This window comes from Bactrocera neohumeralis, unplaced genomic scaffold (genome assembly GCF_024586455.1).
Source record: "Bactrocera neohumeralis isolate Rockhampton unplaced genomic scaffold, APGP_CSIRO_Bneo_wtdbg2-racon-allhic-juicebox.fasta_v2 cluster10, whole genome shotgun sequence".
NCBI classification, from domain to species: domain Eukaryota; kingdom Metazoa; phylum Arthropoda; class Insecta; order Diptera; family Tephritidae; genus Bactrocera; species Bactrocera neohumeralis.
The window spans coordinates 26,205,662-26,277,750 of record NW_026089623.1 but is presented as its reverse complement, the minus strand read 5'-3'; the positions used below and the strand labels follow the sequence as shown (position 1 = coordinate 26,277,750).

The 72,089-nt window shown below is 38.2% G+C and overlaps 1 protein-coding gene, 2 long non-coding RNA genes and 1 pseudogene across 3 annotated transcripts in view; all 4 read left to right on the top strand.

Moving 5' to 3' along the window:
- LOC126765438 (uncharacterized) overlaps positions 1–577 on the top strand; it is a 1,983-nt gene extending 1,406 nt beyond the window's left edge. Inside the window, exon 2 of the long non-coding RNA XR_007668393.1 lies at positions 1–577. This exon is cut by the window's left edge and continues 1,127 nt beyond it. This is a non-coding gene — a long non-coding RNA (uncharacterized LOC126765438).
- A 29,639-nt stretch (positions 578–30,216) lies between these two features.
- LOC126765249 (cytochrome b5-related protein-like) lies at positions 30,217–43,231 on the top strand. Its single transcript, XM_050482939.1, is given in 5 exon segments — positions 30,217–30,700; positions 41,789–42,119; positions 42,180–42,562; positions 42,634–43,116; positions 43,118–43,231. Coding segments are annotated over 5 exon segments (1,326 nt in total). The 5' UTR covers positions 30,217–30,608; the 3' UTR covers positions 43,155–43,231.
- LOC126765467 (uncharacterized) lies at positions 33,394–35,614 on the top strand. The gene is made up of 3 exons (XR_007668434.1): positions 33,394–33,934; positions 33,991–34,173; positions 34,237–35,614. It is a non-coding gene; the product is annotated as an uncharacterized LOC126765467 (long non-coding RNA).
- A 28,079-nt stretch (positions 43,232–71,310) lies between the features above and the next one.
- On the top strand, positions 71,311–72,076 carry LOC126765338 (tigger transposable element-derived protein 1-like; annotated as a pseudogene).
- Positions 72,077–72,089: the final 13 nt, after the last annotated feature.

The following is a 72,089-nucleotide window of genomic DNA, read 5'->3' as shown; positions in this document are numbered from 1 at the left end:
TATCATATTTTTTAAATTCTTCTATTTTCCTGAAAACAATAAAGATTACCTATTTACTTCCCGGACACACTATGATACCGGTAGACTCAGTACAGCACTATAGAATCTTTTATCAGAAACCGTAATGTTTGGGCACCCAGTGAATGGCAGATACCGATTAGAAATTCAAGAACAAATCCGTCAGGGTACGAATGCATAGAATTACATCACACTGACTTTAAGAATTGGAAACTTTTTGCGAACTCACTATTATAAATATTATTAGAAAAGAACAATTGTCAATAGATTTAAGCTACGAGTATTTCGAAAACTCAAACAATAAACTTATTAATTTGTTCAACGTTAACCAAAACATTGAATCTTTATATAGTTGTAAATTAATTATATCAACAAAAAAATTCGTAGACTTAAGTAATTTATGTAATAAAAATAGTATACCACAAAAGTATCATAAGGAATACTTAAACCTTCGACATTCAAATTTAATAAAGGACTGTTTGGAGGAAACGGATGAAGAAGATTAAACTTAGTTTAATTATTTTGTAATAATAAAGTATATACTGTAATAATAAAATGATTGCACTAGATTTGTTAGCTTATTTCGTACAATAAATATTTTTTTTGAAAAATGCGCCATTACTGACAAAAATTAAGTCGGCGTTCGTTCCTGTAGCTAATACAATACAACCTAAAAAAATTTGAATATGATTTTCCTATTCTAAGCTGAGTAATTTAAAAAAAACCTCTTCCTTCAAAATTTCGTTTTTTTACATACGATACTTTCGCGGAAATGCGTCGATATGTATATACATATAAGTATATATGAATGTATGAACAAGCAGATTAATGCGCGCACATGTAATATGTATGTATAAGTGATAAAATCATGATTTGATTTTCTGAGCGCGCATATGCGTATACATACATATGAGCAAATAATAAGATTAATATGATAGCCGATATATATATGTATTTATTATTGTTGTGATAAATTCAATTTCTATTACTACTATTAGTATAGTATATTATGTAAAAATCAAATAAAATTATTAAATATTCAAGTCCAAATTGACTGTAAATAGTACTATGCATGCATTCATACAAAATTTCAAATTTTTTTACGGGACCAGCAGGTACGGGAAAATCATTCGTTATCAAACTGATTATGGAAATTTACAATAGGTTCAGTGATAATGATGGTTACTGCAATGCCTATATTACATGTGCTTCAACCGGCAAAGCTGCCGCGGCTATTGACGATACAACTGTTCATACAGCGCTCAAAATTTCTCTTTCAAAACTTTTGCCTCTGTCATCAGAAACGTTGCAATTGTATAGATCTCTCTTCAGATATGTCAGAGTACTGATCATTGATGAAATTAGCATGGTTAGTGCAAAACTTCTTCATAAAATTGATAATCGTCTAAAACAAATAACAGGCAAAAACACAGATTTCGGAAATATAGATGTTATTTTGATCGGAGATTTACGGCAATTGCCACCAGTAAGATCGACACCAATTTACAAGACAATCAGAACGAGCATGATTGGACCGCATTTATGGAGAAAATTAAAATTTTATCAACTCACCACAGTAATGAGACAAGCTAATGTTGCATTTCACAAGTTTTGACAAAAATAGTTAATGAAGATGTACTAGATGAGCATGAGTTTCAAGTTATTGAATCGAAATTTTTCAAAAAAGAGGATGTTTGTACATAATGTCCTGATGGAGTTCGTTTATTTTTTAAAAATGAAGATGTTGCGGCCTGTAACAATTTGATTTTGAGCCAATATGAAAACAAAGTTCTCTCAATGTCCGTAGACGTCATTATTGGCGCTAAAAGTGCTGAGCAAGAAGCTAATTTTAGATTTAAATTACATAAAAAATCTGTTATTGACACTGGAGGACTGCCTTGTATGGTGGACATTTACTATAATAACATTAATTAGCATAATTGCATACTTCATTCATAAATTAATTATATATACCTCAAAATTAAAATACAAAACGAAAACGAAAAACAGGAAATTTTCATAAAATTTGTCAAATCAAATAAATCGCTTCGATTTAGAAGTGTGGTAGTGTTACCAATATCGTAAACGACGGACTTAGCTTTTAAGAAAACAAAAATCATAAAATTAAGCTATTAAGAAAATAACTCAGACATATCATTGGCACATTAGCAATTATGTAGGAAGGGGCCATCAACTAGCACCTATGGTCCACTTTAAATAGAATTAAAATACATTTCCTAGAATTTTTTATATCTAGACTATATAAAAATATATCAGTTTAGTCTTTTATCAGCTCGAAAGGCATTGACTTAAATTCTTTCTAAAAACTTTCCTTGTAACAGTAAATTAAGTTCCATTTGTCAGAAATACAATATATAGTACGTAAATTGAATATATGTACATAAATGGAATAAATATAAATTCATATAATATTGGGTAGTCGATTTTTTTTTTCGTATTTCTAAAAAATATAAAAAAAACTAGCTGTTACTCTGTGCGTTTCGCTACACCTAAATCGATTAAAACTCTTAAGGGTTTTTACTTTGTGTTTTATTTATTGTTGTAAAACTGTTACTCATTTATAAAACATTTATAAAACATATTGGTATACAACATTTTTGGTTTTTCCACCTGGCGCGTAAATGAATAAGCACCTTGGTGTTCCCACTCTCGAGCATGCGACGAACAATTGGGCGTGGGAGAAGCACGGTTCTTCCAAGTTGACGCCACACACTTGAAACGTTTGCCCTTGCGATTTGTGGAGGGTCATCGCAAAGGCAAGACGTACTGGGAACTGCAAGCGCTTAAATTCAAACGGCATGTCCGTTGGAATCAATGGAATGCGTGGTAAGAGTACAACTTCACCTGCTGCCTTGCCATTTAGTATTGTTGCTTCAATCAAATTTGGCCACAATTTTTTGACTGAAAGTCTTGTGCCATTACACAAAGTCGGTGGCTTCAGATTTCGTAGAAGTATAATGGGTGAACCGACTTTCAGGACCAAACGATGCGGTGGCAGCCCGGGGGGATCCAAAGAATTCAAGAATTCAGTTGGATAATTGACTACTTCATCTTGATTTAAAACGCTATCAATCGATGTACATATATGTTGTAGCTTCTCCTGGCAGTTTTTCTTGAATGGCAAAATTGATTTCGTTGACGTGTACATTTTTCGGTGCCAATATTGCACATTCACTAAATAATCGTGGCGTTGATAGTGTTGAACAATATTCGGAAATACACTTTCAATCAATTCTTCTTTCGATTGTAAAAGTGTACAAAAGATGTTCGACAATGTGATCAACCGGTATCTTCTTTTTCTTCTTAATTGGCGTAGACACCGCTTACGCGATTATAGCCGAGCTAACAACAGCGCGCCAGTCGTTTCTCCTTTTCGCTACGTGGCGCCAATTGGATATTCCAAGCGTAGCCAGGTCCTTCTCCACTTGGTCCTTCCAACGGAGTGGAGGTCTTCCTCTTCCTCTGCTTCCCCCGGCGGGTACAGCGTCGAATACTTTCAGAGCTGGAGTGTTTTCGTCCATTCGGACAACATGACCTAGCCAGCGTAGCCGCTGTCTTTTAATTCGCTGAACTATGTCAATGTCGTCGTATATCTCGTACAGCTCATCGTTCCATCGAATGCGATATTCGCCGTGGCCAACGCGCAAAGGACCATAAATCTTTCGCAGAACTTTTCTCTCGAAAACTCGCAACGTCGACTCATCAGTTGTTGACAACGTCCAAGCCTCTGCACCATATAGCAGGACGGGAATTATGAGCGACTTATAGAGTTTGGCTTTTGTTCGTCGAGAGAGGCTGTACTTTTCAATTGCCTACTCAGTCCGAAGTAGCACCTGTTGGCAAGAGTTATCCTGCGTTGGATTTCTAGGCTGACATTGTTGGTGGTGTTTACGCTGGTTCCAAGATAGACGAAATTATCTACGACTTCAAAGTTATGACTGTCAACAGTGACGTGAGAGCCAAGTCGCGAGTGCGACGACTGTTTGTTTGATGACAGGAGATATTTCGTTTTGCCCCTCGTTCACTACCAGACCCATTTTCTGCACAGTATATACAGTAGATAACCTTTTCGTGGTAGCTTTCTGAGGGGTGAATAGCGGCCATCTTGGATTTTCAGAGGTAGCAACGCAGTGCTGTATATATTGAGGCAGTAAATACTTAGTAAATTTATTCTATTAAATAACAAAAACTATAAATATTGTTGCTTAATATAAAAGGAAATTATTTATTAATGACATATATTTACTAATATTTGATTTAAACGCCATAGTGTGTCATGTTTCGCCCATAAAAATATCATTTACTGATAGTCAGATATTCTTTATGTAGTGAGTTCGTATTAATAAAAAGCAGCCCTGTTCTTAGATTTCTCGGTGGTGAGTTTTCTTCTGAATGTATTTGTTTTCAATTGACAGACAGAAAACATAAAACGGTTTGTATTCGTAAGTTTTTGAAATATTATTACCAATAATTTTAATTTGGAAAGAAGATATTTAGGCATTTGAAGCTGAATTTTTAATACATCGTTCTAATTCTCATCCGTATACTATTTTTGATAATTTATTTTTGAATATTTAAGTTTTGCATTTTCCACACCACCCCAGAGGTTTGCAATAAAGCGCGTTACAGACTTTTTTTAGGTGTTCGGTTCTCCGGTAGGCCTATTTTCACCTTTTCAACTTAAAATAAAAATAATTAATAATTTACATAAAATTTAATAAAAATATTGCACAAAATAATTTAATAATTAATAAAGATTTCTAAGCCCTCACAATAGATGTATCCAAAATCCTACAATTCTATTAAATATATTAAATTTTATTTTGGAAGGGGGAGGTAGTTACCTATGTGAAATGCTCAAAAATTTGATGTGCCGAAAATGAGGGCTGGCTGCCTGCCTATTAAAAATTCTTAAAGAAAAATATGTTCTAATTCTTATAAAAAGTATTTTAAAACGTCGGGTTGTGAATTTTCGTAGCAATAAAAAGGCTCTACAATTTTTAATATAAACTTTATTATTAACACTAATATGTATTCTTATTAAAAACTTCGACATATCTTTCATTTCAAACTCAATTTCCAATTGATGTTTTCCTATAACGGCTAACGAGTTGTCAATTTGTATATGTCAAACGACAAATTACCACCCAGGATTGTATCCTACTGCATGAAAAAATTTGGAAATACTTGAAGCGTGTTTAAAAATTCCACAAAAAAAAAAACAACTGATTTAACATTAAACAACAACTAATATCCCAATAAAATTGAACAGATATGCAAAGTAATTCAATATAATCACTTAAATAACGTAAAAACTTGCATTATTTAATATCTTTTAAAGTCTCGGTTATCAAAATTTAAAATTTATATGTACATTTATATGTGTAGTTTAAATGCTAACACAACACCCTGATTACCATGAAAGTAGCAAAAAAAGTGTAACACAACACCCTAAGATTTTCTAGAGGTGAGTATATGTATGTAAACAAAGAAAAGGTTTATTACTGTATATACTGAGATTTTCTGTGCTTCCTTGTCCAGCCTGGAGAAAGCAGAACTAACGGCGCGGATGTTGAGGCCGATGATATCAATATCGTCGGCGTACGCCAGCAGCTGTACACTCTTATAGAAGATGGTACCTTCTCTGTTTAGTTCTGCAGCTCGCACTATTTTCTCCAGAAGCAGGTTGAAGAAGTCGCACGATAGGGAGTCGCCTTGTCTGAAACCTCGTTTGGTATCGAACGGCTCGGAGAGGTCCTTCCCGATCCGGACCTAATTTTTCGTGTTGCTCAACGTCAGTTTACACAGCCGTATTAGTTTTGCGGGGATCCCAAATTCAGACTTCGCGGCATAAAGGCAGCTCCTTTTCGTGCTGTCGAAAGCAGCTTTGAAATCGACGAAGAGGTGGTGTGTGTCGATTCTCCTTTCACGGGTCTTTTCCAAGATTTGGCGCATGGTGAATATCTGGTCGGTTGTTGATTTTCCAGGTCTGAAGCCACACTGATAAGGTCCAATCAGTTTGTTGACGGTGGGCTTTAATCTTTCACACAATACGCTCGATAGAACCTTATATGCGATGTTGAGGAGGCTAATCCCACGGTAGTTGGCGCAAATTGTGGGGTCTCCTTTTTTTATGGATTGGGCATAGCACACTTAAATTCCAATCGTTGGGCATGCTTTCGTCCGACCATATTTTACAAAGAAGCTGATGCATGCACCTTATCAGTTCTTCGCCGCCGTGTTTGAATAGCTCGGCCGGTAGTCCGTCGGCCCCTGCCGCTTTGTTGTTCTTGAGGCGGGCAATTGCTATTCGAACTTCTTCATGGTCGGGTAATGGAACGTCTGCTCCATCGTCATCGATTGGGGAATCGGGTTCTCCTTCTCCTGGTGTTGTGCGTTCACTGCCATTCAGCAGGCTGGAGAAGTGTTCCCTCCATAATTTAAGTATACTCTGGGCATCAGGGACTAGATCACCTTTGGGGGTTCTACAACAGTATGCTCCGGTCTTGAAGCCTTCTGTAAGCCGCCGCATTTTTTCGTAGAATTTTCGAGCATTATCCCTGTCGGCCAGCTTATCAAGCTCTTCATACTCACGCATTTCGGCCTCTTTCTTTTTCTGTCTGCAGATGCGTCTCGCTTCCTTCTTCAATTCTCGGTATCTATCCCATCCCGCACGTGTTGTGGTCGATCGTAACGTTGCGAGGTAGGCAGCCTGTTTTCTCTCCGCTGCGGCGCGGCACTCCTCGTCGTACCAGTTGTTCTTTTGCACTTTCCGAAAACCAAGGGTTTCGGATGCAGCTGTACGTAAGGAGTTTGAAATGCCGTCCCACAGTTCCCTTATACCGAGTTGTTGATGAGTGCTCTCAGAGAGTAGGAGTGCAAGCCGAGTAGAAAATCGTTCGGCAGTCTGTTGTGATTGCAGCTTTTCGACGTCGAACCTTCCTTGTGTTTGTTGGCGTGCGTTTTTTGCTGCACAGAGGCGGGTGCGAATCTTGGCTGCAACAAGATAGTGGTCCGAGTCGATGTTAGGACCTCGGAGCGCACGCACATCTAAAACACTGGAGACGTGTCTTCCGTCTATCACAACATGATCGATCTGGTTGGTAGTTTTTCGATCCGGAGACAGCCAGGTAGCTTGATGAATTTTTTTGTGCTGGAATCTAGTACTACAGATAACCATATTTCGGGCCCCGGCGAAGTCGATCAGCCTCAACCCATTTGGGGATGTTTCCTCGTGGAGGCTGAATTTACCGACCGTAGTGCCAAAGATACCTTCTTTGCCCACCCTGGCGTTGAAGTCGCCAAGCACGATTTTGACATCGTGGCGGGGGCATCTCTCATAAGTGCGTTCCAAGCACTCATAAAAGGCATCTTTGGTCACATCGTCCTTCTCATCCGTCGGAGCGTGGGCGCAGATCAGCGATATGTTGAAGAACCTCGCTTTGATGCGGATTGTGGCTAGACGTTCATTCACCGGAGTGAATGATAGTACTCGGCGACGGAGTCTCTCTCCCACCATGAATCCCACACCAAACTTGTGCTCCTTTATATGGCCACTGTAGTAAATGTCACAAGAACCTACTCGTCTCTGTCCTTGTCCCGTCCATCGCATTTCTTGGACGGCGGTGATGTCAGCCTTTGTTTTTACGAGGACATCAACCAGCTGGGCAGCGGCACCTTCCCAATTAAGGGACCGGACATTCCAGGTGCATGCCCTTAATTCGTAGTCCTTCTTTCGTTTGCCATGGTCGTCATCAAAAGGGGGGTCTCTCATCCGAGGCTGCTGTTGGTTTTTCATTGGGGTGAGCTTTTTACGTGGCGGGTCCCAAACCCAGCGCACAACCCTTTGCAGGGGTGTTTCGCCTTCTCACTTTAGCTCACCTTCGAACGGATGTTCTTAGGCTACCCAGAGGATACTTGGTCAAAGACCGGAAGTCGTGAGCTGCTTGAGTCATATGTAAAAGAATCGTTTCTGGCCACTCCCAAGTGAATGGCGATCAGAGAACTTTCCTCACTTGCGTGAACTTCTACACATGACCCCATCCTCCGATCAACCGGTATCATCGATTGGTATTTTGCCTTCGCCAATGTCCAACAACTGCTTCGAAAACGCCGCTGCGGATCGATCATTTTGCAATTGGACTCGCATGTTGATGGTAAGAGTCAGCCTTTGAACATGTCTCCACAAAACTGACGATTTTAAACATACGTTTATTTCATCGGCAGGAGTTGATCGAGGAATGACTGACAAAGTTTGCCGAAAATCGCCGGATAATAAGACTAATGCTCCGCCAAAAAGTTTTTGCTTTTGGCGTAAATCTTGCATTGTTCTATTGAATGCTTCTAATGACTTTTTGTTAGCCATTGGGCACTCTTCCCATAGAACTATTCCAGCTCCTCGCAAAACTTTTGCCATTGTTAAATTCCTCGATATGTTTCAACGACTTGGATGTTCAACGGTAATTTCAACGCAGAATGTGCTGTTCGGCCGCCATCAAGTAGAGTAGCAGCGATGCCTGACGAAGCAATTGCCAGCGCAATTTATCAAGAAAGTAGAATCCACCGGCGTTATTGTCAACCGCTCGTATAATCTTATAATAAGCATTTTTCTGCTGAATATTCAATTTGGTAAACCGTCAGTGGCGCACGCAGGAAAAAAATTTTGGGGGGGTTTTAGGTAAAAAGACAAGGTTTTATTATTTTATTCACAAATTGAAGTCTAATCTTCTTTTATTTTCAGCGTTCACTTGAGCGACAGATATAGGGATTGTTGCTCCAATCTTTAAAAAACGATGCACTGTTTTGAAAATTTTTGCATCGCAACAATTCAACGCGTCTAAAAATATATTCAAAATTTTAGTTAGAAAATATAATCTGAAGAAAAGATTTTTAACCTTTTCCACATTCTAAATTCAGCGCGATCTTCTACCTTAGCGGATCATTGCTTTTCTAAAACACGAACAGTCTCCTGCATCTCAATAACGTCAAGATTTATGCATTTATTTTGCAAAATGTTTTCAATTTTGGAAAGCAGCTCTCGATGTTTTAAAAATCGTTCATTGATTTGGTCCAAAAAATTATCTAAAAACGGTATATAAATTGATCTGCGGTAATATTCTTCCGGTTCGCCTTCATAATTGTCGCGATTAGTTTGCCGTTTCGCCAAACGCGGAATTTTGATTTCTAAATCTAATTCTACGGCTATTGTTTTAACTGATTCAAAAATTAGTTTAAACGATTGTTCAGAATCCTTACGCATTTCACTAATTTCAGCATACAAATTATTTGCATAAGCAACGCAGCTGCTCAAAACACAGTCTATTTGCTGCAAACATAGGCTTATGTGTTTTGATAATGCAAAAATTGGCTTTAGTACGCACGTACGCACATAATTCATTTGTTCTATTCTCATTCACGCTCTAATCATTAGTGAGAAGTGTTGCCGCGAGCTGGAAAAATTAAGTATATGTTGCCAAGCAAAAAAAGTATCAAAAAGTATCAAAAGCACAACCGTTGTTTTAAAAATTTTCATTTGAAAAACAAATAATAAGTAAAGTTGTGTATCTAATTCAGACCAGTTTTTTCTGGTTGTTTTTATTAAAAATATAGACATTTTAGTTAAGACCCTCAAGTATTTTTTTGCAAATAGCATAATGGTTTAACACCCCAAAACCCCCCCCCCTGCGTTCGCCCCTGATAACCGTCAACACGCTCCCCTTGCTTTCGTCGTTGAAATGTTTTCGATGATGGATTCCAGGTGAAATATTGTGGTATTTCGGAATATAGCAATGTTCTTGCAAATTCATCGTTTTCACACAACTCGAAAAAGGTAGTTAGTGTTGTCCCCGGTGGTCGTGCTAGAGTATGCATATTTGAAGTACATAAATAAAAATAGGAAAATTAACCTAAAACTACATCTTAAACTATGTATGTATTTTACCAACACACGCGTATGCAATAAGACCCACCAACAGTGTATTTGCGAACCGCATGGAAGCACTTACGAAACAATAACAATACTAACTTGCTTTTTGTGTGTTGCACGGTCAGCAGAAAACACAAAATCGGTTCGAATAAATGTAGCAAATCGATGGAATTAAATCTGGAAAAAACACACAATGTTGAAACACTTTTTTTACCACACACCGCGTATTTTCAAGCGACAATCGAACCGCATGGCATCACATATGAAACCACAACAATACTCACTTGCTTTGTGTTGTACGCAGAATGTTAATCACATTGAAATCTGAGAAAAATACACACAATGTTGAAACATTTTTTTTTGATAACTGAGTGCATTCGGAACACTTACGTTCTGTATGTCTTGTTAGCTTGACAGTCATCCATAGAAAGAACGAACGACAGGCAAAAACGATCAACATGCGATGTCAATGTTTTTTATTAATTGTAAAATGGTCACAACGTGCAATGATACACACATTAAATTTCTTATGTGCACCCTCCAAACAGACCCCAATCACCCCTTCATTGAAATCGGGCAAGCCGTCTAAGAGGAGTATGCGAACAGGAAGTTTTGCCACTTAATTTTATATATATAGATAAGTTGAAGTTTGATTAGAAATAAGAAAAGACTCGACTACCCAATATTAAAATCAGCCTCTGCGGTCGCGTTAATATCACATAAGTCTTAGTTTAGTTTAGAGGCCGTAATTCTGGCTATTCAGCAAACTCAAACGACTGCTTCGGGGAAACCGTTCTGTGGTAATTGAAGTCATTAAACGTGAATAGCTACGCGCATTGAAGGCTATTCCGGAAATTGTCTTTAACGACTATTTCGAGGATTGGAAAAAACTTTGGCATAAGTGTATTAGAGCCAAGGGGGATTACTTTGAGGGAGACGGCATTTGAAGAAATAATTAAAAATTTTAAAACTATTCAAATTCTATCAAAATTCTTACTATTTTTTGTTAATGTAGCATATGCATTTATTTACGTTTCTATTCTACTGCGTAAGCTATATTATTAAGGTGCGCCAGTTATTCCAAGGTACAGTGGTGTATACATGGAAGGGGAGGCTTAGTTCATTTAAACAAAACAAAAATTAGCAACGTAAACTTACTAATTATATTGCATAAGCGAATTTCAACCAATAAAAAAAGTAAAACACAAATACATTTTTTTGTTTGCTTACCTGCACATGTCGCTTAGGTGTTTACTAGAAGTAAGTGCAACTAAACGGAATATACTAAAGCAGCAGAAAACATTCCCCAAATAATTTTTACAAATGCTACCCAATTGATATTCCTTGGCTGTACAAGGACCATCTACCTTTCTTCTTATTCTTCTTTACTGGCGTAGTCACCACTTACACGATTATAGCCGAGTTAACAACAGCGCGCCAGTCGTTTCTTCTTTTCGCTACGTGGCGCCAATTGGGTATTCCAAGCGAAGCCAGGTCCTTTTCTGTTTTTTTCTTTCTAACGGAGTGAGGACTTCCTCTTTCTCTGCTTCCCTCGACGGGTAAAGTGTCGAATACTTTCAGAGCTAAAGTGTTTTCGTCTATGTCTATGTCGTCGTATATCTCAGAAGCTTTCTTTCGAAAACTCGTAACGTCGACACAATAAATGTTATGGTGAATATCTGGTCGGTTGTTGATTTTCCAAGCCTAAAACTACCTGATAAGGTCTAATCAGTTTGTTAGTGGTGGGCTTTAATCTTTCACACAATACGCTCGATAGAACCTTATACCCGTTGTTGACGAGGCTTATCCCACGGTAGTTGGCACAGATTGTGGAGTCTCCCTTTTTGTGGTTTAGGCAAAACACACTTAAATTCCAATCGTTGGGCATGCTTTCGTCCGACCATATTTTACAAAGAAGCTGATGTATGCTCCTTATCAGTTCTTCGCCGCCGTGTTTGAATAGCTCGGCCGGCAATCCATCAACCCCTGCCGCTTTGTTGTTCTTCAGGCGGTTAATTGCTTTTCGAACTTCTTCATGGTTGAGCAATAAAACGTCTGCTCCATTGTCATCGATTGGGGAATCGGGTTCATCATCTCCCAGTGTTTTGCTTCCACTGCCATTCAGCAGGCTGGGGAAGTGTTCCTCCATAATTTTAGTATACTGGCTGGATCTGGTTACTAGATCACCTCTGCAGCTTCTACAAGAGTATGCTCTGGTCTTGAAATCTTCTGTTAGTCGCCGCATTTTTTCGTAGAATTTTCGAGCATTACCATTGTCGGCCAGCTTGCCAAGTTCTTCGTACTCACGAATTTCGGCCTTTCTCAACTTTATTTCTCATCCCGTACGTGTTGTGGTCGATCCTAACGTTGCGAGGTAGGCAGTCTGTAATAATTTCGTCTATCTTGGAACCAGTATTAACAACAACGTCAGCCTCGAAATCAAACGCAGAATAACTCTTGCCAACAGGTGCGACTTCGGACTGAGTAGGCAATTGAGAAGTAAGGTCTTCTCTCGAAGTACAAAGACCAAGTTCTATAATTCACTAATTTTCCCGTCCTGCTATATGATGCAGAGACATGGACGATAACAACATCTCATGGGTCGACGTTACGAGTTTCCGAGAGAAAGGTTCCGTGAAAGATTTATGGTGCTTTGGGCATTGGCAACGGTGAATATCGCATTCGATGGAAAGAGTTATACGTCGGCATTGATAGAGTTCAGCAAATTAAGAGACAGTGGCTAGGCCATGTCGTCCGAATGAATGAAAAGCCCCGAGCTCTGAAAGTATTCGACGCAGTACCCGATGGGAGAAGCAGAGGTAGAGGAAGACCTCTAATCCATTGGAAAGGCCAGATGGAGAAGGACCTGTCTACAATTGGAATAATCAATAGGCGCCAAACAACTGTAAAGTAACAATCGGATAAAATATTATGATATGGAATGATGTGATATAAACCGTTATTGTATTCCGATTTCGCTCGTTTTCTCACTAAAAGGTAAAGTTTTGGTGGTGTACGACCACAATGTACATTGCTTACGAAATACTTCTATCTTGAGTAGTCGAGATTACTTTTCGATTTAATCATTTTCACACCGTATGAGGAGGTGCTGGAGGGACTCGTCCTCATTCAGTTTGGCTAAAACTACTAGGGGCGGGGTCACATCCACTTTTTAATAATTTTCAAAATACAGTTATCCCTGACAGCCAAATTACAGTTTTATTGTTTTGAAGTTTAGATATAGCACTTCATAGGTTTTCTCTAAATTGCATTTTGTGGTCGTGTCAATTGTCTGATTACGCCCATCGGCAATAATAGCCTTCCAAATTGATCCACATACCACATATACAAATTTTCACTGAATTCCAATTTTCACTGAAGTTGTAGCTTGGGCGGCAAACCGACGGAAAGACAGTAGCCCAGATTTCAACTTATAATATCATCCTGTTCAGTTATTTTTACATTTCTGGCCTCGTAAAGTTTACCACTATATTTTCTTTAAATTTTTCAATTTTTTTTTTTTTTTTATGTTTTTAGTATGCATAAGTATATTACATAGTTATAGTTATAGTTTTTAATTTATTACGTTTAATGAGTAAAACACAAACTAACTTTTCTGTGCTTATACAAAAGCGGTTGATTTCATCGTTTTTAAAGTAATAAAGGACTAAACTTAAAATATAAAAAATTAATTACTAATTACTGTTCATAAATATATGAACATGACACTTTATTTCATATTTATAAGAATTATATATAGAAAATTATATTTGTGACACAAGTAAATTAACACATACATATATATGTACACTAAGCATAAACACATATACATACATACATATGCACATAGTTAAGAGATTAGAATTAAGAAATGTATCGAGTAAAGAAATTTTAATAAAGAAAATCAGAGTCAAACGTGAACTCTCACGCTACAGAAGAAAATTGAAGATGTACATAAACATTACAGTGTAAATGAAACTAAATTAAAAAAATAAAATATATAATTTTTTCATCGCAAGTCAGTATCTTATATTTAGTTGAATTTGTTTTGTTTTTAATTTTTAATGTTTTCAATAATTTTAAAATTTGTAAAGGAATAAAGAATGGAAAAGGTCTATAACTTTGTTTCACATTTGTCCAAATGTCACATCAAAAAATCATTAGAGTTTGGCTTCCAATGCTATGTACGTTCATCCTGGGCTCTTAATACTGGAGTGTTTGCTACGTTCATTTGCACATCAATACTCTTATCACTATTATCACCAATAAGAGCGCACAGCAACAGCATAACTCTTTGAGGGGTGACATTCGGAAGGTAATGTGTAAAGCATTGAAGTGTTACGGTACCTTCAGAAGTTAAATGCAATGATAAAGCTGCTCACAGCCAAATCACCTGAAGAGTAAGATCGCATAGCAACAACGATATTTTAGCTTTTGTAAAGGGAGCCACAAGTAAGTTGTCGCTGCACCAATATGGAGAAGCAGCGAAATATATGCTTGGGCTTTAGCTTAGTTAGGACAAAATGTAATATAAACGTGAATCTATTAACATCATAAATACAAGATTTAAATAAAATAATTACGTGTTTAACTTACATTAAGGGCATTCGGTGATTTTTACTCTTGAGAAAAATTATTCAACAAAGATATTCCATTAAATTTTGTATGCGGAATAAAATTTCTACTGCCGAAACGTTTGGAATGTTGGAAAAGGTCTTCGGTGATAATTCTTTGTCCCGAGCACGTGTTTTTGAGTAGTACAAATTATTCAAAGATGGTCTAGAACGCGTTGACGACGTACCACATCCAGGACGGCCATCAACTTCAACTGATGCTCAACACATCAATAAAATAAAGGAATTCACGATTAATAGTCAGAGATCTTACTCGCATCGTTGAAATATCGAAAGAATCAGTGAAAACTATTTTGAAATATCATTTGAGCCTTGTGGAACCATGCCTTCTGACTACCAGAATGTTATGAATCGTATTATTACTGGCGATGAGTCTGGAATCTATGCTTACTACCCGGTAACAGACGATCAATGTGCCGAAAATCGTGGCAAAGGTGAGCCGAAGCCAAAAAACCACCACAGATTAAAAATTAAGATTATATTGACAGTTTTCTGTGATTAACAAGGTGTGGTGCACTCCGAATTCCTTCCGACCGGCCAAACTGTCAACAAGGAATACTATTTGAGTGTTAAGTGTCGTCTGTGTGAAGCTATTCGTAAGAATATACCGGAATTATGGGCCTAGAACTCCTGGTTTTTGCATCACAAAAAGGCATATTAAGATGTGAATGAATGGCCTTATTTGTAATAAACCAAAGGGCGTTTGTAAAAAATCTTAGAGTTTTTGACTAAAATCTTAGTAAAATTTCAGTATTTGAATTACTAGCAGTGCCCAAAGTTGCACAAGAGCAAATTATTTTCAAGATGTAACGGCGATTTATGGGGTATGGAGTCATGTGTAGAAGTTCACGCAAGTGAGGAAAGTTCTCTGATCGCCATTCGCTTGGGAGTGGCCAGAAACGGTTCTTTTACATATGGCTCAAGCAGCTCACGACTTCCGGTCTTTGACCAAGTATCCCTTGGGTAGTCAAAGAACATCCGTTTGAAGGCGAGCTAAAGTGAGAAGCCGAAAGTATTTGAATTACTAGCAGTGCCCAAAGTTGCACAAGAGCAAATTATTTTCAAGATGTAACGGCGATTTATGGGGTATGGAGTCATGTGTAGAAGTTCACGCAAGTGAGGAAAGTTCTCTGATCGCCATTCGCTTGGGAGTGGCCAGAAACGGTTCTTTTACGTATGGCTCAAGCAGCTCACGACTTCCGGTCTTTGACCAAGTATCCCTTGGGTAGTCAAAGAACATCCGTTTGAAGGCGAGCTAAAGTGAGAAGCCGAAACACCCGCTCCGCAGGGTTGTGCGCTGGGTTTTAAAACCGCCACGTAAAAAACGCACCCAATGAAAAAGAACAACAAGCCTCGGATGAGAGACCCCCCTTTTGATGACGACCATGGCAAATGAATTAAGGACTACGATTTGAGGGCATGCACCTGGAATGTCCGGTCCCTTAATTGGGAAAACCGGACAAGGACTGAGACGAGTAAGTCCTTGTGGCACATACTACAGTGGCCATATAATGGAGCGCAAATTTGGTGTGGGACTCGTGGTGGGAGAAAGACTCTGTCGCCGATTACTGTCATTCACCCTGGTGGATGAACGTCTAGCCACTCTCCGCATCCACGCCCCGAAGGAAGAGATGGACGATGTGACCAAAGGTGCCTTCTTTGAGCACTTGGAGCACACCTTTGAAAGCTGCCTCTCCACGATATCAAAATCGTGCTTGGCGACTTTAACGCCAGGGTGGCCATCCCCAAATTGGTTGAGGCAGAACGACTTCGCCGAGGCCCGAAATATGGTTACTTGGCTCTCTCCGGATCGAAAAACCACCAACCAGATCGATCATTTTGTGAAAGACGAAAGACACGTCTCCAGTGACTTAGATGTGCGTGCGCTCCAAGGTCCTAACATCGACTAGAACTATCTTGTTGCAGCCAAGATTCGCACCCGGAAGCGAGACGCATTTGCAGACAGAAAAAGAAATAGGCCGACAGGGGTAATGCTCGAAAATTCTACGAAAAAATGCGGCGTCTAAGAGAAGGTTTCAAAACCGGAGCATGCTCTTGTAGAACCTCCAAAGGTGATCCAGGGACCGATGCCCAGAGCCTAGAGATAGGGGGTCTCCTATCGTGCGACTTCTTCAATCTTCTGCTGGACAAAATATATGGCGTATGCTGATGATATTGATATCATTGGCCTCAACACCCGCGCCGTTAGTTCTGCTTTCTAGACTGGACAAGGAAGCAAAACAAATGGGTCTGGCAGTGAAGGAGTCAACAGAAATATCTCTCCATCAAACAAACAGTCGTCGCAGTCGTGAATAAGCACCCACGTCACTGCTGACAGTCATAACTTTGAGTCGACCTTGCGAGTTTTCGAGAGAAAGATTCCGCAAAATATTTATAATCCTTTGCGCGTTGGCCACGGCGAATATCGCACTCGATAGAACGATGAACTGTATGTGATATACGGCGACATTGACATAGTTCAGCGAATTAAAAGACAGCGGCTAATGGAAAGCGGGAAGAGGAAGACCTCCACTCCGCTGGAAGGACCAGGTGGAGAAGGACCTGGCTTCGCTTGGAATATCCTATAACCGCATAAGCGGTGTCTACGCCAGTAAAGAAGAAGAAGAACAGCGATTTATATCCGAGTAGCCTGTTTAGCTGTTTATTTTTAGCTTGTATGTGCGGTTTCCTTGTTAACCGTTTGTTCAAGTGGTATTGTTCCGAGGTATTTAACGCTATCACTTTTAGGTATGCCATTGCCATTTAAGAGCAAGCAAGTGCTATCGCTTTGCCGTAATGTAAATAAAACATACATTGAATTATTCACGTTTACTTGCATTTTCCAACTATCTAACCAAGTTTGTATCTTATTCAATTCTTGCTTGACGACAATGGAGCAGTGTTATCGGCATAAGTAGCAATTAATACATTTTCAGTTCCAGGTATGTTAGATTTAAAAATGGTATAAAGTACAGGACCAAGCACGCTTCCCTTTAGTACTTTAGCTTTCATGAATCTTATATCAAACATTTCGTTATTTATTTTTACATAAAATGACCTACCAGTTAAATAAGACTTAAAAATTAGATATACATACTTGAGAGGAGAATATGTTTTATAATTCATATAGTAGAACATGATGCCAAACTTTATCGAATGCTTGCCGAATGTCCAAAAATGTTGCTGAACAGTATTCTTTACGTTCTAAAGTGTCAATAATACAATGCTACCGCATAATTAATTGGCATTTTTGGGGTGTACCGTGATAACGGCGAAACCCAAATTGATGCTCAGTTATCACCTTATTTTCCTTTAGTGTTGGCGATATTCTACGCAAAAATATTTTTTCAGATATTTTGGAGAATAAAGACAACAAACTGATTGGTCTATATGAAGTGATTTCGTTCTCGGCTTTACCTGGTTTGAGCACTATCATTGATTAAGCATTAGTATAGCATTATTAATAAGTGTAAGAACATAAATCCTTTTTTAGGTAAGCACTTAGCTACGATGCATTCATTTTACAATGTTTCACTATATACGTAGAAAGTGCACTTACAAATAACGACTCTCAATAAGCAATTTAAATTAAATTTATATTTCTTTACAATAATATATTTTCAATAAAATTAAAATTTTTCAAAATTTTATATGAGAAAATTTATTTGCTTCCGTTGTCAATGCTTGCTTTTTTTTCATAAAAAATCAAAAAATCATGCCAACAAAAGTCGAACCGTTTTTATATATTTAAGAGAGTCATTATCAGGGTTCTGTATTACAACCTTGTTTCAACATTACTTTCAGTTTGTGGCATTATATCGTACATATTATAAAATTTGTGTACTAAAAATTTATATATACGAGAACTCACAAGTAAATAGTGTATTCAATAATGACGTTGCTGTTAAAATGCTAACAAAAGCACAATTTAATACCACAGATTCTTACACTAATAAACATACTCATGTAAACTCACAAGCACATACGTACGTCCGAAAATCAAGCAAGGAAGGGATATGGTGGAACGAAGCCGAACATGCAATTTGAAAGAAAGACTTGTGAAGTAAATGTTTACATATCGTATAAATAAGTCATCATATTATGACCCCAACAACATATTGATATCCGGTTAATTCCACGAAAAATTTCTTGAAAATACTAATCTGCATATTTCTTAAAATATGTGATAAACGCTGGGTGGCATCTCTACTCCACAGATGTTTATTCTGTCAAGAATGTCCAAATTGTTTATTTAAAATTATTATTGAACGAATACAAAATTTATTTAAAAGAAATTAAATTTATTTTCAATCATCTTTTAGCGACTGCTTCGTTTGATTGTTTTTGCCTTTCACTCGATAAAACTGTCGGTGACAATTGATGAAGAAAATATGTGAGATAGCGTAAGTGTTTAAGGGCCGAATTCACAGTTATTAGTCAACCATTGGTAAACTAAAATATTAACTATTGGTTAACTAGTACTTAGTATTCACAGTAAATAGTGTAACTAATACTTCTAATATGTGGCAGCACCGTTATATTTCTGGATTTCAATGTTGGTACCATTGCCAAACATATGTTTTCTGATAACATTTATATTTGAATTTTTAAAAATGGAAAAATCCAACGAACGTTCTGCAAATTTTTCCAAAGAGTAAATAAAATTATTACTAAAACTCGTAGAGCAGAATAAAAAGATAATCGAAAATAAAAAAACAGACTATGTGACTCTTCTTCTTCTTCTTTACTGGCGTAGACACCGCATCTGCGATTATAGCCGAGTTAACAACAACCTCATCCGAGGCTGGTTGTTACCTCTCATTGGGGGTGTTTTTTACGTAGCGGATCCCAAAACCAGCGCACAACCCTATGTAGGGACTGTTGGTCAAAGACCGGAAGTCGTGAGCTGCTTGAGTCATATGTAAAAGAATCGCTTCTGGCCACTCCCAAGAGAATGGCGATCAGAGAACTTTCCTCACTTGCGTGAACTTCTACACATGACTCCATCCTCCTATGTGACTACCAGGGAGAAAGATGAAACGTGGGAAAATACATATAGCGGACAAATTTAGTTAGTAAAACGCGCCGTACATCGAATGTTTTAACGACTAGATACAATAATTAAAAAAAAAAAGAATTAAAAAAACGGGTAGCAGAAGAAAAAAGAAGTATGTACACCACAGAAGGAGGTCCACCAATTGAAGTGTCGCTGTCTCACAGCGAAACGCAGTTACGGTCAATTTTACATGACGAGCAAATTTCCGGTCTTGGTAGAAAAGGAAAATTAAAGAAGCTGAACTGAGGTTGGATCATATTCAACTTAAAAAGTTTTAACTCCTTTTTAAGTTATGTATATTTATAAATTATAATATTTTGTTTTTGTTGTGAATTAATTAATTAATTTAATAAATTTATTGTTTTTATGTTTAATAATATATAACTATAATCGGGCAAAATATTTATCAATTATGTTTTTTCGAGTAATGTTGGGAGTTTCACATCTAATATTATGAAATTCATGCGTATTCCTAGAGACAACACGGGAAATCTTCTCTTTCATACTCCATAGGACCTCTTAACGCATTTTCTTGTCCTAATAATAGATTCATTGAATCTCTTAACGTTTTTGGATCCTTATTTTTATTATGACATTCGAGTTTTCATAACCACTGTTACAATTACAAGACTTCGTCCAAATTCTTAATAATTGGCTTGTGATAAGCCAATAGCGAAGGGTCAGTAAAAGTATTTGCTCAGTTAGCATAGCACATTCGTCTTTCTATTCCTGTAAATATTTCCATATAAAAATATCTCATATTTATTTATATACATAAAATTTCACCAAGTTGTTTTGCTTTGAATTCCTGGTCATTTACACTCCAGAACTTGCCACGCCACTTTTTTGGTCAGACAGAACCGGTTCCGAAACTCTACGGGATCATACATTTGGAAAATGTTTGGATGATTACTAATTTTTTTGGCGACGATCTATAATTATATTCTAAACGTCCTCGATGTCGACATCAGTATAAATATTAGACTCAATATTATATTCGCAAGCCATTTCAACAAATTATCAGTGAAAGCAATTGTCAACAAGAAAAAACGTTAACTTCGGCTGCACCGAAGCTAATATACCCTTCACCGGTGCATTTCTTTTAGTAACTATGTATTCAGTTTGTATGGAAGCTATATGCTATAGTAATCCGATCTGAACAATTTTTTCGGATATTATATTATTACCTTTACCAGTAACCCATGTCACATTTCGTGAAGATACCATGTCAAATGTGAAAGTTTTCCATAAAAGCCCTTGGTTCTGATCGTAATTCAGTGTGAAACTCGGTAAATCTGCTACAGAAACGATTGATATGATCAAGCAGGCTTACCCAGACGAGCACTTGAACACGCGCAAGATGTGCGGGAAGATGGTCCCAAAAAAGCTCACTGACGACCAGAAATTGCGGCGAAAAAATTTGAACATGTGTGAAAGTGAACCCCAATTTTTGAATAACGTAGTCACAGGTGTCGCGTCATGGATCTTTGAGTATGATCCAAGCAGCATGCACCTCGGCTCTCAAAACCATTCCGGAGAATGCCTTCCGTGATAATATGCAATGTCGCAGGTAAATATAAGAAATTTGTTTTTATTATAAAGCCTAAAAAAGTGCGAAATTATAGTTAATTTAGAAGAAGTGGCTTCCGAGAAACGAACATTATTCTGTTTGCAGATAATGCAGCTGACACAAAAAGGTCCAAATTGTAAAGAAAATAAATGTAAAATTTTTGCCACCAAATGCCACAGCAATATTACAGCTTTGGAGCTAGGGAACACAGTTGAAGAATTTTCAAAATCAATTACTGTTCTAAATGGAATCCAGTGGATAAAACACACTTTTTGGATGGTTAAGCCAACGTCTATTAAGCAGTGTCTTAAAAATACATATACGTTTTTTTTTTGTTTTTGCGGGTGAGGGGGTGTTTTCGTCACAGCAGCGGTATGTGCCCCACTTGTAGGTCACTAAAAACCCTCCCTCTAAGGAACCATCGCCCACCCTGGGACCCCGTTTGCATTACTTCAGGGTAGCGTTCCATTTTTCTCATTGAGAGATTTACATCTGCGCACCTGCGCCCAGGTCCGGCTTTTTGCTGCGTAGCAAGAGTGCAGCGAATTTCTTGATAATCCCCCAGTTTTCTTCACGCTGCAACATGACGCTTACTAATTGTCCGCGTTTATTCTGCCAACCAGGTCCTCTACAGCGGTGCGTTCTCCTTGCCAGCGCGCACATTCGAATAATGTGTGTTCAGCGTCGTCTTCTGTCGCGTTGTTGTATAGGCATGACGGCTCTTCGACTTTTTCCCTTCTGTGGAGGTACTTTTTGAAGTAACAGCTGGGTTGTGTAAAAATCTACTGGGGCATTTCCGCTTATAACTAATATTGCCTCGCCGGACACTGTTCGGTAGGCTGATGCAACTCTAAGGGCTGCAGTGCGGTGCACTCCGGCCACTACCTTACGCCGGTTTTCCTTTTTAAGCACATCTGCCCATATCTCAGCTCTGTATAATAAAACGCTGATTGTTGTCGACATTAGGAGCTTTCTTTTTTCTAGACTGGGGCCTCCTATGTTGGCCATTAGTCGGCTCAGTTGATGAGGGGATTCTTCGCTGCCTTTCCTGCGGCGTGCTGGATTTTTACCCAGAAGATTAGTCTGGGTCCAGTCTTACGCCTAGGTAGTTAACTGCTTTTTTTGTCCTAAGAATATCCGTAGTCGGGCGCATGCTTATTTCGAGAGGTATGTGCTTATTTGTTAGCAGCAGTAGCTCTGTTTTCTCCGTAGCGAGCTGGAGGCTGTGTGAGTCGAGCCATGCTTGGGTCCGTATCATGACCTGGTTCAGCTTTCTTCGCGCTTCTTCTGCTCCTCCTTGCTGTGAATACTGCTGTAATGTCGTCCGCGTAGCCTATTAAATACGATTTATCTGTCATTTTTAGTTTTAATATAGCGTCATAGCTAATGTTCCATAAGTCTGGTCCGAGGATGGATCCTTGCGCTGCTCCTGACGTGACCGCTATCTGTCGTGATCCCTCTTTGTTTTCGTACAGCAGTTTCCTGTTGCCAAGGTAGCTCCGCACCACGGCCCTGAGGTAGTCGAGTACCTTAAAGCTTTTCTCGAGAGCGTCGATCATATCTACCCATCTAGCGCTGTTGAAGGCGTTTCGGACATCTAGAGTCGCCAGCAACACTATTCTTTTGTATTTATGCCTTCTACGCTGTGCGGCTTCTACGCTTTCAATGACGCAGCTCTTCAAGGGTAAACTGAGGGATTTGCGTCGATCTTAGAATGTGTTCTGGGTTGGGTCCCTAGTCCTTGTTTCGTGTGTGGGGAATAGTGCGTTCACAATGTTATCCATTACCGAGCGCCAAGTTTCTCGCTAGCGCTATATGACTATTTTATACCCGGGTCCCATTTTATCTTTTTGTTGCCGTCGATGGCATGCTTCAGCTCCTTCTTTGCTAATTTGAATTGATCGGTTTCTTGAGTTGCGGCTCCTCTACTGCTGGATCTCGTGTCGGATCTGCGAAGACGGAGGCATGTCCGTCTGAGTTGGGCTATATTTTCAGTTCACCAGTAAACTGCTGCTTGATGTTTGCTGTGAGAGGCCTTGGGCATTGCTTTTTGACAGGCTCTTGTTATATTAAGCATTGTGTGCTTGACAGTTTTTCTTGCAATTATGGGGGAGTTGCTAGATGGGTTTTGATCGTCTATTCCGGAGATTAATTTTGAAGTATCCAGCTTCTCAATGTTCCACTTTCGTGTTCCAGTTGTTTACCTCCGCTGGTTAACGTTTGACCTTCTATAGCCCTGGCTGTATCCTCTATAATGTCGAGCTTTCCTTGGAATTCCCGTTGCCGTTCCCATTGTTTAAAGTGCTAATATTACTCCCTGGTGGTAACCATATAGCGGCGGTTGAGCTGCTATCTTCAAGCCAGGTACCTCTCTCTTTCTTTTTGTATTGCTCGCTTATGATGATCATCTCGTAGTCGCTCTCCGTCACCATTTGCGAGAGTAGTGCGTCGGCAGTCTTGCATCTATGCATGTTGGCCAGTAGGATATTCATTTGCCTCGGTAATTCCTATATACCGTGGATTTTGCGGAGCCCGGGATATGATCGATTTTTTCATGTTTGGCTTCTTTGCAAAGGCAGCATGAAGGAGGTTTGTCGCAATCTTTCAATTTATGACCTGGTTGGCCGCATTTTATGCAAGCACCTTGTCCTCTTCTATCGGGCCCTTTGCGGTCCCAGGTTAAGAGTCCTGTACCAAAGCAGCGGAAACACCTTTTGGGGGTTTCTTTCAGCCGCAGCCTGCAGCTAACCCTGCCAATTTTAATGCGTGCCTGTCGCATTAGTGCATCAGCTCTATCCTGGTCCAGCGTAACATATGCCCTTACCTGCTCTCTTGTGTTACAGTTGCAGTTGTCGGCTACAGTTGCAGTCTCTTTGGGAGTGGACTTAAGTGCCTCACAGAAGCTGGCCTTTGTGGACTGTCCCTTCTCTAGCTCTAGTAATAGGGCCCCAGCTCTTGTTTTGCGGATTAATGATGATTTTGACTTCTGCCTCTTTAAGATCTACCTTCCTACGGATATTCTTGAGGACTTCGGCGTAGCTATTTCCTTCTGCTGGTTCTATTATAACGGCCTCTGTTTGTCGTTTAGGCCTATTATTTCCTTTCTGATTTGCGGCCTTGTTGATGACTAGTTGCCTCTTGTTTGCGTTTTTAGGCGCTTCTTCACTCGTTCCTTCGTTTACGTGGGTTTTCCTGGCTTTTTTAGGCAAAACTTTTTGCCACTGACCGTCGTTTTCGTGTCGTGGTCGCACTGTTTCTCGCGGCTCCACGGGGCTTGTCGCACGCCGCTTCGATGTTGCTGACTCGGGGGTCGTGATGCGTCTGCTTAAGTGTGCCCGCCTTTTCTCGGTTTCTGCAGTGAGCCAATTTCTGCGATAACTCTTGATGACGTCGAAGAGTTCGTCTAGCTGTGCCGGTCCGTTCTTTACGTCCATGCTGACGTTATTTTGCTTCGCTATCGCCAACTTCATTTTTTGCACTATCCCCTTGCACTTTTCTAGGGATTCTTCTTCTGTTCGTCTCATTTGGGTGTTGTATTCTTGTTTCGCCGAGCTCTGATTTCCGTCTTTAGTGGCATCTGGGGTTCTCTTCCCTTCTCCCTGTTTTGCCGGTGCTGCTTGTGTGGCCGGAGTCTCCCCCCTGTGTCTGTCTTTTCACCAGTTTTGTTTGTCTGCTTTGGAGTGGCGGTGAGGATCCCTCGAGTGTCCTTCTGCTTCTGCGGAAGACCGTTCCGTATTCCTCGTCTTGTCCGTCTTTGTTTTGTTGCTCCTTCTGTTTTGGCTTCAAGCCGCTATCTCCGCACGTTGTAGCACTTGCCCTTTATGAACCCCGTGGTTATCTATGGAAGCAGGGAAGCCACGCAAGGGTTGCCACAAGTCCTTATGGGAGCTTATGTTCAGAGTCAGGCTCGGGCACGAATCAGGAGTTTGTCTTATTAAATTATGGCGACGTGCATTGAACGTACTTGAAGACCTGCCATGGTTTTAACGAGACGGAGGTGAAAGCAGTATTAGCCTGTCAGCCATTTCGATAAGATGTCACTCTTATCCACTGAGGTGATAGAATACTGCCCTCCCCAGCCCTTTGTCGATCTGATCCGTTTCGGTTTTCCAGTACGCCATAATCAGAATCTTACTGGCCCCGATTCTGATGGGCTCTTGCCCAGGGATTTCGTCGTCTTCTGTGCACCTTTGGTGCTGGTCGCTGTATCCTTCGTCGCTTTGATGCCTCCCTCTCGTGGGTAGGTTCTCCCTCGGTGCAGTCCCGGCGGGGGTTGTGGACGCTTATTTAAAGACGGCATCTTCTCGTCTCTTTGCGGGAGGTTCATAGGGCGCGTGAGGCGTTTTGAGCCAAGCCCTCCTCTCCTGCAGTTCTTGGACGGGGGCTGTTTATTACTATTCGCCGCAGACCTACTTAGCGTAGGCCGTCCACTATCCGCCAGCTGTGACCCCGGTAGAAGTTCACGCAAGTGAGGAAAGCTCTCTGATTGCCATTCACTTGGGAGTGGCCAGAAACGATTCTTTTATATATGGCTCAAGCAGCTCACGTCTTCTGGTCTTCGACCAAGTATCCTCTGGGTAGCCTAAGAACATCCGTTTGAAGGCGATCTAAAGTGAGAAGGCGTAAACATCTCCTACATAGGGTTGTGCGCTGGGTTTGGGACCCGCCACGTAAAAAAACACCCCCAATGAAAATTAGCAATCAGCCTCGGATGAGAGACCCCCCTTTTGATGACGACCGTGGCAAACGAAATCAGGACTACGAATTGAGGACATGTACCTGGAATTTCCGGTCCCTTAATTGGGAAGGTGCCGCTGCCCAGCTGGTTGATGTCCTCGTGAAAATAAAGGCTGACATAACCGCCGTCCAAGAAATGCGTTGGACGGAACAAAGACTAAAACTAGTAGATCCTTGTCGCATTAACTACACTGGCCATATAAAGGAAAGTTTGGTGTGGGATTCGTGGTGGGAGAGAGACTCCGACGACGAGTACTATCATTCACTCCAGTGAATGAACGTCTAGACACAATCCGCATCAAAGCGGGGTTCTTCAACATATCCCTGATTTGCGCCCACGCCCCGACGGAAGAGAAGGGCGATGTGACCAACTACGCCTTTTATGGGCGCTTGGAGCGCGCCTATGAGAGCTGCCCCCGTCACGATGTCAAAATCGTGCTTGGCGACTTTAACGCCAGGGTGGGCAAAAAACGTATATTAGGCACTACGGGCGGTAAATTCAGCCTCCACGACGAAACATCCCCAAATGGGTTGAGGCTGATCGACTTCGCCGGGGCCCGAAATATGGTTATCTGTGGTACTAGATTCCAGCACAAAAAAATATACGAAGCTACCTGGCTGCCTCCGGATTGAAAAGCCACCAACCAGATCGATCATGTTGTGATTGACGGAAGACACGTCTCCAGTGTTCTAGACGTGCGTACGCTTCGTGGTCCTAATGTCGACTAGAACCACAATCTTGTTGCAGCAAAGATTCGCACCCGCCTCTGTGCAGCAAAAAACGAACGTCAGTCAACAAACACAAGGAATGTTGGACGTCGAGAAGCTGCAATCACAACAGACAGCCGAACGATTTTCTACTCGGCTTGCACTCCTGCTCTCTGAGAGCACTCGTCAACAACTCGCTATAAGGGAACTGTGGGACGGCATTTCAAGCTCCTTACGTACAGCTGCTACCAAAATCACTGGTTTTCGGAAAATGCAAAAGAACAGCTAGTAGAACGAGGAGTGCCGTGTCGCAGCGGAGAGAAAACAGGCTGCATACCTCGCAACGTTACGATCGACCACTACACGTGCGGGATGGGATAGATACCGAGAGTTGAAGAGGGAAGCGAGGAGCATTTGTAGACAGAAAAAGAAAGATTGCGTGCGTATGAAGAGCTTGATAAGCTGGCCGACAGGGGTAATGCTCGAAAATTCTACAAAAAAATGCGACGACTCTTGTAGAACCCCCAAAGGTCATCTAGTCACCGATGCCCAGAGCATACTTAAATTATGGAGGGAACCCTTCTCTAGCCTGCTGAATGGAAGTGAACGTACAACGCCAGAAAAAGGCTAACCGGATTCCCCAATCGATGATGATGGAGCAGACGTTCCATTGCCTGACCATGAAGAAGTTCGAGTAGCAATTGCCCGCCTGAAGAACAACAAAGCGGCAGGGGCTGACGGATTGCCGGCCGAGCTATTCAAACACGGCGGCGAAGAACTGATAAGGCGCATACATCAGCTTCTTTGTAAAATATGGTCGGACGAAAGCATGCCTAACGATTGGAATTTACCCAATTTTACTCTACCCAATCCACAAAAAGGGAGACCCCACAATCTGCGCCAACTACCGTGGGATAAGCCTCCTCAACATTACGTATAAGGTTCTATCGATCGTATTGGTGAAAGATTAAAGCCCACCGTCAACAAGCTGATTGGCCCTTATCAGTGTGGCTTTAGACCTGGCAAATCAACAACCGACGAGATATTCACCATACACCAAAACTTGGAAAAGACCCGTGAAAGAAGAATTGACACACACCACCTCTTTGTCGATTTCAAAGCTACTTTCGACAGCACGAAAAGGAGCTGCCTTTATGCCGCGATGTCTGAATTTGGTATCCCCGCAAAACTAATACGGCTGTGTAAACTGACGTTGAGCAATACGAAAAGCTCCGTAAGGATCGAGAAGGACCTCTCCGAGCCGTTCGATACCAAACCAGGTTTCAGACAAGGCGACTTCTTATCGTGTGACTTCTTCAACCTGCTGCTGGAGAAAATAATCCGAGCTGCAGAACTTAATAGAGCATGACATTGATATCATCGGCCTCAACACCCGCGCCGTTAGTTCAGTCTGGACAAGAAAGCAAGGCAAGACGAAATGTCTCCTGTCATCAAACAAACAGTCGTCGCACTCGCGCCTTGGCACTCACGTCAATGTTGACAGTCATAACTTTGAAGTTGTAGATAGTCTCGTATATTTGGGAACCAGCATAAACACCACCAACAATGTCAGCCTGGAAATCTAACGCAGGATTACTTTTGCCAACAGGTGCTACTTCGGACCATTGGCCACGGCGAATATCGCGTTCGATGAAACGATGAGCTGTACGAGATATACGACGACATAGACTTAGTTCAGCGAATTAAAAGACTGCGGCTACGCTGGCTAGGTCATGTCCGGATGGACGAAAACACTCCAGCTCTGAGAGTACTCGACGCAGTACCCACCGGGGGATGCAGAGGAAGAGGAAGACCTCTACTCCGTTAGAAGGACCAAATGGAGAAGGACCTGTCTTCGCTTGGAATATCCAATTGGCGCCATGTAGCGAAAAGAAGAAACGACTGTTGTTAACTCGGCTATAATCGCGAATTAGTGAAGGCGCCTTATGAAGAAGGAAATGAGGAAACTGAAATTATCATTGACTTCAAAATAGCAAAACACTTAAGAGAAGCATTTGAAGAATTCGTAACATGTGACGACAACGAAGTGTGTAATGGAGAACTTACTGATATAAAAATTAAAATTGACTAATAATGGTAAAATTTTATTGTTTTTACAATATTTTTATATACTTCGAGAGGAAAAATTAACCAAGAAGTCAGAAATGGGAAAATCTTTTTTCAATTTAGCGAGAATATATTAATTAGTATCATTAGTATTATGTCATTCGGTAAACATAGAGATAAATATGGAGTTACATATGTATAATTAATCAAGATAACGGGACGAATTGAGTTCCAGTTGATTGTCTGTCCATTCGTCCATTAATACACGTATACCTTGGTCCCATAAGAAGCTCGGTATTGTAGATGCGGGGAATCGAACCATCCATGATTTGAAAATTAAAAATAAATCGTCGTGGACCCGCTATTATAAGTTTAAAAATCCACAAGAGCTATATCAGCAAAATTACTCAGAACAATTTTTTTTAGCCCTCCCTCACTAAATAAGATAAAAACATTGAAATTTACATCCTGTATGATAGCCCCTAATAGGAGCACGTGGCAAAATTGGACAATGGACGTCGCACCATCCACCTTTAAGGGAAATCCTATATTTCAGTATTTATTTTACCAATTTCAATTCAATAATGCATCGCATTTTACCCAAGTTCTTATGCTACAGTGTGAAAATGAGCGAAATCGAACTACATACAATTACCGCCTACTCTTCATATAAAACAATTTTAAATTCCACCGGACTCTATTACATTAAAGTATACACATTGGGAGACAATCACTTTATAGAAGTGAAGTTTGGCACAAAGAGCGGTTTTAAGGTGTGATATCGCACGCCTGAAAATAACTTTTAATTTTCCCAGATACCGAATATGTGGACCTCATTGCCCATAGCTTAAAAGAGGCGCTGCTGCCTGCATTTAATATTGAGAAGCAACGTGTTCTAGGTTTTGGCAATTATAATCAAATTTAATTTTGCATTTTGCAAAAAAAAAAATTAACAGAAAACAATTTGTAGTTTATTGAGTTTTTATGTTTTTTTTTGTTTTCCTGCTTTACATTATTGAACTTTTATTCATTATTTAAAAAAGTAATAAATATTTGAATTAAAATTTGATGAAAAAATTAAAAAAAAAAATCATAATTTACGCAAAATTAATTTAAAAATGAATTTTTATACTCTTTTTCATTTTGCAAAGAATTAATGGACAAATTGTATTTGACATAGATTTTAAGGTTATGTTATGTTATATTAATGTCGCAATTAAAATATTTAGTATATGTAAACCATTTAAAGCTCTAATGAATATGTGAAGATTACAACAGCAGAAGTCAGTAAGCTCTTTTCTTGACTCATAGCATCGTAGCTCATACATATGGGTGTATTTATTTCGTACAAAAACAGCAACAGTTTAACTGAATAGCGTATACAAAATATGTATATGTATTAACATTTTACCCGACTTCGTAATTTACGAACACTCATTGACACACGGAGCCAAACAAAAGCGCGTTGATTGCAGCTGCGGGGTCTTAGTCAATAAAGAAGAACGCAGTGTGTCGCACAAGTATAGCTTATCGAATAATTCAATTCAATTCCCATTTGGAAAAACGCTCAGAACGTCACTCAATTATTCGAAATACTAGTTTGTTTATTGCAATTTCAAGTTGCTATTCTATTAGAGGTACAAAGACCGTTGGCCTCAGTATTTTGCATATTGAGTACGAATATTTTTAGTTGAGCTCGTTTTGAATGTATACTTAATCGAAGTTTACAGAGGCATTTCTTTTTACAATCGTCCTAAGTATTTATTGTATGGGAGTAGCTAGTTAATGTGCACCGCACGATAAGAATTCGAGTATTTTTATTGATAAACGAATTTAAAAAAAAAAAGTTAACCCTCTGATATTTCAAACGAGATGACCAACCTAAAACAAGAAGATTGGAGAGTATCAAAAATATTGAGAAAATACCCAGTATATCGCGAAAAACTGATCAAGACATGTGAGGGGTAAGTTTATTGAGAAATAAAGTTATAGTGCTGAAAAACTAATGAATTTTGGACAATCTAACTAGTAAATTTATAATATGTGACCTGGTCTACGGAAAGGGGGCTTAGGTGTCAAAAAAAAGGAGAACAATTAATGAGATAACGAGAACCTGACGATTATTTTTAACAGCTTTAGCTCCCTTTTCGTAGACCAGGTCACATATTATCATCATCTCTAGCACTGTTATTTTTATCATAACTATTTCTAAATATTTAATATCAAGTAGTGTTATATGAACAAACTTAGTATTTTCTTATTCTTTTTTTATTTTAAACAATTCTTATTTAATTTTAATTCTGGAAACAGCTGTAAGCACGAGTTATATTTTATTATCACTCAACGAACAAGTGAAAACACTTTTATTTTAATGTTTAACTTATAAAGGTTGGTCTGTGGAATATGTGCTCTTGTGTTGTTGTGAAAGTGTTCGGTAACTTTAATCAAATCTGAATTAATACTGATTTTCTATACCGTTATATCGCGCTCAAAACACGAGTATGGCTGAAAGTGGTATAAAAAATATATCAATGTTGGGCATCAGAGCTTAACCCTTGATATTTGCACTGCTTAATATGAACTCAGCGTTTCGTATATGATATATGTATGTACATATGTATATAAGTTTAGAAACTTATTGCAAGCAAGTTGCTTTACAAAATAAAAATTCACCATCTTCAATACCTTCAAACGATTTATGTTTTATCAGTTTTTAATTTTGAATTTGGTTTTAAAAATTTAATATTCATTTTCAAATCCCACCTATCTTGGATAAAAATCAGATTTTCAATTTTATTTTTGAATTCTACTATTCGAAACTCTGGTTATATGTTAATTAACCTTACCCTTGCCTAGTAAGCCAAAGTTGACATTAATGTGAAAAGTGTATTAGTTAGTCAAATCTGAAAAATGTGTTAGCTCTTAAAAAAAAGTTACATAATAATATTGAATTAAAAAAAGAAATGAAATTATTGCTCTTGAAAGCAAATCCATAAATTGTACGTACATATATACATAGGTAAGTAGATTTAAAAGTTAAATAATGGACTGGAGCTAATCGAGCTAGTAATACGAGTATACAGGTACAAAGTAGCAAAGTGAGTGTTTAATGGTTTGTTTCAGCATTAATTTTAACTTCTAAACGTCATTTTCTTGTAAAAGCTTAATTAATTTCATTCATTAGAATAAAAGAATCAATATAACTGTATTATATCGTAATAAATAACAGGTTCCTAAATAAAACGCAATTTCTTAAATAGAAATGCGCATTTTTGAGTTTAACTTTATACAAATTTAATACCCGCTAATCTGCCGGTTTGAAACCGCAATTCGATTTGGAATAGCTTTCGACAGCAATAAAAAATAATGCTTAGAAATGCTAACAAATCAAGTTGAATTATTCTTAATACCAGTAAATAGATAAAAACAAAAACATGCCCAAAAATGTAAGATTAATTATTTGTGTATTATGCCAACATACTAAAATGTTTATAGTGAAGAGAGTTTCGAAATAAAATGTAATATTCCTCAATTGCACTTTTCGGTTTTATAACACCAGAGTTGCTTTCGTAAACGCAATAATGCAATCCTTTGAAGTTTATGAATGGTCCCGTACATTGTCCTAATAATAATATAAATAACTAAATGAAATGAAAAATAAATAAAATTAAATAACAATTAAAATTCAATAAATAACATATATGTAATTTAATATAAATTACTTATTTCATACGCATGAAATAGAGCTATCATGCCTTAATGAATACTTCCCCAAATTAATGCAACGGTGTTTACGAATACTATGCATTGCATGTTTGCTTTGCATATTGCGTTTACGTAAGCGATTCAGTGACAGTCATTTTGCAATTGTGATGTTAGAGGCTGTTCCTTGCAAATTTTGTGTTTATAAACCCGAAAATATTAGTAAAAATTAGTAAAAATTATATAGCACGCATCATCTTTAGTGTTGTATTTAGTTATGGAGTGTAAAGGTCAAACCACCACCATTTACTAAAATGAAAAATAGCTGTAATTTTTGAGCTCAAATTCGTAATCAGGACACTGCAAATACCCCACAGACCTCTTAGCACATCAGTCGCGAATTTTTCCTTCAAATTTATTGAGAAGTGCAATGAAATGTGTGGTGTTTGTATTCTTGTTATATAACACGAGTGATATTTTACTAATGTCTACCATCAAAGCAGGAAGGTGGGAAGTGCTATTTAACGGAGCACCAACCTTTGGGTACTTTCGCAATTTTTATGAAACTAAAAATTTTGAAAATATTCTGTTATGTATAAAATTTATTTTTTTTTTGTAATCTTGTGAAGTAATGTGCGTTTTTAATGTAACTAAATTGTCAACCATTTCAACTCATTTTTGACATCAAATTAGCTTAAGCAATAAAAAGTGATAGATTCTTGACTTAAACTTATTTACAGTAAAATGTGTTTTTTGCACGGTCTTTTTTTTACACGATTGAAATAACAAGGTTTGCCAAGAAGAAATTTTAAATTTTTTTACACGTTATTTTTGATTTAACACGAATTCATACATTTTTTTTTTTTAATTTTTTACTTGATTTTCTGCCATGTTGGATATCATTTAAATGGCAACTCTACTACACGGCTTGTTTAACTCTTAAGGTCATCTCGTGACCTTTTTATGTTATTTTTGCTTATATTTCATAAAAGGCACAACATTTTGGGATTTCCTTTTACGAATTCCTGCATTGAGTGAAATCGCTTTGAAAAAGTGCAAAATATTTTTTATAATTTGATAAAAAATGACACAATCAAAACTAAGCATAATACAGACAATAATGGAAGACATTATGGATATTGATAAGTATAGTGATTTTGAGGACGATGAGAATGTATTGGAAGAATTGCCAGGTGGCGAATCATCTGAAAAGTATGCTACATTGCTAGTGAAGAAGAAGACAGTATTGCTGAAGCTGATATAAGTAACATTCCCGTGTACTTTTCAAAGCAGCAACCAATAGCACTAGAGCCAGAACAGAAAATATAATTCGGCCCCGGTAACAGTATATTCAATTCAGCGAATATCAAATATAAAAGAAACATTTGACCTGTGCTAAAGTTCACCAACATCGAGGACGCTAAAAATTGGAGAGAAATAGAAACCAATTGATGAAATAGAATTTAATGGATTTTTGGGTATTTTGTTATTAGGAGGTACTTCAAATGGCATATTTATTCAATATGTAATTGCTAAAATACATATAATTTAGAAACAGGCGTTTATCGGTCGCAGTCTTTGAGATGAAGTTCATGGTCGTTTAATATTTTGCGTTGTAATGTCCCTTACAAGGTTTTCGGAAGTAACTTGTGTGCTGAGGTTCGTTAACAGAGATAATCGCAGAGCGAGAGTATATGATAAACTTGCTCCAATTCGGGATTTTTACGAGAAAAGGGTAGCTACTACTGTTTATTTCCTATGAAAACGTAACAGTCGATGAGCGTTTAATTTCTTTTAGAGGCAGATACTCATTCTTAGCTTACATGCTAAGCAAGCCAAGTAAATACGGGATAAAGGCATGGGTAGCAGTGGGTATGAATGACGAAATATAACAAACAGATAACTTTTTTACAACTCGAGATTTGGCATTACTTTTACTGAATAATAATATGACATTGATGGGCACTATGAGAAATAATAAGACGTTTCTTCTTTGATGGATATCATCATTGTTCAACAAATTCCTATAAAGTATACTTGAAAAATGGTTAGTGAATTGAGCACTCTTTATCATAACAAAAATCTTATTGAAAACCATCCCAAGAAGTTGCAGGAAATAAAATATTTTTATAATTCTACAAAATCTGAAGCAGACATAATTGACCAATTAGTATAAACATATACATACATGCAAGAGACAAACTAATCGTTGTCCCTTAGCTGTCTTCTCGAGTATTGTGGATGTTTGTGGATGTTTCGGCGCTAAATGGCTAAGTTTTATGGACAGAAATTCACTCTAATTGGAATGCGTCAAAACATACTATATACGCGAAAATTTTCTCAAAAACTTGGCCTATACCTTGTTCAGGGTGAAAGAACTCGTAGAAAACACGTACCTAATCAAGTAAGGAAGGGCTAAGTTCGGGTGTCACCGAACATTTTATACTCTCGCATGATAAAGTGATAATCGAGATTTCATTATCCGTCATTTACATATTTTTCAAATACCGTATTAGTGTAAAGTTTTATTCCGCTATCATCATTAGTTCCTAATGTATATTATACATTAACATTTTATACTCTCGCATGATAAAGTGATAATCGAGATTTCATTATCCGTCATTTACATATTTTTCAAATACCGTATTTGTGTAAAGTTTTATTCCGCTATCATCATTAGTTCCTAATGTATATTATACAGAGAAGTCATCAGATGGAATTCAAAATAGCATTATATTGGAAGAAGGCGTGGTTGAGAACCGATTTCACCAATATTTCGTACATGTCATCAGGGTGTTAAGAAAGTATTATATACCGAATTTCATTGAAATCGGTAAAATAGTTCCTGAGATATGGTTTTTGGTCCATAAGTGGGCGATGCCACGCCCATTTTAAATTTTTAAAAAAAGCCTGGGTGCAGCTTCTTTCTGCCATTTCTTCCGTAAAATTTAGTGTTTCTGACGTTTTTTGTTAGTTGGTTAACGTTCGTGGTTATTATTCGATTTCTTCCATTTTTGAACTGTATATGAAAATGCCTGAAGGAAACGACTCTATAGAGTTTGGTTGACGTAGCTATAGTAGTTTCCGAGATATGTACAAAAACTTAGTAGGGGGCGGGGCCACGCCCACTTTTCCAAAAAAATTACGTCCAAATATACCCCTCCCTAATGCGATCCTTTGTGCCAAATTTCGCTTTAATATCTTTATTTATGGCTTAGTTATGACACTTTATAAGTTTTCAGTTTCCGCCATTTTGTGGGCGTGGCAGTGGGCCGATTTTGCCCATCTTCGAACTTAACCTTCTTATGGAGCCAGGGAATACGTGTACCAAGTTTCATCGTGATATCTCAATTTTTACTCAAGTTACAGCTTGCACGGACGGACCAGTTGTCGGCTGGTATTGTCAGGAATGTCTGGGCAGAAGCAGAATAGACAAGTTACTTCGGCGGATGTTGCTCTAAAAAAGAGAGAACCAATTCAGCGAGCCACCTGCACATTCATTTATATTCAAAAAATCTAAGAAATGTTAAGAACAAAATAAAATTATAATCAATACAACTATGAAATGTTAAAAACATGAGAGTTTCATTCAACAATCAATAATTTCTGGGTCAGCTCTTAGTTCAAAAACTATTTCATATAGTCAAAATTCTACTTTGGAGAAGACTTAAAAACATTTGGCGTTATGGATTTAAGATTTATAGGAAAAAAAATTCCCACAGATGGGAAGATTATTAAAGAGAAAGCACTTAGAATATACAAACGACTTCGTGAGTTAGAACCATCAGTATCCCATCAGGGAACTAATAAAATTTTTTTAAAGGCAAGTCATGGATAGCTGGCAGGTTTTTTGAAAAGACACGAGTTTCACCATGTAAAAATTCAAGGAGAATTGGCATCAGCAGACGAAAATGCTACAAAAAACTATCCGGATGATCTAGAAAAAATAATTCAAGAGGACAGATATACTTCAGAAAATTCATAGGAAAATCTCAAAAGACATCTGGTGGCTTTAAAGCAGCCAAAGATCGTGTGACCCTCTTGCTTTGCAGTAACGCATCTGTCGATAAAATGTTGACGCCGCTCTTAATCAACAAGTCCCTTATGCCAAGAGCTTTAAGAGGAAAGAACATTAAGCAACTTCCAGTTCATGTTATGGCGAATAAAAAGCATGGATTACAGTTAATCTATTTAGAGATTGGTATAATAACTGTATTTGTTCCTGAAGTCCAGAAATATATGACACAAAAAGGTTTAGAATTCAAAATACTTTTCCTTGTTGATAATGCACCTAGCCATCCAGTGCTGGTACATTCGATTTAGTTGCTGCTTTTGCCGCCTAATACCACTTTTCTGACTCAGTCACTCGACCAGGGTATTATAGCAGCATTTAAAATGTACTACATCAAGTAAAATTTAAGATATACTTTAGATACAGTGGAAGAAAACAATTTGAGTGTTATGGAAGCATGGAAAAAGTTTAATATTTTGGATTGCATTACAAAGGACACATGCTTTGCCATCCAATAATTACGGCAATCAGCTTTAAACGCTTGTTCAAAGTTCAACTTCAGTGGTGCAAAGATCAGAAATTTGTTCTGAGATTATAAGTATTTCAAATAATATAGGTAGCGATGGGTTTGACAAGATTCAAACGGCTAACATCGATGAATTAATGCAAGAAGGTCCCATTGATGATGACGACTTAATTGAAATTATGGATATCAATAAAAATAAAGATGTCAATATTGACATCTCAGGTTTTAACGGCTAATTAAATTCGTGAGGGCTTAAAACTCGCTACAAGTTTGGAACAATATTTTCTTGCTCATGATCCTGACATTCATTATCAGTGTTCAAAGTGTACGGACGTGTTTTTGAATTCGCGCCGTGATTCTGATTTTTGCAAAAAGCAAGCAAACAATAATAATAAATAAAAACAAACAAACAAATAAAAAACAGTGCACAGAAACTTTTAATAATAAACATTCACAAATAGTGCGCAAAACAAATATATAAAAACAAAACAAAAAAACAAACAATAATGAGTGCTTTGCAGCGAAGGAAAATAAAATGGAAGGTGAGAATGTGTCAAACAAAAAAGGGCCATCAGTTCAGACTGGTATTGATCGCTACATTAATGTAAAAAGGAAATTCAGTCCTATTAAAACAGCGGTCAAAACCAAAAAATTTCAAGCAGGCACGCCAAACAGTAAAAAGCCAGAAATTCTTAATGGCAACAGATTTTCCTTATTAAGCAAAGAGCCTAACGACGAAGCAAAGGGTACCACCACGGTCGTGAATGCCAAACCCCCTACAATTTATTTGCGTGAGCGTAACTCAAATGCGCTTGTTTCCAAAATGAGCAATATAATAGGCACAAACAATTGCAATTTTCACATTGTGCCCTTGAAAAAAAGTAACATAGATAAAAGAAAAATTCAAACATACACTGAAAAAAGTTTCATGGATATTGTAAAATTCCTATCAAATAATAACAAGAATTGCCACTCTTACCATCTGAAGAGCTCGAAAGGCCTAGTTGCTGTCATAAAAGGTATAGAGTCTTCGGTAGACTCTAACGACGTTAAAGAAGCACTAGAAGAAGGTGGTTTTAGCATTAAATCAGTAGTAAATATTTTTAACAGGAACAAAGTCACACAACCAATGTACAAAATAGAATTGATGCCAGATTCTAACAAATTAAAGAAAAATGAAATACACCTGATTTACAATTTAAAATATCTTATCCATCGCGGAATCACCGTTGAGGAACCACACAAGAGAAATGGTCCAGTACTATGTACAAACTGCTAAGAGTATGGACACACGAAAGCATATTGCACTCTACGAAGTGTCTGTGTAGTATGTGGTGATCTACATCCTACTTCAAAATGTACTTTTAAAAAAGAGGATTTAAATAAAAAGTGCAGCAATTGTGGAGGAAATCACACTGCTAACTATAGGGGTTGCCCTGTATACAAAGATTTAAAATCGAAGTTGTCACAGGGCATCCAAGCACGTCGTAACCAAATGATGAATATTCCATCTAATGAAAATATTAAAATCCCCGTCCATATTTCAAATCCAGCAAATCTTAAAGACAATGCCACACAAGGGAGGTACGCAAACGTGGTGAAAGGCAATACTACACAAATGCAATTGCCTCAAAACCTACCATATGGAAGCGTTGAAACTATGATTTTAAACCTTACCCAACGTATGACACAATTTATGGCTTCAATGCAAAATATGATTCAAGAGATAATCAAATCACAAAACCAAATGTTGCAAACTTTTTTAAGTAAAAAATAAGTGTATTGAACATTTGTTCATGGAATGCTAACGGTGTTAACCAACATAAATTGGAACTTATTAGATTTCTGGATGAAAATAGTATCGATGTAATGCTATTGTCAGAAACTCATCTTACGAACAAAAACAATTTCTTTATACCAGGATTTAAACTCTATGTTAAAAACCACCCAGATGGAAAGGCACATGGAGGAACAGCAGTGTTGGTTAGAAAACGGTTAAATCACCACACATCAGAATCTTATGCCACCGCGCAATTACAAGCTACAACAATAACTATAAAAAATCGCTGCGGGGACTTAAATCTGACGGTCATATACTGTCCACCTCGGTTTAAAATTACAGACATCCAATTCAAAGACTTTTTTGGAACAAAACCAATAACCTTGACATAATATATACTGGTAAGCCGACATATTGGCTTAGTGATCGTAAGAAAATACCAGATTTAATTAATTTTGCTGTAACCAAAAATATAGATAAATCGCAGATAAAACCTGATACATGTACTGACCTATCTTCTGATCACTCTCCTGTACTAATAAAGTTATGTGAACTACCCATATTCGTTAATCCAAAAGTGGGTTTAACTTCTCATAAAATGAATTGGCTAAAATATAAAAAATACGTGAGTAGCCACATTAATGTTGAGTACAAAATAAATACAGGAAGAGATATTGACGAAAGCATAGAAGAACTTAATGATATAATAACTAAAGCAGCTGTCTTAGCAACACCAAACAAAAACTGTAAGCCGCTTGGTGCCAAATATTTGAAAAAGTCTTACCATCAAAGATGTCTCCTTTCCTCCACAAAACTAATATAATACCAACGCAAGAATTCGGGTTTCGTGAAAACATAGCACGGTGGAGCAAGTAAATAGAATTACTAACGAAATAAGAAAAGCATTTGAGCACATAGAGTACTGTTCTGCTTTATTTCTAGACGTGGCTCTGGCGTTTGATAAGGTGTGGCATGAAGGCCTTTTGTATAAGATTAAAAACATTCTACCATTAGAATTGTATAAAACATTGGAGTCTTATTTAAAAAAGAGACAATTTATGGTAAATGTGGGAGATTTCATATCTGACGAACGACAGATAAGGGCTGGTGTACCACAGGGCAGTGTTTTAGGCCCAATTCTATACATCATATATACAGCAGATCTTCCAACAGCTAATAATGTATTAACTTCCACTTTTGCGGATGACTCAGATATAGTGAGCCGTAACAAATGCCACATTTTAGCATCACGAATATTAGCGAAGCATTTAAGTTCTGTCGAAGAGTGGCTTGCGAACTGGCGTATAAACGTGAATGAACAGAAGTGTAAGCATATTACATTTTCGCTAAGACCTAAAATGTGTCCGGCAGTAAAAATGAACAATATTTTAGTACCCCAAGCAAACGAAGTAACTTATCTTGGTATTCATCTAGATAGAAGTCTTACGTGGAAAAAACACATATCTACTAAAATAACTTGCATGAAGATAAGAGCTGCAAATTTAAATTGGCTTTTAAATAAAAACTCCAAACTTAGCCAAGACAACAAAATGCTTTTATATAATGCGGTCATAAAGCCGATTTGGATGTATGGCATTCAACTGTGGGGTACGACCTGTGCAACTAATATTGATCTAATACAAAGGTTCCAATCAAAAATGCTTAGAACAATCACGTGTTCGCCATGGTACACTCGTAATGAAAATATCCATAAAGACCTTGGTATTTCTATGCTAAGGAAAAACGTTTTGTTTTTTTTTTATTTATATCGACGAAGAGGTGGAGGAGGTGTGTTTGATCGCGAGAATGTGCCAAAGCATTAGCCAAAGGGTTTGGGTGATCTCGGAGTTTAGATATATATTTAATTCTTCTGTCTTCTACTTCTTTCTTTCTTCTTCTCCTTCTTAATTGGCGTAGACACCGCTTACGCGATTATAGCCGAGTTAACAGCGCGCCAGTCGTTTCTTCTTTTCGCTACGTGGCGCCAATTGGATATTCCAAGCGTAGCCAGGTCCTTCTCCACCAGGTCCTTCCAACGGAGTGGAGGTCTTCCTTTTCCTCTGCTTGCCCCGGCGGGTACTGCGTCGAATACTTTCGGAGCTGGAGTGTTTTCGTCCATTCGGACAACATGTCCTAGCCAGCGTAGCCGCTGTCTTTTAATTCGCTGAACTATGTCAATGTCGTCATATATCTCATACAGCTCATCGTTCCATCGAATGCGATATTCGCCGTGGCCAACGCGCAAAGGACCGTAAATCTTTCCCAGAACTTTTCTCTCGAAAACTCACAACGTCAACTCATCAGTTGTTGTCATCGTCCAAGCCTCTGCACTATATAGCAGGACGAGAATTATGAGTGACTTAAAGAGTTTTGTTTTTGTTCGTCGAGAGAGGACTTTACTTCTCAGTTGCCTACTCAGTCCGAAGTAGCACCTGTTGGCAAGAGTTATCCTGCGTTGGATTTCCAGGCTGACATTGTTGGTGGTGTTTGCACTGGTTCCCAAATATCTATAACTATCTACAAGTTCAAAGTTATGACTGTCAACAAGTCGCGAGTGCGACGACTGTTTGTTTGATGACAGGAGATATTTCGTTTTGCCCTCGTTCACTTCCAGATCCATTTGCCTTGCTTCCTTGTACAGTCTGAAGAAAGCACAACTAACGGCGCGGATGTTGAGGCCGACGATATCAATATCATCGTACCTACCGTTTAAACAAAGATTTATGTACTGTATAGTGAATGATTAGAGTTAAAGCACTTATTTTTTCGAATAACGCCGGAGTAATTTAAGGTGTTACAAATAAGAGCTAGATGAACACACCTATTACACCCAATGCAACAATGTTGAGATATTATAAAAGAAAATGCAGACAAAGTGGTTTTTTATCGACACTGTAAACGTATCGGTAGAAGAGTCACCGTTGGGCTGTATATCCGAAATAGTAAAGAAAAATGTAAAATAGTTGGAAAGTTAAAAGTTCCACATTGGATCTAATGAAAACAAATAATTCGAATTTATTTTTTTTTAACAGCTGGATAGCAGCCAAACAAAAGGACGATGCAGCAGAAGGCTTATGGCGTATCAAAGATGAACTTTATGACCTTACCGAGTTTATACCAAGTCATCCAGGTGGATCATTCTGGTTGGAATGGACAAAGGGCACCGATATAACCGAAGCATTTGAATCGCATCATATATCAAAGACGCCAGAAAATATGTTAGCCCAATTTCATGTTCGCAGTACTTCTAAACCGCGCAATTACAAGTTAACACTACACGATAATGGTTTCTATAGAGTGCTCAAGTCCCGAGTGCGTGATAAGCTGAAAAATGTGGATCATTCCCCTGAACGACGAACAGATGTATAATTTTGTATAGTTCTTCAGAAAGACTTTAATTTAACTCAATTTTTTTATCCTTAGGTTATACACTTTGGTCTCTTGCTATCAACTTTTGCATTGGCTTTCGCCTGCTCGTATACTGGCTATGTAATATACGAATTACTCGCAGGCCTTTCCCTCTCATGGCTAACTATTGCTACGCACAACTACCTGCATCGTAAGGACAATTGGCAGATGTATACTTTTAACTTTTCGCTTATGAATTTTTGTAACTGGCGCATTTTGCATGTTATGTCTCATCATGTCTACCCGAACTCCTTAATTGACCTCGAGATGTCTCTTTTTGAACCTTATCTTTGTTGGTGGCCAAACTCACAACTTCATACAAAATGGTTTCGTGTTCTTAGCGTCGCCATACAACCTATTGTTTATACGTTTATATTTCCTTTCCAGATAATATTGAGGTAAAAAACGCATTGCTCATAAATATTATATCTCATACAATTAATTTGAAAATTTTACTATTCATATATAGAATTACCGTTTCCGTACTAAGAAAGAATATTTTATTTTGGCACGACATGATCGGATTTATATTGCCGTTGTTTATGATGTTTGTAGCACAAGTGCCTATTTTGACTGTACTCAGACAATGGGTGGTCATCATTGGTCTCGCAAGTTTAATTTTTGGCGTAATTGGTTTGAATGCCGGACATCATGGCCCAAAAATTTTTCATGATGGCGATGCAAGTCGTGAAGACCGAGATTGGGGTCTTTATCAATTGGACACAATAATCGACCGTAGTGATATCAAAGGTTCGCAGTTTTTGGTGTTAACGCATTTTGGGGATCATTTTCTACATCATTTATTTCCGACATTGGATCATGGCATACTTCCACAACTCTATCCGGTGCTTTATGAAACTTTAGACGAATTCCAAGCACAATTGCGTGAATGCAACCATTGGCAGCATATAGTTGCTCAGAATAAACAGTTATTACGTACAAAGCCAAATCCTACCTCCTACTAGTGTTAATAAAAATAAGCGTGGATAGGAATTAGTAATTAATAAATAAATAAATTTCTATAAATGGATATTTATTTATATTTGGAACTTTATATACATATATTATATTATTGTTTTATTTATTCTGTATTCTGGTTTTTATGCATTCATACATATCTATATACGATGGATTAAAACACGTAATTTGCGTTATATCGGGTGATTTTTTAAGAGCTTGATAACTTTTTTTAAAAAAAAACGCATAAAATTTGCAAAATCTCATCGGTTCTTTATTTGAAACGTTAGATTGGTTCATGACATTTACTTTTTGAAGATAATTTCATTTAAATGTTGACCGCGGCTGCGTCTTAGGTGGTCCATTCGGAAAGTCCAATTTTGGGCAACTTTTTCGAGCATTTCGGCCGGAATAGCCCGAATTTCTTCGGAAATGTTGTCTTCCAAAGCTGGAATAGTTGCTGGCGGATTTTCTGCCAACTTTTCTAGGGCCCATTCACTGAAAATTCGACGTTGTGGCTAAGGCTAAGTCTATTCATGATGAAATGTCAAAGCATACTGAGCATCTTTCTCTTTGACACCATGTCTGAAATCCCACGTGATCTGTCAAATACTAATGCATGAAAATCCTAACCTCAAAAAAATCACCCGATATATGGTAATGTAACAAAATAGAAGGAAGGAGTTCGTAAGGAGCTTTATGAGACCACTGCAAATTTTTTTGCAAAATTCAAACTCAAAATTTTATAGCGGTCCGTTAGTTGGCACATGGGTTCGGCAAACTGAACTTAATATTGAACTCTAAAAATATTATTGAACCTAAAATCATAAGTGTGCGTTATTATATCCGGCAAGCCGAATCAGCATACGCCATAAACAGTCGCTTGTGACATAGGCAAGTGTCGGGTTACCGCTGCTGGCCGCAGTGGCTGGGCAACGAACTTATCCGTCAGCAGAATGTTGCAATGTAAACAAAGTGCATCGCATCATTCATACATTTCACAAACAAAAAGTGCAATTCTTACGTGTTAAATAGTCCCCTCTCAAGCTCATCACCGTATCCGGTTGTTTTGTAGTTGTTGATGGCCTTCCGTACTTCCTTTGATGTTTGTCTTCCTTTTATGATTTGCCAAACGATGATAAAGCCAATGCCAACAATACAGAGAAAGATGCCTGCTGCAAACCAAACCTTATGTGATCTGGCCTCCAACTCGTCCTTGAAAATTTGAATGACGCGCAAATTGTGGTTATTCATCCTATGGAGTTGGGGCATGCTTAGCACTGGATCATGGCTGATAATGTTGAGTAGAGGTGACCCTGCCACGCCTGGCGATTTGTTTAAAACTTCGCATCGATTTACATATCTTGTGCCGTTGATTGTGGCAGAAGAGAGAAAAGTGACGAGATGTGTCCCGTTTGTAGTAATCTCCGGACCATCGTCTGTGCTAACTTTCGCAGTGCTCTCGTTGATAATAATAATACCGTCATCGACTTGTGTTATGGGCTATAGATGGCTTAGCTGAGTGGGGCAAAGAGCTGTGTCTCCGGCGTACAGTGCTCGTGCGCAGGTGTCTTGCACTGCGAGTTTACAGACGGCGGCATAGGTTGGTAGGTAGGTTGGTTGATAGGTAGGTCGTTACGCATTCATTTACCGCTAATACGTCATCGTTGCATTCGGCAATGGTATCATCTTGCAGCTGTAGTGTGACGTATTGGTGTGCCACCGCGAAGATTTTCGAAAATTTTTTTGCCTACCTCAAATACCCTGTTTTTTCTATTCGGGTTGGATCTTTCAATGTTATCGTGCTGGGCTTTTGCAATTTTATTTTTGATGGCCTATATTCGTTGTCGATGGGTGTTTGGTCTGTGACCGAATGTACCGATTTTATGCGAATGTTGCTATTAGTATCAACTCGATTGATCGTCAGACATTTTTTGAAGGCGAAACGCTCTGGCTATGTCTGTGGGTGTACTATGAAAGCGTTCCACCTGGCCATTTGAGCAACTGTGTAGTGGTGGTGCGTTCACAATGTCGACGTCGTACCCGTTTTTCAACAGGGCCCTGATAGCTTTTGAATTAAAAGAAGCCTCGTTATCGCAGTAAATTGTCTTGGTCTCTGGGAACAAATTCAACAGCTGAAAAATTGGCGATTTTACATCCGTTATTGTGCGAGACGCCAGTGGCTGTACAACGGCGAATTTTGAGAATTTGTCAATGCAAGTAAGAAACATTTTTTTGTCAGTTGAAAAGATATCAATGTGGAGTATTTCTCCAGCGTATGGTGGAAACGGTGCCTCCCCAAGTATTTGTTTTTGGGATGCCCATCGTACTTTGCTTTAGTGCATATCTTACAATTTGTTACTACTTCATTGGCCAACTGGCCAGCCTGGCCGGCTATGTGCGCGCGGTTATGTTCGGTGATAACAATTTCCATTTGTTCGCTTTTATCTGTAATGTCGACAACGATATTTTTGCAGTGCTGGAATTTGGTTGCCGGGAAATTTAGCACCAAATCATGCTGTATACTGGCTAGTGTTGGTTGATCGCAGTGTATTGTGTATAGTACGAATTTTGATTCTTCAAGAACGATTTGATTTTTGAAACAGTTTAAAGGCTTTTCTGTCGTTTCGATTGTGTAGGGCAACGAATTTTCGCTGTGAATTGTTGCAGCGTCTGACTGTATCTCGTTTTGTAAGGTGTTTAAATCTTACTGTGATAGGGCATCCGCCACATTGTTTTCTTTGCCTGGTCTGTAGAACACTTTTGCGATGTGTTTATCAAATAATTCCTTCCATCGTTTGATTTTTGCATTCGTGTTTCTATCTGAGACGACATAAGTAAGGGGCTGGTGATCAGTGAAAATATTTATTTATCTTGCGCCATAGAAGTAATTTTGCAATTTACCTAGAGCCCAGACAATAGCTAACAATTCTCGCTCATTCGTGGCGTAGTGTGTCTCGCTTTTCTTCAGCGTGCGTCAAACCATTGAAATGGGTCTGCCATCCGGTGGCGCCAGGACTGCACCAATGCCATCTATGGAGGCGTCAGTAGTTAGATCAAAGGGCTGCTTGAAATCTGGGTACATGAGTATGACATGTTCTGATGCCAGGATATTCCTCAGTCTTTCGAATGCATTACGTTGAGTTTCATCAAACTCAATCGTTACCTTTTTGGACATATGCTCGCTCACCGAACCATTTTCTCCTTTGAGAATGTTAGTTAAGGGCCTTGCTATTGCTGCGAAGTCCTTAATAAAACCCCTATAGTAACTAGCTAAACCAAGAAACGACCGCAGACTGAACAGATTTTCCGGCTCTTGTATCGCCCTGACCAGGGTCAGTTTTAGCCCCATTTTGGCTCTTTGAAAAATGCTTCCGGCTGTTGTATGGGGACTTTGATGGTCTAATGATACCACCTTTAAGTAACTGTTTGATTTCGTTGTTTACAAAATTTGAAACTGCCATAGGGTAAGGGTACAGTTTGGAGTATATGGGCTCGCTGTCTATAGTGCGGATTGTAGCAATAACTAAGGTATTGAATTGTAACGCCTCCTTAGAGGTCGAAAACACTTTTATTATTTTCAGTATCATGCTTTTGAATTCCTTTTTGATAGATGTAGGCACTATTATGTCATCCACATCTGTGAAGTTTATACTGTCACAGTAATGATACTGCAATTGCTCGGATCTGTTATTGTAATTAATGGTGTTGTTACGTAAGTTCAACACTATTTCTGCTCGCGTTAACAAGTCGAATCCTATAATTGCATCAAATGAGTTAAGTGTGTCTAGCATGACGTATGGGGAGATTCGGCCAAAAATTGTCATAAGGCACTTACTAGTTACTTTGCTCGAACCATGTATCGAGCTTACGGTGAAAGGGCTTTCGACAGGAATTACTTCTTGTATTATGGGCTTAATGTAATTTTTCACCGCCCCTGTGTCAATTAATATTTTTATATTTTTCCCATCCAGCTGTCGCTTGATATATGATTCAGCCGAGAGCGTTCTCTAAAAAATGCAATGAGTCATTGTCGCATGATTCGCTATCATCTTCGATTTCGATTACAGCGGCTTCCGCGGACTTTTGATATTCTTTCGAATCTGGGGCGCTCTGAACAACCTTGTTCAATCGCTGCCGCCTTGGTCCTGTTGCCCTATCTGACGTATTGTACCTTTTTTAGACCTGTTCGCCACTAGTTTGGTGCTTTGGCCTGCCTAAAATTAGAAGATGAGTCAACTTCCATTGGCTCTGGGACTTGCCCATGTTCTTCTTTTTTGTTCTTATCTTGATAACTGTTGTTACCCTGCTGCCTTTTTAAAAAAGGGGTGTTCCTCTCACCATCACGTTCATTTTTATAGTTTCTGCTTTGTTTCGCGAGCGATCGATTTCTTTATTTTCCCGCGGCTGTTCTCTTTCCGCAATGGCTTTGGCGTATGATGCCGAAAACGTACTGCGCTCTATGCTCGACTCTGATTCTCTGGCTAGCGCTTATGCAGACGCCTAATTTTTTTGACTGTGCCGGAAAAACAATAGCCTTAAGGGACTTTTTTAAGCCAGAAATGAAGGCGTGGAGTGCATCTGCCCTGAGCAATGGTTCGCCTCGTGTGACATTAAAATCTTGTTTGTATCTAAAGTCAACTTCCTTTCGACCTCATCATAATATTTCATGAGGCTTAATTCCCCCTGCCTAACCATTTCGAGGCCCTGACTAAATAGTCGTAGCGCAGTTTTATCTGCGTATGAGCAATCTAGCCGAGCTATGATTGCATCGAAATTAAGTACTGTGTTGTGAGACACTAGCATTGCCCTAGCTGTACCCCTTACTTTATTTCGGATGATTGTTACCGCTTGGTAATGCGTGCTGCTGCCATTAAATGATTTAAACAGCTCGTGCGCGTCTACGGCCGATTGCCTCCATGCCACATACTCTTCAGACCCCCCGCTAAACTCGGGAATTGACTTAATTATATCGAGAAGAATATCGCATCTGATTTCTGGATTTACTGAAATTCTTTGATAAACTTCCAAGCTGGCGCTTGAACGCACAAATTGTTAACTTTTGCGCTTATATCATTAAGCTGTGCCTGAAATCTTTGTTCTTGCTGCGCCAATGCTTGGCTGACAGCGATCTGCACTAGCTCTTGCACTTGATTAATATTCATGTCGCTTTGTATGTTGCTACCGCTAACTTCTACGCTCACCTGATAGTTGCTTTCCTCTCTTTCACTGCCTAATTCTACTTTAATATTTTTAAATGCTTCTAACCAGCTCATATGCGCTATTATAATACACCGAAATTTTTATATAGTCGCGAAATATATATGAAACGCTTAATTATGAGGCACGTATGTAAATATTTTATGTTATATTCTTTATATACTTTTATTTAGAATAACTTGATATAAACATATCACTCAGCGGTTTAGTTACAATTTTTGTATGATTTGAAAAAAATTGTAATGAACTTACATATTACGACGAGACATTCCTATTCTAAGAGGTAGATTCTCATTCGTTGGGCGCCAATTATGTTGTGTCCTCTGACGATTATGTAATTGTCGTTTCACTGTCAATAAGAATGCAGTGTTGTGACGAAATTATGTTGTGTCCTCTGACGATTATGTTGTTGTCCCTTCAGAGTCAAATAAGAAGGCAATGTTGTAACGGCGAGGTCGGAGCAAGTAAGTTTATTATAGATGGAATACAAAATACAAACTGAATTTAATATTGAACTCTAAAAATATTATTGAACCTAAAATCATAAGTGTGCGTTATTATATCCGGCAAGCCGAATCAGCATACGCCAAAACAGTCGCTTTTGACATAGGCAAGTGTCGGGTTACCGCTGCTGGCCGCAGTGGCTGGGCAACGAACTTATGCGTCAGCAGAATGTTGCAATGTAAACAACGTGCATTACATCATTCTTGCATTTCACAAACAAAAACGTGTTAACTTATGCACTTGTGATCACACAAAGCTTACCACTATACTTTCTTAAATTGTTTTCGGACCTTTTTGTTCGTTCGGGATTTTCTTCAATTTGGTTTTTTTCTTATGCTTTTCGTATGCATAAGTAAACCAAATTATATTATCTAATTATAATTATAGTTTTTAATTTATTATTATATATTTGAAAAATTCTCAAGCGTTTTTGAGACACGATAAAATGTAATAGTTAGGGATGCGCAATTTAACTCTCTCCAATTACCTGTCGCGAAAGATTTCTAAATTTGTTCCGGTAACAAAAAGGCGTGCGTTCGATTCGATCGTTCAATTACAATTGCTTCTTTATTTAAGTTCATTTAGTTGCTTAGCCTAAATCTTAAACTAACGGCTTAAACTAGTGGTAATGTTCATATGTATAAAAAAGGGGTAAATATAATCATCTTCAACTTTTCGTTCAATATTGTAATAGATTATGGTAAGTATTAAGGTAAGTAGTAGATTAGTAGTATGAATGCATAATTAAGGTAAGTATACAATAATTTAAATAATTCAATATTTTATAATTTTTTATAATTCATTTTTCTTATTTTTAATTTCAGGTTTAAATATACATATGTATATCTTGTCGCTTGACGCAACACCGGCCACCTTGACAGGATCAGATTCCTTCAATATCCAGTGGAAGGACAGCCAGTTTGTGGATGGGGCGCTTAATCGTGCCCGTCTTGGTTGCTACTTCTGCGACTCGCACCTTGCCGTCTTGCCCTTCGACGGTTGCGACGACGCGCCCTAGTACCCACTGCTGCGGCGGCACGTTGTCCTCGTGGACGAGAACGAGGTCGTTGAGCTGCATATTGCGTTTGGGGTGCAGCCACTTGTTGCGCTCCTGAAGGCCCGTCAGGTATACTTTGGACCACTGTCGCCAGAACTGTTGCTTGAGACAGCAAACAAGTTGCCATCTCTCGCAACAACGAACTGGGTCCACTGGCACCTTCTCTGGGGGTAATGCCCGCAGGGAGCATCCTATTAATAGATGCGCTGGTGTTAACGCCTCGCCGTCGTTGGGATCTTGGCTCAGAGGTACTAGGGGGCGAGAGTTGAGGATGGCCTCCACTTCGGCCAACACTGTTGCTAACTCCTCTGCTGTGAGTAGCGCGCTGCCGGTTACCCGAACGATGTGGTGTTTGGCGGACTTCACTTCCGCCGAAGTGCGGCGCCCGCGGTGGTATAAAGATGAAGCTGCACCCTTCGTCTGCTGCGAATCTCTTCAGTTCTGGACCCATTGCCAGAAACGCCTCCTTCAATTCGCGCAGCTTGCGATCGGCGCCGACGAAATTGGTGGCGTTGTCGCTGAATATCTTCGTCGGGATTCCTCGGCGTCCAATGAACCTTTTTAGGGCGAAAATAAATGAATTAGAAGATAGGTCCGAAACTAATTCTAAATGTACTGCTTTTGAAGTAAAGCAAACGAAAACTGCAATATATGTTTTTACGGGTGGTCGACCGCGTATTTTTAACGTTGTGTATATCGGACCACAAAAATCTACGCCACATATAAGAAAGGGCCGTAGTGCTCGAAGTCTTTCGACTGGCAAATTTCCCATTATTTGGTTTTGCAACTTCGGCTTGTAATGAAAACAATGTATACAGTTTCTTACGGTTCTACTGCAAGCTTCTCGGGCATTAATTAGCCATATGCGTTCTCGAAGAAGCGCAACCAACGCTTTAGCCCCAGCGTGGTGATTTCGAATGTGCAGGAACCGTAAATACGTTGTAACGAAGTGCGAACTTTTATTTAATAAAAGCGGAAATTTGGCATCGTATGGGAGAGGTGCATTTAATAAGCGACCTCCTACTCGGATTAATTTGAACGACAGCGTCTTATCCGAGTATTCATGCAAAAACGGGTTGAGTTTTTGCAAGTTTGCGGGTAGGGTGGTACCTTTATGCAATTTTTGAATAACATCCGAAAATTCTGAATGTTGGACCACCTGTGCAATTTTTAGAAAGCTCAAGTTTAGCTCTTCTGAAGTCAGATCTTGGCCTCTGGAGGATTTTGGTGGTCGCCTGATCCATCGTAATATATATGCGACCACACGAAGCAATTTTTTATGAGAAGAGAATTTTTCAATAAGGTCCAATATTGAGTTTTTCTCAGCAGTCGAAATTAATGTAAATGTATTTTTCTTCTTCTCTAATGCTTCGTCTTCTGGTGAGAGCTGGAAGTGGTTATTAATTGGCCATAATGCAGGGTCTTCTAGGAGGAACTGTGGACCGCCAAACCATATTGAATTATTCAATTCGTCCACGTTACAACCCCGAGACACTTGATCCGCAGGATTTTGTTTCGTTGGCACATGTCGCCAATGTACTTTGTCAGTCAACTCTTGGATTTCGGACACTCTGTTTGCGACGAAGGTTTGTAGTGAAGATGGATGTGTTTTAATCCAATGTAAAACGATTTCAGAGTCTGTCCAAAATGTAATATTTTCGAAATGTCGACTCAACATAGGCGCTACTCTTGACCATAATTTCGAAAGAAGATGTGCTGCCGAGAGCTCAAGACGCGGAAGAGATTTGGTCTTCAGCGGAGCCACTCTAGACTTTGCAGTAAGCAGCATGCATTTAATACCACTAGCAGATTGGCTTCGTATGTATATGCAGCATCCGTACGCCCTTATTGAGGCGTCGGAGAAGCCATGTATTTGGCAGATGGCACTCGACTCAACGTTTACGTATCGAGGAATGCTTATCGATGAGAGCTGCATTAGGTTGGCTTTAAAGTTCTGCCAGCTAGTGTCAAGGCGCAATGGAATCGACTCATCCCAATCTAGTTTTTGGATCCAAAGCTCTTGCAATAAGATTTTTGCTTTGGTAACTAGTGGGGCTAGTAATCCAAGAGGATCAAAAAGGCGAGCAGAAACTGACAATATGTTTCGTTTAGTGGCTCGCAGATCATTAAAATTGTCATCTAAAACAAATCGAAACAAATCCTCTTTCGGCAACCAATGGATTCCTAACGTTTTAGTGGAACTTTTGTCATTGAAGCTTAATGACTTTTCAGTGAAATCACTGTCGAAAAATTTAGGGTGGTTCGAAAACCACTTCGTTAAGGTGAATCCTGCCGAGTTTAATATTTTATTTACCTCACTTCTCAAAAGATCTAGAGACTCAAAATTTTCGGACCCTGTTAATAAATCATCAACATAAAAGTCTCTTTTGATGGCCAATGAACCGAGTGGATATTTCATTGTATTGGCATCACTGAGCATTTGCAAACACCGTGTTGCGAGAAATGGAGCAGGCGCAGTGCCGTATGTTACGGTGTTAAGACGAAAAATTTGAATTTGCTCTGAAGGATGCTCTCTCCACACAATAAGCTGACAATTTCTGTCTTCTTCATGCATAATTATTTGACGGTACATTTTAGTAATGTCCGCTGTTAGTGCATACTTATGTAAGCGAAAACGAAGAAGAGTTGCGTATAACTCTTCTTGGATGGTTGGACCTACCATCAAAAGTTCATTCAACGCTATTTGAGTTGAAGATCGACTCGAGGCATCAAATACAACACGTAATTTGGTTGTTGTGCTCTCGGGCCTTAAAACGCATTGATGCGGAATGAAGTAGTGTGGCTCACTCGGGATCTTATTGTTCGTTGGGCTCATGTGACCCAATGCTCTATATTCATTCATAAAGTCCAGATACATTTTACGAAGTTCTGGATCTTTTAATGTCCTTCTCTCCAGGGCCTGAAACCGCCGAACTGCGGTTTCATAGGAGTGACCGAGTAACTTACGGTCAGCTTTAAAAGGCATTCTTACTTGAAGCCGTCCTGAAGGCAATACTTGAGTTGTATTTACGAAAAAATTTTCACACTCTTGTTGCTCTGGTGTGAATTTAATGCCATTTGATTCTGAAGGTAATTCTTCTAGAGTCCAAAATTTTTGGACTACTGAATCGATTGACGTTAAGTCTTCTTCAGCTTGGCATAATGTGCTATGTAATTTGGGAGGAGAACTTAGATTGCTGACGTATTTGCCAGATACAACCCACCCTAAAAGGGTTTTCTGTAATGTTGGTTGATTAGGACCATTTTTAATTTGGCCGACAGCTAGAAGATCGAAAAATATTTCTGCACCCAATAAGATGTCAACTTTTTTACATTTGTGGAATTCTGGATCCGCCAATTCAATATTGTGCGGAATTTTCCAGCCATTAATATTGATATTATGGTCTGGATGATTTGCCGAAATACTTCGCATTATCCAGAATTCCGCCGAAAATTGGTAATTGTTTACCCGCGACTTAACAAACGCGCTTAATTTTGCCCCCACTTTCGTATTGGAATTGCCGATCCCTATTACGTTTAATGTTTTCTGTTGTCGTCGAATCCGCAACTTTTGTGCCAAGTCCTCTGTCATGAAGTTGACCTGGGAGCCTGAGTCCAGCAATGCTCTCGCAGGGAGGTACTCTCCACAACTGGTCCTTATCTGAATCACTGCTGTTGCCAACATGACCCGATCCGGCATACTGGCTGTATGCATGGCATGAGTGGTTGATGGTTGCGGATGAGGTGCAGCGGGGAAGGAAACCGGATACTGGTGCAATAATGTGTGATGCGATCGATTGCACACCCGACATCTATCCGCTCTGCACTTAGAGACAGTGTGTCCCTTACGCAAACAATTTATGCATAAGGGCACCGATTTCACGAACTCGAACCTCTGCTGCACCGGAAGCGCCTTGAAAGTGGGGCAGGCAGTCAAATAGTGGTCCTTAGATTTGCACTGCTGACAAAGAGGCTGCCTCGTATTTGCTGCCACTAGCGCCGATTTGGTCCTGTCCATATGTTGTTGTTTCCCATGACTCGCACTGCTTGTTGGTATGGGCTTCGTCCTTGAATTTGATGCTCCTTCCGCTGATAGCTGCTGGAATCTTCGATTTAGGGTGGCTTCACATTCTTTCCACAGTGGCAGCTTGTCATAATCCAGCTGTTCCTCCCATTTGGATCTGGTAGCTGAGTCGACCTTTGTCATCACTATGTGTATAATAATAGCGTTTGTTATATGTTTCTCATCGCCCAGCGATAGCAATGAGTCATACACCGCTGACACTTCGTCAATCATGGATCGCAATGAAGGAGCGGATGGCTTTGGGATGGTTGGCAGCTCAAACAGTTTAGATATTGTATTGAAGAATATCAAACATTTATTATCATAAACTTTTTTGAGACTTGCCAACGCTTTCGGGTAATTTTCATCTGACATCTGAAACGCTTTAACTGTTCCCAAAGCCTCCCCAGATAGACAATTTACCAAATGGTTAAATTTTTCTATGTCTGGGATGTTTGGATCATTATGAACCAAGCTCTCGAACAAACTCATAAAATTTTTGAATTCTGAATATTCTCCCTTGAATTTCGGCAAATTCATTTTAGGGAGTCTTGAGCTGTGAGAAGCTACAAAAGATGTTTCGGCAAGTGAATTTTTATTTTTTGCTAAAATTGACTTTATTATGGACTTCGTTTCAACGATGATGTCCTCTAACTCCCCTCGGGCCATGTCGTCTTCATCAATTTCTTCAATCTTTGATTGGCACTTCATTAATTTTTCACTATGTGAATTTAATATATCGAGACGACATTCCAATTCGATTGGATCTAAAGACATAGTCTTTTCGAGAAGGCCCGTTTTAATGCGCAAAATACTACTTTTCGCAACCGTTCTTTGACGTCTTAACGATTTTAAGTCCGTCAACTCCTTACTGGGAGACAGGTTTGCGAGAGTTGGCTTTGGCTTGCTCATTTTGCGTTGGTTAAATTAAATTTCCGAAAGAAAGACTATAACGGTTGGCAACAGATATATCAAGAATCGATAATAAAAACGAAAAAATAAATGTCGATTCCCAAATATACGAAAGCCAAACCAATAGCAATAAAGGCTGGCAACAAATATATTTGGAATCGGTTACGAAAACGAGAAAAAAAAAAGATAATATCGATTCCCAAGTATACGAAAGCCAAACCGATAAATGCGCAAAATGAGCAGTAGCACAAAAAAGTAATTTAATCGGAAAATGTCCGAACGAAAATCGACAAAAATTGCGAAAAAACGACCGATAATTACAAACGCGGATCAAAAAAAAATTGCGAAAAAATGTAATAATTTAATTTGCAATTAAGAATTTTATCACCTTTATTTCAAAATAAAGGGCTACCGCGAAATCCCAAAATCCCTTTGATTCACTTCAAATTTATACATTTAGATGTAAACATACGTGGGGTTCAAATATGTATATCAATTGTATAATATAAATATATGTATGTATTGTTATATATAATATGTATGTATGTAAGAATGTCAATATAGTGAAAAAAAGGGAGAGCCAAAAATTGAACGTGTGCACTTTGTTGTTTATTTCAATTTTCGTTTGTTTGCACCACTTTCAATAATCCGCACTCGTTACCTGGTGCGTCGGCTGTTTGCCGGCGCTCACTTCCCTTTTGCACAGAATGCAGCGGCAGCTCATTCCCACGACGGCAGCGGCGTTGATGGCAGCAGCGGGTTGATGATAGCAGCGACGATGGCAGCGGCGACGATGGCAGCAGCGGTTGATGGTAGCGTTGACGCAGCGTAGCAGCGGAGATGATGGCGTTGACGCAGCGGCAATGTTGGTAGTGATGTAGACGTTGATGGAGATGTAGCAGTACTGGAGATGAAAACGTTACGTTATGTTTTCCTCTATTGCGGCACTGGACACGGCACTTTTGACACAACGGACACTTAGTGGCAATTACGGTTGTAGCAGTTTTTTTTTTACATTAACGTTAGACCGGCACTTTAATAATTATTATTTTGCCACGAAACTGCTCAAACGCTTTGGTATAAATTTTTTGTAACTCACTGTTGGTGTGTTAACACAGCCACCGCTTCCTTATGCACACAATATATTTCTATGTATTTTGTTGCTTGTTTCTTTTTCACTATGCACTTGCACTCTCTTTAATTTGTTAATATGTATTTATATGTTTTTCATTTCAGCAACTACACTGCACACGTTTCTTCTTCTTGTACGTACGTATAACTTTTTTGTCTTTTATGTTTGTATATATTTTGCTTTTTCAGCTTTTTTTTTTAATGTGTTGAAATCTATAACACGAGTGTTATATATTTTTTTTATATTAGTTCACCACTTTCACTTCGCCGAAAGCCGAACACCGAAAACCGAGATTCGAAAGATATTAATAGCGCAGGTAATTGGTTTTAAATATTGATTAATGCACTTGTTCTATATTTTTTGAATGTATTTTAGTTTTAACTTTTTAATTACGCATTAGTCCCTGCTCGGGCGCCATGAAAAATTCTCAAGCGTTTTTGAGACACGATTAAATGTAATAGTTAGGGATGCGCAATTTAACTCACTCCAATTACCTGTCGCGAAAGATTTCTAAATTTGTTCCGGTAACAAAAAGGCGTGCGTTCGATTCGATCGTTCAATTACAATTGCTTCTTTATTTAAGTTCATTTAGTTGCTTAGCCTAAATCTTAAACTAACGGCTTAAACTAGTGGTAATGTTCATATGTATAAAAAAGGGGTAAATATAATCATCTTCAACTTTTCGTTCAATATTGTAATAGATTATGGTAAGTATTAAGGTAAGTAGTAGATTAGTAGTATGAATGCATAATTAAGGTAAGTATACAATAATTTAAATAATTCAATATTTTATAATTTTTTATAATTCATTTTTCTTATTTTTAATTTCAGGTTTAAATATACATATATATCTTGTCGCTTGACGCAACAATATTAAATGAATAAAACACAAACTAACTTTTCTGTGCTTATGCCAAAGCGGCCGATTTTATTGGTTTTAAAGTAATAATGCTACTAAACTTCGTCTTTCAATAAAAAAAATAAAACTTTAATTTCAATTATAGTGTAAATGAAATTCAATTAAAAAATAAAAAATATAATTTTTTGATCGCATGTCAGTCTCTCATATTTCCAGCTTATTATATAAAGCTCACTAACTTTCAAAATAATTTTGTCTATAGCTGAATGTGTTTTGTTTTTAATTTTTAATATTTTTGATAAAAAGCATGTAATTAACTTATTTCTATACCGCAAAAAGTACCGCTATATAGTGTTGTCAAATATGCACAACACTCCAAAATTTGGAATGGTAAGCTTTGGGTGGCCACGATTAATTTGATTTGCGTAACATACGCTTTTACGTGGTTTAATTTAAAATTTACTTTCTTCCCGCTTTGATTTTCCTTTTGCGCAATAGGATTCAGGAAATGATGTCCAGCATAGTGACACACATATGGTATTCTGTTAACGCTCATCTAATCATCAAGCTAATGAAAATTAAAATCAACTAACAGCAAACAAATGTCAGGAGACCTCTTTTCAGTTCTTAATATTATACAAATAGTTTATTTAATCTTTTAAAGTTACTTTTACAAAGTTTAGAAAATAAAGAAATAATAAAGTAGATTTCGCTGTTCGTTGCGTGTGTATGCAACCGACATCACTCGACGGCTCTCCTCATGTACAGATGCCACCCCTTGGCTATTGCTATTTTGTACACAGGTTGCCAGATTGTTGACAGTCGGCCTTTCCTGACAGGAAATCGACCTCGATTTCGACGCCATCGTAGTTTTCGGGAACTAGTTCGTCATCAAGTTCGGGACAGTTGTGGCACCACGGCTCAAGTTTGCTTGACTCGTAAACGGATGAGAAAGTTCGCGATTTTATTGGCATACCCGGCACGTCTTCTATTAAATACCGATCATTATTCAATACCTTCGCGATACGATAGGGTCCACGATATTTCGGTTCTAATTTTCTTGACTCACCGGTTGCGGAAACTACGAGGAAGGGAATGCCTTTCATCGAATCGTTTTTTTCCATTTTTCTCTTTCGCGCTCGATATTTTTGGATGCAAGGGTACGTTTTTCAACTATCGGAATATTATTGGTAGATTCGTCTACATCTTCATGTACGGCGGCAACTAACTGATTGTATGCAAGATCGCGTAAGCTAAAGTCAAAAATGAGTTCGTTTGGGCTATAAGCCGACGTTTTATTTTTCTGCGAGTTAATAGAAAATTGTAAATTTTGTAACATTAAGTCCCATTCTTTTTGATTATCTACAGACGTCCGCAAATAACTAAGGATTGTTTGATTTGCGCGTTCGACTTGACCGTTCGACCGCGGGGTACGTACAGCCGTTTTAACGTGTTTTAGGTTTATGAAATCTGCAGGTTAACGTTTTGCAGTATTTCACACGTATGTACGTAAATGCGTCTTACTAAGAACCGTGTGTTCTTTTCGTTATACAAGTATGGTAGAAATAATGTCGTTTGAAAATGTACAAATTAACGTTTAGCACAATTTCCGTTTATTAATTTCCACCCATACATACATATGTGATCACTAAATCATAGCGAAACCGTTTTCAAAATTGTGTACAGGTAAACGTATTATTACACATTTTGTGTGTAATTGTATCCAATGGTGACGAAATACGTTGTGGTACAAAGTCTGCAGATGTTGCAGCAACATTTTGCCGCAGTTCTATTTCGCGAATTGTCTTTTCTAACTCAGCAATCGTTTTAACAATACCGAACTAGCACTTTCGTAATGCTCCTCGTTATGTTTATACCTCTCTAGACGTATTTTTGTTACCACTACAGGCGAGTCCTGCATCTCTACACATTTGACTTAGATCAACGACGTTTTTATTGCGCAAATTTTCCATTATCACGTTTTGTTTTGCTACCGATGTTCAACGAGTTGAAGTTTTACGATATCAGCGAGCAAAGTACGCTTGCGCGCTGAATAATAAACGAGCGTAGCAAAACAAACACACGATTCATTTTCGTTGTATTCGTTTATGTTGTGACTACGACACAACACATTCCAATGATATAGGCAAATCAATGGAACTCGTAGAACGTTAAAAACATTATGCGAGCGTATGGCTGTGTGAAACGTAAGTGAGAAAATTTTGCATTGTTCTCCGTGTTGTTGTATAAGCGACGATTTACGAATATGTATGTGGCGACAATGTGATAAACGATCGTTGTATTCTTTTTCGTCAACGATATGTGTTCATGCGTGAGTGGAATAACCACACTTCAATTTTTAGCGAGTGTCGTTCAGCTTATTCTGCTGAATGAAGAGCGACGAAACGAAAGAAAATGAGAGATAACGAACTCTCTCTGAACTTGTGAGAAGCAACGAGACAATTTTAAATTAACGGCAAATAATTTTACAACGAATGTTCAGCGGAGCCCCGATTTCCAAGAACTCTGCCAGCGGAGTCTCAACTTTGGAATTTAATACGCATTTAAGAAATACGTTTTTTTTTTCACAAATGCGACTTTACGTTTGTACGCGTAGATTTTAATCTCACTTCTGAGGCTGTCAGGAGACCTCTTTTCAGTCATTAATATTATACAAATAGTTTATTTAATCTTTTAAAGTTAGTTTTACAAAGTTTAGAAAATAAAGAAATAATAAAATAGATTTCGCTGTTCGTTACTTGTGTATGCAACCGACACCACTCGACGACTCTCCTCATGTACAGATGCCACCCCTTGGCTATTGCTATTTTGTACACAGGTTGCCAGATTGTTGACAAATATAATGTAGAAAAATTAATCCTATCTTAGCTATATGGTAAGTACAAAAAAGCTTGTTTTCAAAGTATGAAATATTATCCCTGTTTGTACGGAGGAAAAGTTTGAAAATACCGTTTACAGTCAAAATAGTTCAGCTGTAATTGAAATCTTTAAACTGCAAACAAATCTAGAAAATTATCATAAATATCACAAGTTTTGGCGGATTTGATGAGTTAACTCTATTTAGAAAATATATTTTATAATTCCATAAATAGTTTTATACAAATAAGCTTTTAAGAAAATATGACGAAAATTCAAGTCACAGTGAAAATGGTCCACCCTAGCACAGCAGCGATAAATAACTGTACTTCTTCGGAGTCTTCTGCTATTTTGGTATGTTTACTTCAATTTACATTCGCGTGGTGAAATGAACACATCCTTAATCTACATATTTAAAAATTTGTTTACTTCTTAATCTCAAGATGGGCCGCAAATCTAAAATTGAGCCAGGAAATTTTATTATTGAGAATTGAAAACTTCAGAGATGAATTGCAAACATTGCTAAAAAGCCCGAACGACAGTTGAACATATAATTCATAAAGTAATAGAAAAACATTTCAAAATAAATAGTAACGCGGTGTGCCGTAAAGCTCGGTATAAAGACAAGAAAATAACGGCTGCTATAACATGGATTAAAATGCCTCCCCAATCACCAGACATAGACATAATTGAAAATTTGTGTTATTATATGGAAATCGAAATAAGTAAATACAGCAATCAAGTTAAAATAGAGGAATCTATCACAAAAGGGCTATCCAACAAAATATTGCTACAACTTTGGTACTACTTTATTTAATAGTTGCCGTAATGGACCATTTTCACCGTGACTGTGTATGAAAAATAGAACTGAGTTAAAAAATATTTTGCTCGTGGTATTTATGTATAATGAATGATAAAAACGAATCGGTCTAGCCTTGCACACATTAACTTAGGCCTCCAAAGATAGACTCAACAGTTTTGCTTCGAATACCAGGACGTTGTAATAATTTCTCATTGAAGATTCTGCCACCTTACTATCCCAATATGTTATGAAACCAATTCCCTTTACTATCGAATAATCACAAATAAACAAGTATTCAACAGACGAATTTATCGAAAATTTATAATTGACTTATCTAATTCCATAAAAACAATACAAAAACAATTAAGGAAGTACTACTGTTGGCATAGGTATATTAAATATGTAAAGAAAGACTAATAGGCTTTTCACAACGCCAAATTAGTTTATTACATTCAGATTATAATTAAGTAACCAGTAACGACGAAATTTTGAAAGAATAATATTGACCCGATTCAACCCATTTTTCACATACAGATATACTATTATCAAGAAAGGATTTTCTTCTAATTTCAATTTTAAATCTCACATATTGACCGGTATTATATGTACTTCGATTTGGACAATTTTTTTTACAATTTATTAAGGGATCTTCACAAGATGAGAGAGTGTTCAAAGTATACGGACGTGTTTATTTAATTCGCTTCTTGAATTCTAAATAATCCAGCAAAAGGTAAAAAAATGTTATAAATTATAAACAAAAAAAGCATATAAAGAACTGTGCACATAAATTAATAATAATAAACATAAAGAAATGTGCCCAATAAAAAAGTAAAAGCAAAAAAAAACATCAAACTAACAATAATGAGTGCTTCACAGCCTCACCAGCAAGGCCGTAGGCATTCCCTAAATGCCTACCAGAGATAAAGAGATTCCCAACTCTCCTGTCACTGGAAATGTGAGAACCGCTCACCTACCGAACTTTGACAGTTGACTGGATTGAGTAGGTTTTGACGTTTTGCAATTAGAATGACTGGAACGGCCAGATTGAAATTATACCAAAAATATATGTTTTTGAACGGAGGAATTTGTTGCCGCCGTTCAAGATCGCTAAAAAAAATGAAAATCAAAGAAAATGCGAAATTTAAATATATTTCATGAAACGGTTTGCTATTTGATGCATGAATAATTAATTTTCGATTATAAATGATTAAAAACGTTTATTAATTGAGAACTAACAGGCTTAATTCACCTTATTGAGTAGTGAAATATCAAAAGTCGGTTGTTTTAATATATTATCAAATCATAAAAAAGGATTTAAGTAGTTTCGCCATACATTAAAAGTCCAATATATAATAATTTGCAATCGTAATAAATGTTGCGTGTTTTGATTTAAATGCTCAAAAGTTCTCATTTTGTTCGATGTGGCCACAATGGAAAATGTTATAAAAAATGCTTATTTTGAGGCGCTCTCACACTGGAATAAGTTGGGCATCCCATTATCCCTGATGCCTACCTCAGCTTTGTAGAGCCAACAATAACAACTACTGGCAATAAAAAGTGTAACGGCGATGATGAGTCATCGTGGCGATCAGCTGAAAAGGAAACGGAGCAAAGGCCGCAGTCGGCAGAAGCAGCACAAAACAGCAGTCTGGCAACAACAAATGCGCTGAGAGCAACGAATCTGCAGGTAACAGCAAGCGCGCACACAACGAAGAAAAACTTAACGCAAATTGGGAATGTACCAATAAAAAAAGACCTCTCTGTGTAAACTGGCAATGACCGCTACGTTAATATGAAAACGAAATTAAGTCCTTCAAGTCAGCGGTCAATCCTAAAAAAAATTTCAAGGCAGCACACCAAATAAGAATGAACACAAAAAAAGTTTTATGGAAATCTTTAAATTTTTGTCAAATAAAAACAATAATTTTTATTCGTATCAACTGAAGAGCTCTAAGGGCCTAGTTGTTGTAATTAAGGGTATAGAGTCCACCGTAGACTGTAGTGAAGTCAAAGAAGCATCGCATAAGGATGCGGTTTTGGTATTAAAACTGTTTGAAACACTTCTATTTGATAGAAACAAAGTACCACAGTCAATGTTTAAAATTGAATAGTTGCCGAACTCTAATCAACTTTAAAACAAGTAAGGAAGGGCTAAGTTCGGGTGTCACCGAACATTTTATACTCTCGCATGATAAAGTGATAATCGAGATTTCATTATACGTCATTTACATATTTTTCAAATACCGTATTTGTGTAAAGTTTTATTCCGCTATCATCATTGGTTCCTAATGTATACAGAGAAGGCATCAGATGGAATTCAAAATAGCGTTATATTGGAAGAAGGCGTGGTTGTGAACCCATTTCACCCATATTTCGTACATGTCATCAGGGTGTTAAGAAAATATTATATACCGAATTTCGTTGAAATCGGTTGAGTAGTTCCTGAGATATGGTTTTTGGTCCATAAGTGGGCGAGGCCACGCCCATTTTCAATTTTTAAAAAAGGCCTGGATGCAACTTCCTTCTGCCATTTCTTCCGTAAAATTTAGTGTTTCTGACGTTTTTTGTTAGTCGGTTAACGCAGCTTTAGTGATTTTCAACATAACCTATGTATGGGAGGTGGGCGTGGTTATTATCCGATTTCTTCCATTTTTGAACTGTATATGGAAATATCTGAAGAAAACGACTCTGTAGACTTTGGTTGACATAGCTATAGTAGTTTCTGAGATATGTACAAAAAACTTAGTAGGGGGCGGGGCCACGCCCACTTTTCCAAAACAATTGCGTCCAAATATGCCCCTCCCTAATGCGATCCTTTGTGCCAAATTTCACTTTAATATCTTTATTTATGGCTTAGTTACGACACTTTATAGATTTTCGGTTTCCGCCATTTTGTGGGCGTGGCAGTTGGCCGATTTTGCCCATCTTCGAACTTAACCTTCTTATGGAGCCAAGAAATACGTGTACCAAGTTTCATCATGATATCTCAATTTTTACTCAAGTTACAGCTTGCACGGACGGACAGACGGACGGACAGACAGACATCCGGATTTCAACTCTACTCGTCACCCTGATCACTTTGGTATATATAACCCTATATCTGACTCTTTTAGTTTTAGGACTTACAAACAACCGTTATGTGAACAAAACTATAATACTCTCCTTAGCAACACATCCTATATACAATCTGAAATATTTGATGCATCGTAGAGTAACTGCTGAAGAACCACATAAAAGAAACGGGCCGGTACAATGTACTAACTGCCAAGATACCAATTCATATTGCACTCTACGCAGTGTTTGCGTGGTATTTATGTGGTGAATTACATCTCACTTCCAAATGCACCGTTAAGAAAGAAGATTTAAATAAAAAATGCAGCAATTGTGGAGGAAATCACACTGCTAATTACAGGGGTTGTCCTGTAAATAAAGACTTGATCTCGAAGTTGTCACAGGACATTCAAGCACGGCGTAACCAAATGTTACAAACACCCAGTAATGAAATTATAGCAACCTCAAAAAAAAGTTCAAATCTTATTACTTCTACCAATAATAATATGCAAGGAAGCTATGCAAATGTAGTGAAAGGCAAACTGTACAAATGCAACTGCCGCAAAATCCTCCAAATGGAGGTATTGAAATTATGTTTTTAAATCTTACACAGTGTATGACACAATTTACGTCTACCATGCAAAACATGATACACGATTTAATAAAATCACAAAATCAAATGCTGCAAAAAATTATTAAGTAACTAGCTGTTACCCTGTGCGTTTCGCTACACCTAAATCGATTAAAACTCTTAAGGGTTTTTACTTTGTGTTTTATTTATTGTTGTAAAACTGTTACTCATTTATAAAACATTTATAAAACATATTGGTATACAACATTTTTGGTTTTTCCACCTGCCGCGTAAATGAATAAGCACCTTGGTGTTCCCACTCTCGAGCATGCGACGAACAATTGGGCGTTTGAGAAGCACGGTTCTTCCAAATTGCCGCACACTTGAAACGTTTGCCCTTGCGATTTGTTGATGGTCATCGCAAAGGCAAGACGTACTGGGAACTGCAAGCGCTTAAATTCAAACGGCATGTCCGTTGGAATCATGGGAATGCGTGGTAAGAGTACAACTTCACCTGCTGCCTTGCCATTTAGTATTGTTGCTTCAATCAAATTTGGCCACAATTTTTGACTGAAAGTCTTGTGCCATTACACAAAGTCGGTGGCTTCAGATTTCGTAGAAGTATAATGGGTGAACCGACTTTCAGGACCAAACGATGCGGTGGCAGACCGGGGGATCCAAAGAATTCAAGAATTCAGTTGGATAATTGACTACTTCATCTTGATTTAAAACGCTATCAATCGATGTACATATACATATGTTGTAGCTTCTCCTGGCAGTTTTTCTTGAATGGCAAAATTGATTTCGTTGACGTGTACATTTTTCGGTGCCAATATTGCGCATTCACTAAATAATCGTGGCGTTGATAGTGTTGAACAATATTCGGAAATACACTTTCAATCAATTCTTCTTTCGATTGTAAAAGTGTACAAAAGATGTTCGGCAATGTGATCAACCGGTATCATCGATTGGTATTTTGCCTTCGCCAATGTCCAACAACTGCTTCGAAAACGCCGCTGCGGATCGATCATTTTGCAATTGGACTCGCATGTTTTGAACATGTCTCCACAAAACTGACAATTTTAAACATACGTTTATTTCATCGGCAGGAGTTGATCGAGGAATGACTGAAAATCGCCGGATAATAAGACTAATGCTCCGCCAAAAAGTTTTTGCTTTTGGCGTAAATCTTGCATTGTTCTATTGAATGCTTCTAATGACTTTTTGTTAGCCATTGGGCACTCTTCCCATAGAACTATTCCAGCTCCTCGCAAAACTTTTGCCATTGTTAAATTCCTCGATATGTTGCACGTTGGTGTTTCAACGACTTGGATGTTCAACGGTAATTTCAACGCAGAATGTGCTGTTCGGCCGCCATCAAGTAGAGTAACAGCGATGCCTGACGAAGCAATTGCCAGCGCAATTTATTAAGAAAGTAGAATCCACCAGCGTTATTGTCAACCGCTCGTATAATCTTATCATAAGCATTTTTCTGCTGAATATTCAATTTGGTAATGTTAGCTTGTATGAAAGCACGCAATTCATTGCAATCGTATTGTTGTTCACGTTGAAGCTCATGGTCAATGATTGGGCGCAGTAATGCCAAGTTGCGCTAATGCCTTATTCGCAATTGTAAGGCACAGATCTTCAACCAATATCAAAGCAGAATTATACATTTGTAATGTATATAGAAAGTCTGCGTCCGATGCTCGATTACGCGCCAAAATTAATAAGTCCTCGGTCATGCAGTCTTTGTACTTATTCTACAGTTATTGCGGATTTGACGGAAGGCATGTAGATATTATTATGGCGAATAGTACGCGTATTTGTTTTGGATGAGATGTGGGAGATGCGTCATGAAGTGCGGTGTCCCAATGCATATCATCTTCTAACAAATGCAATCGCTGACATGCTTCACGATACGTCGCACACAACTGACCGTCAACAGTTTTCAAATCAGCAAATGATTTTGGTCCGCGCACGTTGACTAATAACAGACGCAAATAAAAAAATTCGGCGTTGTTCGGATGGATGGTGCAAATACGTCTTAAGGCATCGGTTTTACGGACATTTGGATAACCGTCAACACGCTCCCCTTGCTTTCGTCGTTGAAATGTTTTCAATGATGGATTCCAAGTGAAATATTGTGGTATTTCGGAATATAGCAATGTTCTTGCAAATTCATCGTTTTCACACAACTCGAAAAAGGTAGTTAGTGTGGTCGTGCTAGAATATGCATATTTGAAGTACATAAATAGAAATGGAACAAGTAAGGAAGGGCTAAGTTCGGGTGTCACCGAACATTTTATACTCTCGCATGATAAAGTGATAATCGAGATTTCATTATACGTCATTTACATATTTTTCAAATACCGTATTTTTGTAAAGTTTTATTCCGCTGTCATCATTGCTTCCTAATGTACTATATATTATACAGAGAAGGCAACAGATGGAATTCAAAATAGCGTTATATTGGAAGAAGGCGTGGTTGTGAACCGATTTCACCTATATTTCGTACATGTCATCAGGGTGTTAAGAAAATATTATATACCGAATTTCATTGAAATCGGTCCAGTAGTTCCTGAGATATGGTTTTTGGTCCATAAGTGGGCGAGGCCACGCCCATTTTCAATTTAAAAAAAAGCATGAGTGCAGCTTCCTTCTGCAATTTCTTCCGTAAAATTTAGTGTTTCTGACGTTTTTTGTTAGTCCGTTAACGCACTTTTAGTGATTTTCAACATAACCTTTGTATGGGAGGTGGGCGTGGTTGTTATCCGATTTCTTCCATTTTTGAACTGTATATGGAAATGCCTGAAGAAAACGACTCTGTAGAGTTTGATTGACATAGCTATAGTAGTTTCCGAGATACGTACAAAAAACTTAGTAGCGGGCGGGGCCACGCCCACTTTTCCAAAAAAATTACGTCCAAATATGCCCCTCCCAAATGCGATCCCTTGTGCCAAATTTCACTTTAATATCTTTATTTATGGCTTAGTTATGACACTTTATAGGTTTTCAGTTTCCGCCATTTTGTGGGCGTGGCAGTGGGCCGATTTTGCCCATCTTCGAACTTAACCTTCTTATGGAGCCAAGGAATACGTGTACCAAGTTTCATCATGATATCTCAATTTTTACTCAAGTTACAGCTTGCACGGACGGACGGACAGACAGACATCCGGATTTCGACTCTACTCGTCACCCTGATCACTTTGGTATATATAACCCTATATCTGACTCTTTTAGTTTTAGGACTTACAAACAACCGTTATGTGAACAAAACTATAATACTCTCCTTAGCAACATTGTTGCGAGAGTATAAAAATTAACCTAAAACTACATCTTAAACTATGTATTTTACCAACACACGCGTATGCAATAAGACCCACCAACAGTGTATTTGCAAACCGCATGGAAGCACTTACGAAACAATAACAATACTAACTTGCTTTTTGTGTTTTGCACGGTCAGCAGAAAACACAAAATCGGTTCGAATAAATATAGGAAATCGATGGAATTAAACCTGGAAAAAACACACAATGTTGAAAGACTTTTTTTACACACACCGCGCATTTTCAAGCGACAATCGAACCGCATGGCATCACATTTGAAACCACAACAATACTCACTTGCTTTGTGTTGTACGCAGAATGTTAATCACGTTGAAATCTGAGAAAAATACACACAATGTTGAACCATTTTTTTGATACACTGAGTGCATTCTTGTTAGCTTGGTAGTCATCCATAGAAAGAACGAATGACAGGCAAAAACGATCAACATGCGATGTCAATGTTTTTTATTAATTGTAAACATCCGCCAGTTGTTTCGTTTTTTTTTTTTTTTTTTTTGCACAACGTGCAATGATACACACATTAAATTTCTTATGTGCACCCTCCAAACAGACCCCAATCACCCCTTCATTGAAATCGGGCAAGCCGTCTAGGAGGAGTATGCGAACAGGAAGTTTTGCCACTTAATTTTATATATGTATGTATATAGAAAAACGAGCTTACTAAATATCTGTATATGGAATGCTAACGGTGCTAACCAACATAAATTAAAGATTATATCGGAATTTCGATTTACACTGATGGAATAATACCTCTAGCGGAAAAATGGCAAAACGTGGTCGACCAAATATTTGTTTATTTATTTATTATTATAAAATTAAAAAAAAAAAATAAGTTGAAGTTTGATTAGAAAAGGACATTTTCAACTACCAATATACAAAAGGCCTATTAAGGAAAGGGACCAGGTCAACTTTTTGAAACTAATCGATCTATCTATAGGGTTATTTATATAAGTGATCAGGATGACAAGACGAGTTGAAATCCGATTGACTATCTGTCCGTCCGTCCGTCTGTGCAAGCGATAACTTTTGAAAAAATTGAGATTTCTTGATTAAACTTGGCAAACAAGCGAGGATGAGTTCGTAGATGGGCGTTGTAGGTGCCACAGGCACAAAATGTCATTAAACGACAACCCATAAAGTGTCATAACTAAGCATTCAATTAAGATACAAACTGTAATTTGACACAGGGAATAGCAAAGCATGGTGTACATGCGTGCTTAACATTTTTTTAAAAAGTGGTCGTGATGCCCAGTACATAACTCCTAAACCACTAAAACTACGACAACCAAATTCGCCAAGAGCAAATACTATAACAACTTCTATTTACAAAATGGATTAAATTGGGTATTAACCCCGCCCACTCTTCATATAACGGTACTGTTACAAACTACTAAAAGCGCAATAAGTGAAAATTTAACAATGCGCGTGCCACCGCCCACTTTTAGGTCAAATCACATATCTTGGGACCTGCTTGACGTATTTCAACCAAGTTCGGTACATAATATTCCTTTGATACTCCTATGTTACATTGTGAAATTGAGCGGAATCAGGCTAAAACCACGCCTATTTCCTATATACCACTTTCATTTTCGAAGAGGTGGTGTGTTTCGATTCTCTTTTCACGGGTCTTTTCCAAGATTTGGCGCATGGTGAATATTTGGCCAGTTGTTGATTTGTCAAGTCTAAAGCCACACTGATAAGGTCCAATCAGTTTGTTGACAGTGGGCTTTAATCTTTGACACAATATGCTCGATAGAACCTTATACGCGATGTTGAGGAGGCTTATCGCACGGTAGTTGGCTCAAATTGTGGGGTCTCCTTTTTTATGGATTGGGCAGAGCACACTTAAATTCCAATCGTTGGGCATGCTTTCGTCCGACCATATTTTACAAAAAAGCTGATGCATGCTCCTTATCAGTTCTTCGCCGCCGTGTTTTAATAGCTCGGCCGGCAATCCATCGGCCCCCGCCACTTTATTGTTCTTCAGACGGGTGATTGCTATTCGAACTTTTCATGGTCGGACAATGGAACGTCTGCTACATCGTCATTGATGGGGAATCGGGTTCGCCTTCACCTGGCGTTATGCATTCACTGCCATTCAGGAGGCTGGAGAAGTATTCCTCCACAATTTTAGAACGCTCTGGGCATCGGTTACTAGGTCACCTCCTTGGGTTGCTCCGGAATATGTACGTTATGTCAATAAAAATGGGTTAGCGATTTTTTTAATAGCAGTGTATATTTGTGCCTAGAATGAATAAAATCGGATGGATACTTACCTTAGACCCCATATAACTAAGAAGCCTTATGCACCTAAAGATATTACTCAGGTACTTACAAGTTGCAAGAGTATGATATGTTAGACCCGAATTTAGCCCATTCTTTCTTGTTTTGTTTTACTTTTGCAATGCACGAACTGTCCGCAAAAAAACTTTAATATCTCTGATGAATCGCAAAAATAGGATTGAATTTGCCAGAAAGTACGTTGACGAACCTAATTCGATTTGGTTGGGATGTCGCTCAAAAAGTATGTCGAAAAAGTATATACACAATTTAACACCAACTGTTAAACATCGAGGTGGAAACCTGGTGTATTTGCACAGCGGGAATCTTTTATAGTATATTGATTCTGGAATTTACAAACACCATTATTTAAAGTTTTGAAGAAAAGCCTTTAACAGAGTGCAACGCAGCTAAGATAAAAGTGGAGTTCCTATTTCAGATCAATGATCCTAAGCACTCTTACCTCGGCAATGAGTGGCTTTTATACTACCATACTAGGTAACTAATTCAATCTCCGGATGTAAATCTAAACATATTTGGAATTTCTTGGAAAAAGAGGATTTGAAAGATCCATATAACGTCTAAGGAGATTCTTAAGCAAGCTTTGATGGCTGAATGGGAGAAAATTGTTATAAATTGAAGTTCCTTCTTTTTTTGTTTGTTATCCTTCTGTTTGCCATTTCTAGGGAAAGACTTATGCCTTTGAAAATAAGTATGTACGATCAAAATATACCAATTTTATGTCATACATTGTCAACTTATGACAAAATTATTGAATCTATGTACATACATATGTATGTATATGTATTTCATTTTTTACGAAAATGAATTTTTTATTATAATGATATTCCTTGTTTAGTTTGAAAGATGAAATATTACCAACAAAACAAAATTTTACAGTGAGGCTGACTTCGAAAACATACTACCGCAAACTATCGATACGGTATGAATGCAGTGCACTCAGTCCTTTTTTTACGCGATCTCTTTTTACGCAGCGCAAATTCCCTTTTTTACGCGAATTTCTCACTTTAACGCGATTGCTTTTTTTCGTTTTTTTTAAAGAATTTCAATTTTTGCTAGCTTTACAATGGAAGCTATTTCAGGAAAAAATAAAAAACGCAAAGTAATTTCTTTAGAAACAAAAATAAAAGTTTTGGACTATCTAGAGCAGAAGCTGGCCCAACAAATGTGGGGAAGAGGCTTGGACTCAGTGAATCTACAGTGCGGACAATAAAAAAAAATTAAAATGCAATTAGAAAATCTGTAGTTTCCGGTAAAAATGTAAATTCGAAGAAAACTTCATACTCAAGAAATGTTCTTATTGAAGAAATGGAAAACCTATTAACAATTTGGATTGAGGATCTCAACCAGAAACGAATCCCAGTTGATACTACAACAATAAAACAAAAAGCTCTATGTATTTTTAATCGATTAACATCGAACTAAGAAAACGAATTTTCAGCTAGTGGTGGATGGTTTTCGAAGTTTATTGAAATTCAATTATCCAACCGATGGATCAAGGCATTGTTGTTACTTTTAAAATGTACTACCTCAAAAAAACTTTTCAGTGCATTATGGAAAAACTGGAGGAAAATCCTGAATTGGACTTCACCGATGCTTGGAAAAATTTTTCTATCAAGGATTGCATCTTGTACGCGTCAAAAGCAATTTCTGAAATAAGGCAACATACGTTAAACGCATGCTGGAAATCTCTTTGGCCAGAATGTGTTAAAAGTGGTATGTCCGTAACAAGCAATTCAACTAATTATTCAGATATCATTGATTTAGCACGTTCCGCGGGAGGAGAAATTCTTGCAGATATGACGAGAGAAGATATTGACGAGATTCTTCTAGACCGAGAGCTCGATGATGACGATTTGATTGAAATAGCTACGGAAATAATCGAATCGGAAAATGGCAGCGACACCGAGATAGACGAGCATCCAATTAAAGCAGAGACGATTAAGCAAGGTCTTAAACTTGCAGCAGAATTGGAAAATTATTTAGTAGCAAATGATACTGATGTCGAACGTGCACGAACTTTTCAAAAATAATTGAGTCTCTGCATTTTAAGATATAAATAACTAGAACATTCAAACAAAATTAATTGAATTTATGGTGCAAACTCAGTCGGAGATGCTAAGTCAATCAGAACATCAATCCATAGTTCTTACTATTGATTCTGATACAAATTCTAGTGATATCAGTGCCGGCCATCAAAATAAGCGGCTAAGAATAATTTCCACTACGGATAATGACAGTGATTAAACAGCATTCAACGGTTTTTTGA